Genomic DNA, 72089 nt, shown 5'->3' on the forward strand with positions numbered 1-72089 from the left:
TTCATCTTTTCAATTAGACACTTATACAATATTCACCTGGTCGTATAACTCACCTGCACCAACCGCAGATTTGTAGCTTTCATGACTTTTTTTAAACAAAATTGTTACACTTAAAAAGAAGCACGGTATATATAGATATAATAACTTTTTCAATAAAGTCAAACGCCCTGTATACACCCGCACAAAACGACAAAAGGAGGCACTGAAGAGTCCTAGTACGAAGTGCGAAGCTATCTGTTACATAAAATAAACAATCTAGACAATCAAAATCCCGATTTTATTGACTTCTGATAGGCGTTGTTTTCTCTCAGAAAATTTTCTTGGCCCCTGTCAGTTCAAAGCACTTCTTCGTCCTTGTCCTGAAAAAGAAAATCCAGTTGGTCAGTGCGGAAGTGTAAGTTCTCTCCAAGATGAGAGGAAATTGGGTAAAACGTGGGCATACTTGTATAAAACGAGTGCTTTCCAGCGATCATCGGAGAAGAAAGTCTAGTGAAACTCGGGCAGTTTGATCAATTGGCCCCAAGTTCCAGTGGATAAAGTCAAGCTTCGGTGTATTTGTCATATATGGCAAACGCACTGAAGCTTGACATTTTCGACCTCCAAGTATTGACCATCGCTCCCGTAGGAGACGTGGCGGGCGCCACCATATATGGTAGCGCCCGCCGCGTCCCCTGTGGGAGCGATGGTCGTTTCCCGCAATATTTGGAGGTCCCAATTCGAGAGCGCCGCGTTACTGTGCTCTTCAAGTGCAGCATATACAGTTACTCTACCGTCTTCCTTTCCAAAAACAACAACAACAAGCAACCAAAAATAGATAACAACTAAGTTTTGTTTGTGGCCGCTTAGTCGGAGGATTGTATGAATATAAAAACAATGAGGTAATCTGTTTGCTCAATAAAAGACAGAACAGTTGGTTTCGAGAGCTCATATTGAGAACGATTTACACGCTTTGCGATTTTAGTGTTTGCGAAGTGCTGTCAGCTTCAGCGCGATATCACTGGACAGTTTGAGAAAACGCACAGTGTCTCAACTACCGAGCATCTGATTATAAATGCAAAGATATTGCAATAGACCCTTCTCAACGGTGAGCGCCACCTAGTAGCTCCCGATCATGATTGACGTGGCATGATTGACGTGGCAAAAAAATAGTAAAAGTAAAATATATAGACGCGTTTACGCAGCTTGCTTTACTTCATCATCACCATAGCAGGAAAGGTTATTTCCACTTTAAGTGTTACTGTGTCCTCCTCCCCAGCAAAGGCCTTATTGGAGGCTGGGCAACGCTGCCCACTTCAATGGCCCGGCATCTCGGTAAGACAAGAGGAGGTCGGCAATGCCGGCTCAAAAAGGCGCGCGTTTAAAGCGTGTATATAGATTTGACACCTTTCTTTAGTATAATGTGCTGAAGCAACGAATTAATTACCTTATTAATGGATTTAAGTGTAACGATTAATCGTGTTAAAATAATGCGTTGGCGCCCAGCACAAGAACAAGCTTGCGGCAGCGTTTGGCGAGAAATCACATCGAATCACACGTTTTGTGCCGCACAAAATAAGTGGCAACCGCCAATTTTGCTTGACTGTGTTTTAGAAAAGTGTCTATTCCGCCATTAGCCGATAAGAACGACGAAGTAGCAATAACAAAACGAGAAGCGCGAATACACTGAGCCATGTTCTTCATTTCTTAAAGGAAATGTCCGCTTGCGCTGGCCACGTACAGGGGACTAAATATAATCAAATGTAATATTTATTTCCTTAAAAGACGCCCCAATACTCGTTAAATCAGTTATAAAGATCAAAGAAAAACTTCGCGCCTAATTTCGCAAGTATGCACGGCTGGTGGTGTCGTGACGTCACATCAGGCATGGTGACGTCAGAGTCGCGGACGTTGAGTTATTTCCGGTTTTGATGGACATGGTGGACGGCGCGTACAAAGATCGTCGTCGAAAAATTGAGCTTCTTTCAACGCCGTAAATCCTGTCTGTCTTTAAAACAAGTTGTTTTACTCAGACGGCAGTCAAGAGCTGTCGTTGCTCTCCTTCCATGATGTTACGTCAGAGCTTCCGCAGTTGCTGACGAAAACGCTGGGTCATTCCATGCCAAGGAGACACGGAAATGTTTTATGCCTGGGATTTGTACGAAAAATATCATTTGAATAAAGAATCCATTGAACTGAAAGAAAAACATATTTCTTTGTGATTTCTTTTTATTTTTGCTGATATCTTGCTTAAACTTTCCGGAATTTTCATACGACTCATATAGTTAAGATACACATTGTAAAAAAAAAACTGTTGCATACCGCACAAGCTTTTAGGTGGGCGCCTAAATACTTAATAGCCTGACCTGTCTTACACTAAAGTATATACATTTAAAGACGCCATTTTGGGTCCAAGTAGGAGCTCCCAAATGTATAAACTTTATAAGATTTTTGGCAGTTTGATACTTTAGACCCATGTTACGGATAAAAAAAAACAGAAAGCGGGATGGCCAAAAAAACATGTTTTTCGTTTAAGGCTTGTCAAATTATGAGGCGGTGGAGAAATGCAGCCTTCTGCGTTAAATCCTTACTTCGAACTCTTTTTGTTCGCCTTCCGCTTATTGAAAAGCATGCGGGTAGGGCCTTAGAACGCACCTGGTATCGCTGCGCCGAGCGTTCTTCCGCAACATAAAGTTCGTCTGCCGTTCGTAAAATGGCGTCAGTTGTTGCTGGCTTCAGGCGGTGGTACCGTGCGTGCTTCTATTCATTCGGCGTTCGTTGCCATGATGACGGCGAGGAAAGCAGACGAACTTTATGTTGCGGAAGAACGCTGCGGCGCAGCGATACCAGGTGCATTGTAAGGCCCTTTCCGTATGCTTTTTCATGGGCGGAAGGCAAACAAAAAGACTTCGAACTGAGGACTTAACGCAGAAGGCTGCATTTCTCCAGCGCCTCATAATTTGACGAGCCTTAAACGAAAAGAATGCTTTTTGGCCGTCCCGCTTCCTGTTTTTATTTATCCGTAACATGGGTCTAAATTATCAAACTGCCAGATTTTTTTCCTCTGCTCTCTTAAAACTAATATAATTCAATTGCTTGTATTAAATTTCCAAAGCCTCATTTTGTTGCGTTTTAACTTCTATGACAAAATCCGCAGTTTATCAAAGGAAAAGGTTATATTGAGAGCCAGAAAATGCTATGTGAGCAGCGATGCCCAGAACTTTTGAAATATCCACAAGTTTAAACCACCTCATCTCTTCAACATACCGAAAAATTATAAATTTTCTTTTTTGTTGCTACCAAAAAAAACTTTTTTTTTGTTTTTTTTTTTTAATTTTGGTTTTTTTGGCCACGCCTTTAGGCGCCAGCCTCGTAGGCCACGCACGCCGGCGTTCGCCAGCGAGACGTCAACGGTGTGAGACGCCGCCGCAAGGACTTCAACGCTCTTCTGAAAACCCGTTTTACTCACTTGATGTGGACGTTTTCCTGACTTTCATGCATCCTTATGCTCTTGGCGTTACGGAATGATACTAGCGTCTTAATGATACTCTACTCTTGCCCAGATAACTGCATGCTGACGAACGCAGGCGTGCATCGTCTGCTTCCTGAGTTTCGGAATGCATACCGCGCGTCGACCTCGTCTGTGGTATGTTCACATATAAATACCACCCAGTCTAGATAGCCTTTCACCGATGTGAAATGATAACGGAGACGTCGCTTTTCTATTGAACTTAAATGTATTTCGGTAGAATATGTAGTTCTACCAAGAGCAGTGTAATCATAGAAAAAGCATTTCATTTTTTGCGGCGAACCCGTCACACATCGGAGATTCTGTTAGTGTGCAGTATTTTAGCCTCTGAAATACACTGGAAACCAGCAGATGTCCACAATTCTGAACTCACTGGTATTTTTAGAGGAAGTCTGTCTTATAATACGTAGGTTTCACACTGGTGCCGTCTTCGCCATCTGAGAGTCAGACTCGGCGGACATTTGATGAGGTAATACCCATCACAGTAAGTCCGTTTATTAAAAACATTGTTCCTTAGTTTTCGAAATGATGATTCCACGGCTCATGTTGCAATTGCAGTATTGACGCCAAATACTATCAGAGGCATGACCAATTAGCGTAATTTGCGAAATTGTACTAGTTCCCAGATATTCATCGATCAGGTCCCCCTTCTTAGTCCCGATTTCAATATTGCGCGCAAAAAATGCCACAAGCCCCGCCTACAGTGACGCTTAGAAGAGTGACGTAGCCGCTTCCACGACGACGTTACTATCACGACAATGTGTCCTTGGGGATGCGCCAACGAACTTCGATACATCTTAGTTCTATCAGAGTACATTTTAGTTTAATGGGGAAGGTACGACTTCGTTATCATATCACATCGGTGAAGAGCACTCCGGTCTGAATTGTTTTTACATCTGGACATACGACAGACGAGGCCGAAAAGCATTCTGCATTCCGAAACTCGGCAAGCAGACGATGCAGACCTGCGTTCGTCGGCATGCAGTTTGCTGGTTAGAAGTACAGTAAAATTAAGACGCCAGTACAATTACGTAACGCAACGATGATACGGATGCATGCAAGTGAGGATAACGTCCTTATCAAGCGAATAAATCGTGTTCTCGGGAGTGCGTTGAAGACCTAGCGACGGCGTCTCCTATCGTTGACGCCTCGCTGGCAAACGCTGGCGAGCGTCGCCTCCGAGGCGGGCGCCTGCAGCCATGGTCGGAGAAGCTCATCTTTAACAAACAACTTCTCACCGACTACAAAAGTAATCTTCTAATTTTTTTATATGTCGAATATATGAGGTGGTTTTCAATTTTGTTGATTTCGAAAGTGGTGGGCACCGCTGCCCACATTGCTTTTTCTGAATCTCAATACGGCCTTGTCTGCATAAGCTGGAGATTCTCTAATCTAATTAAAACGGAACAATGCGAGGCTTTGAAAACTTAATACAAGCAATTGCATTATTAGTTTTAAGAAAACAGAGGAAAATAATATTGTACCTAACACGCAAATTCAACTTGACTTAAAAGGATAAAAAAAAGTCTCATAGTCTACTTTCTGAAGCTCTTATTTGCGCTCAAAATGGCGTCTTTCAATGTTTGTATCTTAGTGCACGATAGGTCATTTTATTCAATTAGGCGTCCACGTAAATTTGGGTAGTATGCAACCTTCTTTATTTCCAAAATGGTATTCTTAACTACATGGGTTTTATGCAAATTCCAGAAATTTAGAAAATGATTTCGGAAAAAAAATAATCTTTTTTTTTTTTCACAAAAACTTTATTTTCTTGGAGTTCAGGCGCATCGTTATCGAAACAATTTCTTTTAGTACATATCCCAGACATGATAAAACTGACGCGTCTCCTTCGGCATGGAATGACCCCGTGTGTTTTTTGTGAGCGCAATCTGAGCAATTGGGCCCTCTTTAAAACTAAATTGCCGCTTGTGTAGCGGGAATTTTAAAAGTCGCACACTGTACGGATGATACTTTTAAAAGAAAGGACACCATAATTTATATTCATTTCTGAAAGACGAGATTTTACCGGACAATCCCTTAAGCTGTTAGTGACACTAGCACCATTCTGCAGCGAATATTAAAAATATTAAACCGTGTTTTCAGCTCCATAAACCAACGTCATTTTAATATTAGTTGTATTATTTCCGTTGCTTTATTTGAAACTAACTTACCTCGATTTCGTTCCTATAAGAACGAACCTAAACTGCGCATATTTGCCACACTATTATATTTCTCGTTGCAATCTTTGACGAGCGTATTGACACTTGCTTTCGATCACACATATACCGCCATAATAATACACACATGCGGGCTCTTCTGTACAGTTTCGCCGCGCCGGCCTTACAAATATATGAAGCACTGCGGATTGTACATCAATTTGACTTAGAGAAAAAAAAACACACACGGTACATAGGATGAGGGAAGTATTACATCAGACAGCCTCTCGTCTGGTCTTGAAGACAACGCGAGAAATAGTGCGGTGGTTTGCCGGAACCCATAACAGATCCGAATTCCTGCTTTCTGCAACGGAGCCCTTCGTTCCCCGGTGTGTGATGCGGAGGACAGCTTCCTTCGTGAGCCATTCCGAGCCTGAAACGTTTGTTACACACGTTTGTTATTAGACGTACTGAAAGAGATATAAATATCGCAGGGTCAAGGCGCCTTTACTCTGTGCGATTGGTTTCACCGCTGACGTCATACGCACAAAGACGACAAGTGCGATGACGATGCGCCGTTGGCGCCGCTTGATTGGCTCCATCAGATACTATGCGGAGTGCAAGTTCGTCTGCGTCTAGGGGGTTGCGGTGACGTCACAACGACGCCGAGTCCTGATTGGTTCTTGATTGGAAGGATTGTGAGTAAACCTCAATGGCTAGACTCCTCAAGGGCTACCCACTGATTTGTTTTTCGATCGGCCAATAAGGGCTCGGCGTTTTGACATCATCGCAACCCCTGTATCAAGAAACAGACGAAATTTGCGCTCGGCATAGCGTCGGCCGTGGTCGCATTTAGAGTGAAACGGAGTATAAGCTGAATTCAAATAACTTTCCTCAGAACCATATTCTCCGTAATAGCCTCAAGATAACGTTCAAGCATAAAGCTATTTCGAAGTGAAAAAACAAACAAACTAACTAATACCACTAAGCATTGAAACGCGGGTGGTGGAGGGGGGTTATTCTTGTAGCTGACTTCACTTTTCTCGTTCAGTGACAAGTTGGAATCACTGGGTGGTTATCAATTTGAACGCTGATCAAATGGTTATATAGTTTTAGAAGACGTTAGAGTTAAGTGCTTCATAGTATGATAATTTACGAAACAAAACCTCATGGTAAACGGAGGTTTTCGCTCGTAAACAGCGAAAATTTGTGCTGGTTACACTGGATGGAAAATGTTTTGTTTGGGCCAGGCTGGCGAAACAAAAACGTTTTGCCAGGATATCAGCTACGCGGAAGGCTTGACTATCAGACAATCTTCACACTCCGGTACCAAGACCTTGGCTCCTAGAGGCCTTATACTTGGGCAAGTCTAGACTTTCGTCTACCCGAAATCAGAGCGCAGCTAACGTCACAAGCAGATGGCCTATTCACGCAGTGGCGAAAGATCAACACCGCGGCGTTTGCAGTGTTTCGGAGAGTTCTCCATCCATGTGCAACTCGCTACGAGTACATGCTTCAATTATGATTCTCTGCTTTTGATACATACCAATAGACCCCGAAAATTAAACACAAAAGTCGTCTTCATTAATATTAAAAAAAAAAAAAACTGCAAGCATCGCGCGTGAAAGAAATCTTTGTCGACGGCTTCAGTTGGCGCTGACCCGGAACACAGTGCGCAGTCAATTGTCTGCGAAGTTTCTTCTTGTTTGGAAATAACACACGTTATCTCTCGTTTTATTTTCTTATTGGAACGAAAACATTTTTCAAGTGTTCGGGGTCACGCGGATGTCACCCGTAATTTTGGGGAAACCTATGCCGGCGTCCAATTTTCTTCCACGTAGGCCCCAGTGAATCCTGATATTTTGTCCGACATCAATGACTCATACCGAAAAACACCGAATCTGTCAGGGAAAAAACCCGTAAATACACCCCCGAATTCCAAGAAAAATAAACCGCGAAAACATGAAACCCGATTGATAAATTTCGGTTTCAAGAAATTGATACCAAAAAGCACCGAGTCCGTTGGAAGAGAAACAATATAATACCCCGTAAATGCGGCCCCGAATTCGAAGAAAAATTAACCTCAAAAACACTAAACACTATAGGTAACGCGCACCCGCCCAGGTATCGCATTAAAAAAAACGAGCGAAATGAGTCAGTGAGCTAATTGTCCAGTCTGATTGGCGCGTGCGCATGGGCATCGCCTGCTTTACGTAGGGAGAGATAGGAGGGGAGTGGAGCGAGGCTGATTCGCGCGGTATAATCCGGCTCCCAGACCTACTTACATCGGGTGAGCAAATCTGGGAGCTGACTAAAGGCTAGAGCGTGAATTCTTGAAGGGTGCTTACCAAAGCGTCGACCCCTCCCTTCGTTTTCCTCCCCCGTAAACTAGGCGATGTGACGTCAATGAGAACGCGCCAATCAGAGTGAAAAAATTGGTCCCTTTACTTCGCGTGCTTTGCTGGATATGCAACCAGGTAATAAGAAAGTCGACATACGTTTTCAAGGGTACACTTTCGACATTGTGTAAAATCAGGATAACTTAAAACGTGTCTTCATTTGTGTCTTGTTTACGTCTTTTTAGGCGTTTAAAGCCTCTCCCACCTCTCAAGGCCTGTCGAAAGAGGACAGTTCAGAAATCGTGAGGCGACAGAATATCGACATAACTCGTGCAACTGCCCGCTCCCGTCCGTTCTTTTGTTTTTTCAAGGGGAAATAAGTGTATTTTTGTTTTTGTTTTTTTGTTTTGTGAAAGTTTGTTTGTGTTTTTTACGGGGGTCTTGAGCACTGTCCTCATGTGGGCCCGGGCAGCCACTCACAGGCTCTGTTGGCTGTCGGTCAATCGCTCGAGGAGCACGCTGCTCTTCAAAGTCCCGAAAGCGGAAAAGGGAAGGTCTGCGTTCGCAATCTTACCCAAAAACATCCAAGTTACTCCGGCACTAATAGAGCGACGCGGTACGCGGGTAGGTGTTCGAACGCAAAGGTACAAAACCCATACTTTTTAGTAAGTTAGGGTATATTTTGGAACACGGCCAAGGATACGAAGGCCGCCGGAACAAATGGGCAACATCGGCAGGTGGCGTGTGACGCCAAGTCTGACGAGCACCGACGTCACCGATGTTTCCTTAGTCGTGTTCAAAGTAGGGATGCCGCGAACCTCCCGAAGGTCGAGTTCGAAAGATTCAAAAATTTCGAGCCTCGCTAAGATTCGCATTCGAACATTAACAAGGTTCGATTTCAAAACGTTCGCAATTTTACACCCGTATGAGGACCGAATTCGAATAATTCAAAAAGTCAAGTATTCAAAAAAGGTGAAGTTCGAAGACTTTAATTTTTGAAACAGATTGTTTGAAAATTTGAATTTATTTAAGATTCAAGGTCGAAAAATTGAACGTTTCGAATTTTTATATGTACAAGTAATAAAAAGTTTGAAATTTTCGATTTGAAGTTCGAAGTCTCGTAATTTCACGGACGGAGATCAAATTCCGCAGTTTCGAGCTAAGTTTTCATGAACTCAACTAAACATTCCCTGAAATGTGCTACAAATTTTCCGAAAATGCTGCTCATTTTCCTAATACCGTTAACATAATTCTTACCAGTCAGTGGCGTGGTACTGGCGGTACCACTTGTATTATTCGTTATTTGTCTTAGCTTACGAAACAAGCGTTGAACTGGTTGAGCGGTTCATCGAAAAGTCCCGAGGCGGTCAGGTGAACGTGCGTCTTAGTTATTTAAGAACTAATTAAAATCCGATCAAACGACGCCTAAATGCAATGCTGGCAAAAGACTACTAGATGTGCAGGACTCGCATGCACATGGCGTCCCTAAAATATTTAGTTGCTCTGGGCGCTTATTTTTGGCGGGTTGACCCGTGGGAAGGACGAAGCATCGAACACGGGCACATGCACCCGACACGAGTCAAGGTTTAGGAGAATGTAACCGGACTAAATTAGGGGACCACCATGCCGCCTAAATACAACTGATCAGGTAGCGACCGGTTGTTTTCAGGCTTACCCTATTGCCGCTGCCTGAAACTTTTATTCTTCGACGAACAATTCGCTGCTCCAAAATGCAGCCGGTTACTAATGATAATAATGTACCGGCAGCATTTTGACTCGACATCGGGGGACTTGAGTTCTACAACAAGTAATGCTATGAAGGACGCTCCCAGAGAAGGGCCTCGGTTGAATTCCAAGCTTGAAGGTCTGTTGGCCCATAGGTTACATTGAGGCAACCTACGGAGTTGTGAGCGGGAGAGGCTCTGTGTGGAAGTCGAAAAGAAAAGATGTGTCCTACGAGGCCGAGGCCACCCCAGAGTGATCATTCAGCGCTTTGTGGCACGATCAGCTAAGTAAGACAGTAGCGCAAATTCAACTCCAGTTTAGACATTGACATGTTGTGTTATTCATATTTGTTGCCTTAAGCCTAGGGGGTGAACTTGGTTCGAACTTCGCCGAGCTTTTGTTTAAAGATTGGAAGGTCGTCAAAGTTTTGAACCTAAGAGATGTGGAAGTACGAACATCGTCGAATTTCATAGCGCAAAAAAATCCCAAGTTCAAAAACAGCCAAAGTCTTCGGCGCCAAAAATTCAAAAATTAAAAAATCAGCGATTTTTTTTTTGTAATAAGATTGACGTTTCGAAACTTCGCGAAGCTTTTGAACCCCTTGGTTCAATCTTCAAACCTCAGGTTCGCAAAAAGTTCGCAGTATCTCTGGCTCAAAGAAATATCGGGATGCCGGATTTAAACCACCTGAAATTCCACGACTTTTGTCGGAGTTGTGTCGCCTCACGATTTCTGAAGTGTCTTGTCTGGACAGCCCTTCAGTCCAAGATTATGCTGCCACAAAATTTGTTAATTCTGGAGCTTCAAGTTTGGCTTTTGGTTACATACACTTAGAGAAAGTCAGAAAAAGGAGGAGGAGATGAAACCGAACGAGAGAGCCCCGAGCTCTGATTGCAAGGATTAGTAAGTAGGCGCAAAGTCTACCTTTCTTTGTCACTACCCGCTGTCCTGAGTCTAGCTTTCAAAATTAGAACGTTGGCGTTGGAATTTCGAACGCCCGACCCTGCGCGGGATAGCAGACGAGGCTCTTGCTCGCTCCGAATAAAGAAAGAAAGACAGCCATCCTCTTCATCTATCCACTAATCCACCCAATAAGAGCTCGGCGGTTTTATCTCATACTCTGCTTTAGTTTCTGACCGTATTTGACACTGGCACTACGAACCGTTATTAATTTCTGATGTAGCTAATAATCCTGGCAGCCACTGTGACGTTAAGTAGTCCGAAGCATTCAAGCAAGAACACGTGGGGTGGTACTCACAGATGTCCCAATTCGTGAGCTATGACATAAGACTCCCAGTTTCGAGGTTGGCGGAAGTTCAGTGATTGAGTGGTGACGGTGTTCCCCGAGCAGACGCCGCAGTTAGATGAACATCCTGACAAAACAGATGCGGCTTCATCGACCAGAACATTCATGGGAACGCTCGTCTACACACTTGCGTTCGGTTCTCACCGGCTGCGGCCTTTTGCTAAACATATTGGCACCCTGGTGCCATCTATGAGGGAACTCTGGAACTGCATTCCAGTAGAATGAAGATTCTTGCAGTATTTGCCAGATGAAACTTCCATGCGCTCTATAAAACATTGTTGTTTAAAATATTGCGAAAACTTTTTTCAACCCCACGGTAAAACGATGCGCGAAAGAATAAGTATACTAAACAGAAATCTTCGTGTGTGCCGCGGCTACCCAATAGGTGGCACCAGTTTGTTCCCTCGTCGTAAGAGGTCACAAGACTGCACAACACACGCTTTTTTAACAGAACTGGGGTGTATGAACCTGCCTTTGCGTCAACTGCTTTGTCGCACAAGCCAATGATGAGAATTATGCGAAATGCTGGCATTACAAAAAGAGCATCGACACAACCTATTTGATCCGTGTATTAGAACCTCTTTAATGCGCATGTTTCTTCGTGAGGTACACTTTTAAATATGCCGACGAAAATTAGCCAGAAAAAAAAAACAGTTCCTTTAGCAGTGGTGGCTGTATATAACCCGTAATACCAACCGATCCTTGGTAGTTTATCGTAGTCATCGACGTTTTTCTAGCAAGACACATTTTGAGTTATACTTTGTCTCATCTTACGATGGACTAAAAGCCAAAGCCGCGGTCCGCCAGGTCCAATCCCGTTCCACGCTAAACTATGACATGCTCAACACTGATTAGGGGTGGACGAATAATGCTCCGAATCAAAAAGCGCTGCATCATGCTTATAGCTTCGACAGTGCGAAGAGCTTGTATGTTGTGACTTTCTTTGCAATGTAAAATTGATGAGTCACTTAGTGCCATTCGATTCGAACCACTGTCCACGCCCATCCCTATCAGTCATCCGAAACGCGGGCGCCAATTGGGCAGGAGATCGAACTATAGGGGGCGCTCTGACCCGTTTGTTTTCCCCACGCTCGGTGTTTACTCAACACAAGGCCTGTGCACATGCCGACAGGCCTCATGGGCATGTCCATGTCATCTTCAACAATAGAAGGCGGGGCACAGTTTAATGTAAAAAAATACTAGCAATCGACGAAGCGACGTTAAGTGCCGGATCTATCCTCAGAGAATGCGAGCTTGACCCACTTCGGCTTTTGTGCTGAGCTGGGACCGTGCATGCTGCATTGTTCATGCAGGCCGTAGGGGAAACAAAAGAGCCCCTCCTTCCCCTCACCGGAGAACACGAACTCCAGCCGAACACTGACGCCGCGTTCGGTTATGTCGGCCGAGCGCTGAGTCATTGTATTTGTTGTCCACATCCGTGTAGTTCTAAGGTTAACCGCTTGGGGCGTCACGGTCTGTCCTCCTCCCCAATAGGCGCGTCGAAGCGCAATACCATGCGATTTCTAAGTGACTTGTGATTGGATCTGGCGGTCCGTAGGTTTTGCCTTTAGTCCAGCGAAGGATAACAAGAAGTATAGCTTAGATTCGAGTCAGTAATGGATGCTTGTACCTACCAACATTGTCTCTATCTGGGATCCTGAGGGGAAAGACAGAAAGCGTGGTATAGACGACTGCCTACAAATACCATCAGAGTAGCGTGATACTCGAAATCACAAAGTAGTTGAAAGTGAGGGGAAGCTTATTTGCGGTAGCAGAGTTTAAACATGAATGTGGCGGGTGTGTGTGCCGAGTGTTGATTTTGTGACACGAATATAAATTAAGTGAAACCTAATCCAAAAGCGGCGAAGATATATTTCTTAAACTTTCAATAGTCTTCACGAACCTTCCACGTATTTTTCGAAGAAGCAGACATGAAACTTGATGAGCAATAGACCACGACCGGGCAGGGAACAAGCATAACCTTCAGTCAATCAATCAATCAAATATTCAATAGGTTAAACAATAAATTAATTAAACAATAAATAAATGAATAACCGTCTGCGCTGCAACGACAGGGGCGGTAGAAACCAACCGCCTGCAATATTTGGCAACCATCTGCCGCAAACTCGGGTTTATTTTAGTCCTTTTCTTGGCAATTTCTTTGACGGCTCTTCTTGCTTCTTTCGATTAATAGGCACTTACAGGATGCTTAGGCAATAGGAATACTCGTCAGAGGTTTATGGGTTTCAATATCTTCGGCTCCATGCCGGTTTGTGCATGAGAGTACTTCCTGGCACTTCGTTGCTGTATTTTTTTCCGCAATGTTAAACAAAGCTTGCAGCTTAGCAGCCTCACTGTACTAGTACAACTTTCCTAATTTGAAAGCTGAACAAGAGATGCCGTTTTGATTAGAATCTAAATTCCCAATTTGTGAACATTGATAAGGCCTACAGACTAACTCAAGTCTCCCGTCACGCCACCAGGATGGCGCTGCCGGCGGCATTGCGCATTCGTAGATGCTTTCTTTTGCGTAAACCTGGTTTCTGCGCATGCACAACCTACGGAAACGCCGGCTCGTTTGTGAATTCAGTGGTGCTCTGGGATGTAAGTTTCTTGAAAAGAGGATATCGTGGATAAGTGACAATGTGTGCAAATGCAGCGCGGCTCGAAGCACGTGGAGCGAAATCTCGCGCTACAGACATCCGGTTCCTGCAAGGTTCGATATGAGAGAACCTCGTACAGGTCATCTAATGACTAGTGAATGATGCACTTGAAGATTGCAGGTAGGGTGACCACCCGTCCCGTGACTCGCGGGACTTTCCCGCATTAAGGGCTTGTCACCTGCGTCCTGCAAGAAATTTTCAAATCTTCAAAATGTCCAGCATTTTATACTGCCGTAAAATTCACGCTGCAACTTATGGTGCTGCCTTACAACGGGGCACGGGGAAGCGCGGAGGGCGCTGGTACTCGTGTGAATCGCAATGGTAGGCCATTTTCTATCCAAGCATTGCGGGAAGCGACCGTCGTTCTTGGAGTAGAACCGACGAGCATGCTCCGTTGTGCCTCTTCTCTTGGTGGCAAAATGTTATAAGAAAAATTGCTCGCCAAAAGGGCAAATACAAGATACTCTCATTGTTTTCAAATCGCTGTGTTAATGCGAAAGGGTTGCCGCGGTTTTGTTTTTAGTGAAGACAGCTACAGAAGGCAAAAAGCCTGCAGCTCACAACGGTCGAAAAAGAAAATTATGTTAAAATTTTGTGTACGACCATGTTGATAAAAGTAAGCGTTGACAGGAAACAATTACCCGAAAAAGATTTACTGTTTCTTATTTCTATTTAAAGCATTCTGTTCTGCTACAGTCGATTTTTATGTTTCAACTTCGACACATTTAATAACGCATTTGGCCTAAAATATATACTACTGGGAGTGCAAATTATTTGAGCTTGATTGCGACAATACAATTAACAGGTGTATAAACAGCACAGGATATTAACTGTGTTAACAGAGTCTCTGGTCGTGGTGCGCGTGTTAATAAATTTCCTCTGCCCCCCTTGCCCCGCGTGTATCGCATTTCACTAGCAGGAAGGTGGTCACCCTAATTGCAGGTTAGTTGTCGCACTACTGTACAAGGCTTTTTGTTTTGGGGTTTACGTATTCGTTTTAAAGAATCCGCGAAAGATATATTTAAGCGGTGTGCGCAGGTGGGCTATTGGGCAGGAGATCGAACTATAGGGGGCGCTCTGACCCGTTTGTTTTCCCAACGCTTGGTGTTTACTCAACACAAGGCCTGTGCACATGCCGACAGGCCTTATGGGCATGGCCATGTCATCTTCTACAATAGAACGCGGGGCGCAGTTTAATGTAAAAAATACTAACAATCGACGAAGCGACGTTAAGTGCCGGATCTATCTTAGAATGCGAACTTGACCCACTTCGGCTTTTGTGCTGAGCTGGGATCGTGCATGCTGCATTGTTCATGCAGGCCGTAGTGGAAACAAAAGAGCCCCTCCTCCCCCTCGCCGGAGAACACGAACTCCAGCCGAACGCTGACGCCGCGTTCGGTTATGTCGGCCGAACGCTGCGTCATTGTATTTGTTGTCCCCATCCGTGTAGTTGTTAGGTTAACCGCTTGGGGCGTCACGGTCTGTCCTCCTCCCCAATACGGCCTTGGGGTCTTGACACAGGGGGATATTTACCACGATAATTCGGATAACGAACTTAAATCGGATAGTTGAATTTTTAATTATCGAAAATAAACATATAGGCTCGATAATAACCTTGCTGGGTGTCATCGAATATTCCTTAATCAGTAAATGATGGAAAGAAATCGAGAGCGTGAGAAGCGCGGTAGTGCGTTAAATTTCCATTCATGCAACGGGCGCTAGGCGGCGGGAAAATGCGGATAACAGGAGACCAAAAACCCGCGCGGGTACGTCTTCGCACCCCGAGCTTGTGCCTGTTCAAGAGTGGGAACTTCAGCGCGCCTCTGCGCTTTCCGCGTGCTCAGAGTGTCGAAAATTTCTGGATTCAGTGGTTTTCGATGAAGCTCAGTAAGTCTCTGATGGGAATCATCTTCTTATCTTTGGAAATTAAAAACGTTGTTTTCTAATTTTAGTTAGCCAATAGAAGTATCGATCGTCACAATTAACTCCCTATAGAATGTCAAAGTGACGGTATAACTGACTTGGAATACAACATTAGTGTAAGTATTCCAGATTTGTTTCTTCAATTACACTATGTAAAGCTTAAAACAGCACCCTTTATAAAAGTTAACAGTGTAAAAACAATTATCTTACAATTTCTTTTCCCCCTCCCCCCCCCCCCCCCCTCAATAAAAAAACAAAAAACACGGGGTGTTTCAATACAAATATATAGGGTTTGTTTATCGCGGCAAAACTAAACTATATGCATGACTAAACCCTCGTTCTTCGCCGAAAAATAGCACTAGATGTTCGAACTTGATGCCAAACTTCTAGCACGAACCGATATTTTATTCAAAAGTTATTAATGATTTTCTGAAAATTTTAATAGGAAAATGGGACCTATTCACGCCCGTTTTTGGTTTTGGTGCCATAGAGCACCGTGTATTCGAGAGATCCGCCGGCCACCATTTTTCCAATGACATTTCCCGAAAAGCATTGATTACTTTTGAATAAAATATCATTTCACGCTGTCACTTTGGCATCTGGTAGCGCTATAGTGCTACCTTCGGACGGAGAATGAGCGCTCGGTGATGAATAATTTATTTTTAAAGTGAAAAAAACAACAACTTGTAAATTGGTTTTTGAGACACCCTGTACGCACTTAAACAAGAAAACGTTGCCAGGTCTTTGTGTCGTCATAAGGAATTTTTAGTCGCTCGTTTCGACATCACTTTCACAACGGTACTCAATGCTCCGCCGACGCCTTTCTGCGAGCATCGTATCGTTATTTGCGTAGTGTAATCGGAGGTCTCAAAACGACCAACTAAAACTCGCTATTATTCCTCGGGAAAATTCGTTGGCTTACGACGAGACGTAGACAACAGCATCCTGAGCGTCCTGCGCCAACGTTGCCTTCACGTATTTGTAGAAGCTGCCCACGGTTGCACACAAACTGATAACCGTTCTATTATTTGCAGGATCAGGAACAAGACGAGCGAACGAGTCATTCTGTAACAAAGCGACAGGCACGTAAACGTATCAGGGGCGGCACTACAGTGCCTCAGACGCGTCTTTGACCGGTGTGTTTATCATGCTGTCCCTCAAATGTGGTTCCCCGATTTCCGCCCGATCAGTTCGACGGTCGTGGATGTGCCAGATGCTCGTTTCGCTGCAGGTTGACAGTCCACGAAACCTTCGGCAGCAAAGAGTTGGCACACCTCGACGAAAGCGACACTCGCGTTCAATCGTACTTTTTGCCACCACTTCTAGCACCAATCGCCAGGATCGTGACATCCGGCAACGTGACAGGCCGGCTTCGGTGACGTCATTTCTCGCCACTTCGGGACAATGTTTGATGCGTGGGCGGGCGGGCGGGGACGCTAAACAAACCAGGCGAAGACGCGAATTCGGCAGTTATTTGTGGGAAATAAGAATGTTGTTTCGGCAACGTACCGTGAGTTTCGTGATGCCGACGACGACGAACTGTACTTTGGGCTTGGACAGTTGTCTGTAAAATTGGTTCACCTAAAAAATGTAAAAATATTATACCAATTTAGATACTAACCCCGATTTCACTAACATATCATCGGTTGACAATACCTGACCGAACGAAAGAGCTGAATTTTTTAGACGCCCCCGAGAGGATGTATTACTTATTTAGGAATTTACTCGTTTTTACACTTAAATGAGCACTTGTGATCAATAAGATGAAAACAGCTTTGTCATCAGAAGGTTAGGATTTTCTCAGGTAATCGTAGAATCAAAAAGTGTTTCGGAATTCGGCAGATCCTTCGTCAGTCCATCCACAAAATCGGGTAACTTTCGCTGGACTGACGAGGGACCTACAGGTTTCCAAAATGTTCCCCGTTTCTACGATCGACACAGAAAGTCGCGAACGCCTAAGGGCTATATTGTTTCGATCTTAATTCTATGATACTACACTGCCAAAGAAATGGTCACAAGAAAACACACACCAATACACGTGGCAAATATAAAAGAAAGGTCTAAGCGATATGACCAAATATTTGTCGATGTATTTTGATCTATTAGGAATGGGAGCTGATCTTCCCGATTCAGCGCTGGTTTGAATCAGAGTTCTTTTTCATGAAATGGAAAATTCCGTATAAAATCATGACTTGAGAACTATAACCGCACACTGCCCACTCGAGTCCACAATATAACGTAGCCCACTTAAGCTTCCGCATTTTAGAACATTCTTCATTACTGCGTTAGGGTGGAACCTTTTTATCCAGTTGCAATCCAAACCCCGACTGCCCGTTTTGTCCATCGTCGTCTTTTTTCAACTATCCCGTCTGTCACTTCGTGACCATCACGGCCTCTACGGGACACGTGCGCCTGGCATAGTACTTCGCCGGAAACTCCTCAGAGAATACTGACGGAATAAAATAATTACGGGAGTACTATGGCCGTATCTGAAAACAATCGAGTTACGTAGAATACGTTTTCAGATTGGTAAAACTCATTGTAACTGTTTGTGTAGGCAGACTCAAGATGCCAGTAGACACCTTCGAAGAGTGTGTGACGTTGCTGCGCATATTATTCGATTTCGCCATTGTTTGGGCACATCCTCGAAGCATGTATTGAAGACAAGGCCTGCGTCGGCGTTCGGTGGGGTCGAAAACGAGCACGGAGTCGACGTTTGGAAAAGACCCAGATCCAAGCACCCGCTTCCTGCCTAAGAAATGGCGACCTTCGATGTGCTTGATGGCCTTTTGAAAAGGGTCTATCATGACGAAAACACCATTATTTCTCCTTATGGCATACCATCGCTTACACCAGCCAACGAGAGTGATGTGCTCGAGTTCATTTGGACTGCGTCGCACTCTGTTTCGATCAATTTAGCAGATGAGATTGGGCTTACGCCTCGCTAAATTAGCAGGATCGCCGCGATTTTGTATTGTTTTTATTGCCATAGCATTAATAATCTACCGCTCGAGGTGTTCGGTATGGGCATTTCCTGGCCTCAAATATTTTCCCCCCTCTAAATTTGGCGGAAAATTCGCTTTACGCGACCAATGCACTGATTCAGTTTCCCCGCTAAATTAGGCGGAAAATTTACGTCACGTAACCTATGAACCAACAAAGTTTCCCTGCTAAATTTAACGAAAAATTTACATCACGTGACATATGCGCTAATTCAGTTTCCCCGCTAAGTTTATCGAAACGATTTGTTTCACCTGACTTAAGCCCTAATTCAGTTTACCCGCTAAATTTAACGGAAAATTTACATCACGCGACATATTCTCCAATTCAGTTTCCCCGCTAAATTTAGCGGATAAACGTGCGACACGTGACCTACGCCCCAATTTAGTTTATCCACTAAATTAAGCGGGAAAGCGAACACGGGTAGCTGTTTGCAACCCTACATGCTATCGCATTCATAGATAATAACCCCTGTGGTACCTTTAATTTACTTTACCTCTTATTTGCGTTTAACATTTTTTTTTCAGAGTGAAGGAAATGCGTCCTACATTGAATGCATTTTATATTGCATTCTCATCTTTAAAAAAAAATTGTACCCGCTCTTTTTTTTTTTTTTTTTGCTTTCTGCAAAATTATTAACACGTGCAGCCCTACGTGTTTCGAACCATTAAACACAACAGTTCAGATTTGTAGACAAATATTATAAAGCAAAAGTGTCACACCTTACTCATTATAAGGCCAAAATACTGGATCAAATCATCCATTGTTTTGTTTATGCCGTGGGAAGGGGCTGAAAATATTCTGACTTCTACGACGAATTCTTCCGGTAATTTCTTGAGTTTTCTTTCAGTCACTGAAAAATGAAAAAAAAAAAAAAAAACACTGAACAACCGTAACGTTCCGAATAATTTTCATGCCAATCTGTCGTTACGGTACCCCGCTCGAAGTACTAAACACGATGAAGTTAAATTGTTCTAAGATAGCAATTGATGTAATACATTAAAAGTGTGCCTTAATAAGATTAATATCTGTCAAGTAATGCGAGTTTCGTACCTTCCTTTTGGTAGTAGCGGCTTCACCAAGGACATTACAGGTTCTGCGCTATTAGCCCCGAGAAGTTCGCGTGGCGCCCCCTTACGGCAAACCGGGGTGACGTCACGGCAAAGAGAGAATTTTTCCCCGCTCGCCCCGCACGCCCTGTGAAGGCTGTGACGACGTCACCTATCGGCGCGCTCGTTGCTATTTAATTTTTTTTTTGGCGTGTTTTTCGTCCGAAGTGCCGTGCTAATTTGCCGACCACCCAAAGGCCCATGATATAAATGCCACTTCAAATGCCTTGAAAGAGGGATGTAATATCGTCCTAAATCATGAACATGCAAGGAACAGAATTCCAGCGTCTGAAACACCTGCGCCACCGCTTAACCGACCCCTCGCAAGATTGCCTTGTGCCGTGTGGAGGGACGGGGATGTTCATCGGCGGAATGGCCTCCGCCGATAGCTTTCGAGATTTGTAACCCAACTTTAAAAGTAAAGGGGACGAGCAGGCTTATAAAATGTACGGAAGCACGTCAATATCGGCCTAACTCAACGTCTTGTACACCGCGTAAACGAAGTCCAGCTCCTCGAAGAGCTTGCGGCATACAACGCCAAACCAGAAAACCGGTGCTGGGAAGCGAGCCGATGCGAGATCGCAGAGCGGAGTCATCGCCCTGACGTCACGGTACGCCTCACCCAATCAGGGCGCGGCGACCGCAGCGACGCTTGTGCTCGCTCTCGGGGCTAATAGGAAATATCATCCTATAACAAGGCATGCAAATTATCGTTGACCTGACCTGACGAACACATTATCAATTATGTCATTAACAACTCTAGTAGCATGTCTGGGTATTTACGTCGTAACTTCTTTGTGGCGCCTTCATGGTAGAAAACAAACGGTGACAGACACCTCTTTAGTTAGAAACGTGTCTGTCCCTGTCTTTTTCTTTTCTACCAAACGTTCAAGAAGTGCTTCTTAGGCTAATGTGAAAGTCAGTTTGCAGTATGCTGCGCGATCATATCTTCAATTTCCTACTGTGTGTAAGCGTCCAAGAAATGTGAACCGAGTACCTGGAAAGGCTAATTGACAAACGAATCCTGGTCGACTTGTTTTCGGAATAAGAAAAGAAGCAGTACCAGACATGCATCTATTTAGAGACCTGTCTGTCGCTGTTTCTTTTAGAGCACAGCTATTAGGGGCCTGTTTCCGGCTTGAGCGGCGTCGGCGTCGCCGTCGGCTTAACCGCGAGGTCACGTGACCTTCAGGTCACGTGCCCCCCCCCCCGAGGTCATGTGACCCACCAGGTCACGTGACCCTCTCAGGTCACGTGACCCCCTGAAGTCAAGTGACCTCAAGGAGTCACCTATCCCTCAGTACGCTTCCATCCTCCTCCTCAAGAGCTGCGCTCTAACCGCCGTTACAGGGAATTGTAAACGGCTTTCATTTATTTCTACCAATGAGCACAACTTTCCTCGTCGTACCCCAGTCTCGGGTTAAAGTCATCAAGATAAACTACATTCGTTATTTTTTTATTGAATGTTTTGTCAATTTACGCGTATTCGTTGTGACTGCGCCCCTCTTTCTTCCGTGACACCTCTGGGCCTTGCAGGTATTAAATAAATAAATAAGATGTCACTTGCCTTCAGAGGAGGACAGGCCAACATCCTGTGCTGAGAGGCTTAGATCTCGAACTGTGTGAAAAAGGCATGGCATCGTGTGATAATTTATTATAATATTGTGAAGGCTGTAATAGATTGACATTGTAAAACAAATATATATAAATAAATATATATATATATATATATATATATATATATATATATATACAACACAGGCACTTCACACCATCGTATGTGGTCTCCGAGGAGGATATGAACGAATATGTGCAGATGAATCAACCGTACTTAATCCAATGAATCAAAGAATCAAAGTTTCCAGGAACCCGCCGAAAGCCAAAAATTGGCGGAGCCAGGATTTGAACTCTGGGCCTCCCAATGTCCGGTCGGGTGTGCTATTATATATATATATATATATATATATATATATATATATATATATATATATATGGGTGGTTTCATCTCAAATCGTGCAGGCAAAAAGGGTCGAATTTTTAATTTCGATGAAAAAAATATATGTTATGGCGCCGTTTCTGAAACCGCAGTCGACACAAACCGCAAGTTCGTCGGATTTTTTGTTCTCGACTTATGAATTATTAAAGAGGCCGCGGCGAAAAGCAGTGTTTTTCACACCCGTCGTGGGTCGGATGTTTCGCTTGATCTCCCGCCATGGAGTTTTAGTCCACATTATATTATCTTTTTTGAAGCACTCTGTGGACACATTTAAAAGGTTCCAATACCATGAAATAATTTTAGGCCTTTTGCTTTTTTTCTGTAAAAATGTCAAAAACGCCTCCTCGGTCAATTCTTGACGAACTTTGAAAATTAATTACTGGCGATCTACTTGGGTTACACTGATATTTTTTATGTCCACGGAGAGCCCAAAACACGCTCTTTATATTTATTATAAAATGCTTTGGCTGTATAAAATATCCTTTGCGGTACGTTTACGTTAATATTATGCAAAAACCAAAAAGTACCATTTTTGAAATTGATTTTCTCAAAAAACCCATTTTTTATTTTTTTCATTTTTTGTTCAAATGTAGATATGATAGTTGTCTACACGAAAATTAAGCCTAGAAAGTGTATATTTTGTTTGCATGTTTTATATTTAGGCCTCAATATCAAAAAAAGACGTCTTTGTTTTGCAAGACCTAAGTCAGACATAGCGACCCATGCGTCTCTATGAATTGTGAAAAAGTTTTCTTGAATTTTCTTCTGCATTTTGTAATCAATTATAAACGGATTTTGTGGTATTGAATATTTATGTATGTTTTGATAAGAGCGGGAACCATGAGATACATATCTAACCAAATCAGCAGGCCTATACACCAACTCAACTCTCCTACGTCACGCCGCGCTGGTGGCGCGCCGGACGCACTTCAGGTCTGTGGCGGTGGGCAGAAGTCGCCGTGCCAGACATGCATTCCTGTGTTCCCTTGGAAGAAACGAGACAAAAAACCTGCTTTCTCGTCGAATTGCTACGACGGGGGTTGTACCAAGAGAGTCTGGAAAGGTTTGAAGATCAGTTTTCATGTGGTTTTGCCCCCTCCGTTCGTCCGAGAACGTGGATAGTAGCCGTGAAAAGGGCAAACCAGACGCTGTCGAACTACGATTGCGTGCGCGGGCAACACTTTGTGGTCGCCAGATGTGTTTGCTTTGTTCCAACATAAACGAGAGAAAACCGCCAAGTTGTCCGAACCACCCACGGGTTCAGTGCGTCTTCAAATTCACACGGCCGCTATCGTTCGAACTTTCGTCTGCTCTTTCAAACGTCTGCTTTTTGTCGTCTGCTCGTTCAAACAAAAGCGACCCGTAGACCAAACTTTGAACCCGGTGATTGCAATAAGAAGTAATTGCAGACCTCAAAAGACTTAAGTAGGCCCGGTGTAAAAAGTAGATACAAGCTGTTGATCATTGGTACCGGTGGTCATCACCGACTTGTTATGCTTGGTCTGTTCCCGCTTCCGATTTTCAGTATCGACGTCGATCATCGCCGCTACCTTCTACACTTTTGCAACACGAGCGACGTCGCTACCGAAAATAGCTGGAAGAATCTCATCATGGTTTTGGCGTCCATTTTGCGGCGTTCATGCGAATGAATCGCCGCACGTCAAATTATTTAGGGAAAGTTTAGTGGCGTAACGAGCCTTGATAATTTCGCTTAAGCGATTAAAGTGGTAAGACATTGCGATGAGGACGTAGAATCGACATTTCCAACGCGAAAAAGAGTAGGCAGACTCACACAGACGCCGACAACGTGACATTCGAGTGGTTTGTTGACGCGGGACGGCGGTGCTTCTTGCCCGTACCCCATTACGCATGCGTTCGAACTGTCGTCTGCTCTTTCAAACTTGGCTGCTTTTTGTCGTCAGCTCGTTCAAACGACAGCGGCCCGGAAACCAAATGTTGACCCGGTAATTGCGATAAGAACTAAGTGCAGGCCTCAAAACACTTTTGAAGGTTGGTTGAAGTAAGCAGGCTAAGTGCAAACAGATACAAGAAGATGTTTATCATTATTGTTACCAGTGGCCATCACCGACTTGTAATGCCCGATTCTACTTGAGGTTTTCAGTATCGACGTCCACCATCTCAGCTACGGTCCACGTTTTTGCAGTCCGAGCAACGTCGCGTCTGAGAACAGCGAGCAGAATCTCATCGTGGGAGTCAGGCTTTAGCGCCCAATGAATCGGTGCACGTCACATTATTCACGCAAAGTTTTGCCTCGTTAGTTTTGCTGAAGCCGCTCAAGTAGTCAGACATTGTTAGGAGGACGTAGCATCAACAATTCCAACGCGTAAAAGAGCACGGGGACTCCCACCGACGCCGACAACAACGCAATTCAATGGTTTGTTTATGGGCGACGGCGGGCTTCTTGCCCACCATCCACCGCGCATGCGCGGCGCCGGTGGCGTCCGCTAGGGGCGCTCCGGTTTGTTTGTAAACATGAGTTGGTGTGGCCTATAGTAGACTTTCAATAACCAAAAGGCACAGACGTTGTATTGTTTCGATTTATAAACCTTTCAAAGTAAACTAGCACGACTAGCTTTTAGCTGTCATATTACTAAGACAAAGAAAGTCACCACATCGTCGATATATTATATACAATTCTTTACGAAACCAAACACTGGGGCTTGTTCACCGCACATCGCACAGGTCACCGGGGAATGTCCTTTCACTTCCGTAATACACAAAAGTGGTGACATAGAAGCGGTCCGAAACACACAGAGTGTGTGTCATAGAGAGGGGTAGGAAATAAAAATAAATAAATAGGAATTAAGTTGCCCAACTCTGATCTTAACGAAAATTACGTTAAAAAAAATAAAGTATTTAGGTTCGAGCGGTGGCAAGGTGATAGGTCCACGCCTGGTGGAGAGTCAGACAAAGAAGTGGACGGCACGTAAAGGTAAAACAAAAAAAAAAATCAATAATTTAATAAAGACGGGAAAACTCAGCCGCACTTGGCAAGAACAAAAACCAACTCCCCCGGGCATTCCCTAAACGGGACGCAACCAAATGCGTGCGAACACGCTCTCTACATCACCGCCAGGCCTCTACGCCATGGCGAAATAAACCCAACATCTGAACAGTGCTAACAAACAGTTAGTAAGAAAACATAGAAAAAAAAAAAACGTTCAGAAAAAACCGCACCCGAGAAACAAAGTTCAGCGGGGCGAAGAAACACACACGAGTCGGCCCCACGACATTGAAGTCTCGCAGGATGACGGCGTCCAGATGATGCTCGAATCTGTTCCTCCCTCTATTACGCACATCCACGACGGCTGTGCGGAACAGTGGCTGTACGAAAGAAAGTGAAGAATAGATTCGAGCAGGCGATGCGCGAGAAGGTAACCGAGACTATGCTTCAAGCTTCATATCGGGAGAGGAGCTTTCGAGGTAGTTTCTGCAGTTACTCAAACTTTCTCTTTCCCATTCCCTTTTTCAAAAGAACACGTCAGCCGGCGCTAACGTTTCATCTCGGGAGAAGCCCACTCTTCACAAACGGTTATAGTTGACAAGGAGGCTGACTTCGACCCAACTAGTCTTCGGGCAGAATACAAACACAAGTATATTTACCAACACGCTCGTTTTAATGTCAGTCTCCGGGCTTTGCTGTTTCCAAAAGAGATAACCCTTTATAAGGACAGAACGAGCGGGTTGGTGGGGATAATTAAACTTAAACACTCCCTTCTCGTTTTCTTCCTCAAGTTTAATAGATAACCCTTCGGTGCTATCGGATCTCCCTGGAGAGAGAGAGAGAGAGCACGGCCGTTTCAAGGTTAGGATAGGGCGCTCGAAGCTAGGGCAAACAGGCGGTATCGTTTCACGCATGCACGAATGGCTGGTTTTAAAATTCCCACATCCCTAACGAAACCGGCCCATCTTCGTGTGTGTGTCTGCGGGATTTCTGTCCCGCGCCGCCGGTTTCAGCACGCACGCGGCGTTGTTTTCGCTGGCAGAACAGTTGTTGACCGTCGACATTGTAAGGCCGTGGTGTCCTCATCCTTTCAGGCAACGATTCCTTTGCTTTCCCTTGTGCAATACTCTGACAGACTCCTCCTGGGTGGCTGTCACTGTTCGCCGCGTCAACGACACAATCGTACCATTTCACTCCTCGTGACACAGGGCGCGCTGCTCGCTTTACTGTCACGGGCCGTCCCATCTAACACAACGAGCGCGAAAGGTCGTGGTCATCTGCTGGCTCCGAAAGGGCGGGACGTTCATGCAGGCCAATGAGGGCCCCGAATCAATAAGACGTCTGCCGACTCCTACACGTTAAAAAGTTACGACACCTGCTGGTCTGTTAAGAAGTGTTGCTTTCTCTTTTTGGAACTCCTCCGATGTAGCTTGCCGCCTATAATAAAATTTAAATAATCAATAAATATATCAGGGTGAAAATACTGTATTTCATTTTTATGTGGGACCGTTGAAAAAAAAAAAAAAAAACTATTTCCAAGCTTGTGAAGACGCGCAATTCGCAAGTCCATTTCGAGCCGTAATAACACGTTTTCGTACGATATTAATGCTTAAATGTAGAATATACAAACAAAATATACACTTTCTAGGCTTGATTTTCGTGTAGACAACTATCATATCTACATTTGAACAAAAAATAAAAAAAATAAAAAATGGGTTTTTTGAGAAAATCAATTTCAAAAATGGTACTTTTTGGTTTTTGCATAATATTAACGTAAACGTACCGCAAAGGATATTTTATACAGCCAAGGCATTTTATAATAAATATAAAGAGCGTGGTTTGGGCTCTCCGTGGACATAAAAAATATCGGTGTAACCCAAGTAGGTCGCCAGTAATTAATTGTCAAAATTCGTCAACAATTGACCGAGGAGGCGTTTTTGACATTTTTACAGGAAAAAAGCAAAAGGCCTAAAATTATTTCATGGTATTGGAACCTTTTAAATGTGTCCACAGAGTGCTTCAAAAAAGATAATATAATGTGGACTAAAACTCCATGGCGGGAGATCAAGCGAAACATCCGACCCACGACGGGTGTGAAAAACACTGCTTTTCGCCGCGGCCTCTTTAATAATTCATAAGTCGAGAACAAAAAATCCGACGAACTTGCGGTTTGTGTCGACTGCGGTTTCAGAAACGGCGCCATAACATATATTTTTTTCATCGAAATTAAAAATTCGACCCTTTTTGCCTGCACGATTTGAGATGAAACCACCCATTATATATATATATATATATATATATATATCTTGTTCAATACTCTCATTATCGAATGGGAAGTTCAAGTAGTGCTTCTTGAGTGTAAGTAAAAGTCAAATCGCCACAATGCTGCACGATCATGGCTTGAATTTCCAGCTGAGATTGTGAGCTTCCGAGAAATGGGAACTGAGTGCATAGAAAACCTAATTCGTGTTGAAATGGGAACTGAGTGCCTAGAGAACCTAATTCGCGTTCAGAATAATGTGTGTAGTGGAATCACGAACATCACTACTTGAATATGATTTTCAGAAGCGCTCGGGTTTAAGAATTGTCATAGAAAGACCGCATGACGAAAATTTGCTTTGCAACGCAGAAATAAGAATAAAAAACATTTCACAATATTAGTTAATTTTACAACTTCTTAGACGTGTTACACAAAACGTGCCCCGGAGAAATTTGGACCACACACGATAATATAGTGGTAGATTATCCGTTAAGTCACTTGTACTATCAACAAAATTCACTGCGAAGATTCTCATTGTGCTTACTCTATATTAAAATAATCAATTGGTACTGAATGTGCTCACACTCAATTTAAAACACATTTTCCCTAATCGATTTTTTTTTAGATTTGAGTCTTACCAGAGTCGTCGCCAAGTGGATTATCGATGTCCTCAAGATCTAATAATCTGTGACCAACGAGGTCGTCTTCTGACCGGTGACTCGACGCGATTGGCTCGATTGAGAATTTGTTGTCCAGGATTCCTGTCTACGAAAAGATTGGGCGTAAACCACACATTAGAAAAGATTAGTGTTCAACCATATATCTTAAAAAGCCTAGATGTCGTCCTATAAAAAGAGGAGTAAATCATACCACTTGCACAGCTCCCTTTTCTTCATCAACAAACACAACGGAGCTGTGGTTTCGGTCTTGATACATATTCTTTTCTAGGTCCTTGCCATTCATCTGCAAGGAATGTTTTAAACGTTGGAATAAATTTTGTAATGACTTCGCAAACACTTGCTTGTCCCAAAAATAGGTTCTGTTTTATTTGAATGCAGAATATTTACTTTCCGTTTATGAATTTACCAAGAGGTTTCCTAGTTTGCATTCCGCCATTGAAACAGCAAATTAAACTTATGATCATATAAAAATATTATCACCATAACCATCTTTTTTATTATGCTTACGAAAAGCGAGATTCCCTGGATGGTGATGCACAAAAAACAAATTTAAAATTTCAATGACCGCTCAATGATTTCGTTCTACGATAATACATGTGGGTTAACAAACTAGCGGAGATGATACAATTAACAAAGGTAGTTGCAACATAACTAAATAAAATAAAAATGTAAATGAAACAATCTAATATAAAACTCGCAGAAAAGTTTTGTTTGAGGATACACAATAAATAGTTAAATATTACACAGAAAGGAGCTAAATTTCTCAATGTCTGAGTTGGAGATGTCGAGACTAACCATCAAAATTACTCGCGGCACCAAGAATCGATAGCTGACGAAGTTAGCACAGTCAATCAGACCGTATGCAAGCACGTCTGCCAAGGAAACAAGATCGTGGTCAAGCCTCCTCGATCTTCGTGCAGAAACACCACATCCTCGGGGAATTCTCGCATAATCATAGTCCACAGTGTGGCCAATGGAGCAGTCCTAAATAATGCAATAAACGTCTGCGTACATTTTTATCATTGCATGGTTTGTGCGAGTACAGTTTCAAACGGCAGAATTAAATTCAGGTTTGGTACGGATCAAAGAACAATACAAACTGAATGTACAAGTTGGCGACATCACACATAGATGCTGAAAAATCTGCATTTTAAACTAAACATTGTGTGGTGCAAGCGCTTTTTAATTCCGATTACCTTTATTTGAAATCGCATTGGCAGTAGTAATTACACGTAATAAAAATAGCTAAACTTTAATTACGTTATCACAAGACGGTTTATTGGTCACGTTTGCCTTAAAAGTACCATAACAGCAATTCACAGTTAAAAAGTTACCTATGACATTTATTTTAAGGCATTTAACTCGTTCAAATAGAGTATTCATTGGAGGTGATGAGGATGGTGAAGACGTTTCACTTCAAAAATTAGCGCACTTTCTGCCAGCCTATGCTGTATGGAATATCAGCGAAATGTCTGACCGGCCCCTAAAATTAGGTGCATTTCGTGTCATTGTTAACGTAGATCACAACGAGCGATTCAATGTGAATTTGTATAAGCTCTCCTTAGTTCCGTTCATTATATTTCTCATGCTTGGATCATGAAAACTGGGTGCAGACCAAGGGGACATGATATAAAGGCCTGATCGACTCGATAAGTCGAATAGTTAGCTGATTTGTGAATTAAAATTTTATTAAGCACAACTAAGTATGGGGTTGAATCGAAAATATGCTGATGAATGAACTGTACTTGATCGAATGAAACAAATTCTACGGAGCTGCCGGAACAAAAAATCTATGGTGGAGCCGGGATTTGAACTCCGCGCCTCCCAATATTAGAAAGTTATTGAGCGTTATGAAAAACCCTTTGGCCGATCTTCGCGACTAGAAAAGCGAGCGATGTCACCGGGAATATGGATTTGATCGTGAAACGTGTATAAAACACGTCTGGAGCTGTCGTATGATTCTATCGTAACCTATGCGAAACTTACGATGATTTTGCTTCGTGAATACAAAATTTTCAGGTTTTGTCGTATGCACCTTTTGGTATATAAGGTCATTTCGTGAATCTGGCCTGAGATAAAGGGAGCACGCGCACAATATCTTTCTACAACTGAATAATTTAGGGATATGCGATGACGCCCAGCGAGCTTTTAACCGAAACCCCCATGGTTATTTGCAATGATTAAAAAGCTTATCATGCATTTAAAGCTGCGTATATGACTTATCATGATCACCTTATATTTTATCCCCTTGTCCGTATAACTCACCCGCAAAAGACAGCATTAGTGCAGCTTTCACGTCGTTTATTTAGAAAATTTCGTAAAGCCCAGAGATAACCACCCTGGTAAAACCAGCAAGACTACAATGTACTCACGAGTTTGTCGAGTCTATTTACACCGCCGTCTATTGAGAAAACAAAGTTGTCCGAGAACACTCGGCTCCTTTCGAGGCTCAGCACGAGTCCGCGTCGAATGTAGAGGGTCCTTTCGCCATTCTGATCTCTCGATTGAAGTATTCTCGGGTACACAATGTTCTCCGAAGGAAGCCCTGCAGCTGCATAAGTTCATTGGTAGGTTGGGGTGGGTCCGCACAGGCGTCGGATGTAATTCTAGAACTCGAGGTTTCACAATACTCTCTTTTCCTAAACGTTCACACCAACGCCTGTCCGCCATTGCTTGATCACCTTCTCTGAGCTCGTACTGGGCACGACCGCTGCGGCAGCGTTCGGCGAGGACTCGGATTCAATCACGCGCTTTGTGTCAAGAATGAATCAATGGATGTTAATGGCTATACCATTTGTAACGGGCGGTACCTTGTGCTACCTAGCCTATGTCTAAAAAGAAATCCATATGATTCCTCCCGCCGTTCAAAGCCAAATTATTCCCCCTAAAACCAAGAGATCGCGACCTTCAATGTTGCTCGACGGTCTTTAGAAAAGAGTCTATTTCTCACAATTATGCAGACTACAAATAAAAGAACAATTTCTTTGCAACTTCATTCAGTCGCTGAAATATTATTAAAGGGGTGCTCCGGCGGTTTTACAAGATACCCAAACTCAAGCACGTTTTCCGAATATTCAGGCATATCACTCTTCCCGGCATGCAATTTACTACCTCTAAATTGAAAATAGTTACTGAGATAACGTCAAATGAAGAATTAGGCCGAAACCAGCATTCACGTTTTTCCACGCTCGCCAGTGCGGTCACGTCACACATTTTATAAACTGCAAGTCGATCATGTAGTCTAAAAAGTTAAAGCAGTTTGCGCGTCTTCTTTTCTTTCGTTTTGTTTTGCTCGCGTGAGTTGACCCCAGCATTCGTTTCACACAATTAAAATTCTCGTAATCCGTCGGAAACACACTGTACTAACCATACTTAACGTTTGACGCCAGGTTTTTGAGTTTGTCCGGCAGAGCATCTCAGTTTCTAGGAACAAATTTAAAACATCAAAAACTCCGCGAACAAAAAAAAAAAATCGTTCTGACTTGTAATTTTAATTACTAGTTCAGACGTGCCTGTTAATGTGTTCAAACAAATTTGCGGCAAGTCAGTTTCTACCAAACTATCGCCAGAGAGCCTTCCGTGTTTAGACATAATCTAGGTACTTCATCGCGAACTAACCTATTTGGTTCATGTCATTTATTATCTAAAACCACGGGCATCGTCACACTTACCTGCTAGGACAGCAGCCAGCATCAGTGCTACAATGAAACCAACGTCGTCTGGCATTCTGCCTGATCGCAGCCTTCCTGTGCACGTTGCTTTCGGCAACCTCCCGGATTTTTATAGTCGTTCCTTGTCATCCTCGTAGTCAACGCGGTTTTCCAGAGTTTAGAACAGGACAACGGTATGACATTTTGGAAGAGTTCAGAGAAAAATGTGCACTCCCTCATTGAACTATTTTTGTCCATTTTCACGACGTGATGCCTCATGCCACTCTTGAAGGGTTAATTTACTAGAGGCAATTATTCATGTCGCGTACATCATGTACTTGACTGAAACCCGTCCTGACAACATGTTTGGTCACCTGGGATTAAAGGTGTCCTAAATTGCCAAGTCCACGTGATACCAAAACTAAAAAGGTTTGCTCCAAATGTCGTAGGTAGAGCAAAAAAACACGTCTAACAACGACGCGTTAATTTTTTTTTAATAAAACGACTTTAGCAGTTGAAGGTTCCGTACCGAAAGGTCAAAATAACTTAGGAAAATCTTCAACTTGACAGAGGCGAAGAGAAATGTCGTAGAGACATAACCTTTAAACTTGACGTGTAATAATCCAGCCACAGGCGCAAGGCGTTCGTACAGACAAGGCGAAAACGAAGTGCGTCTCGAAAGAAATAATAAATTAAAGATTGATTAGTATTTTTTTTTATTTGTTGACCACTGCGATTTACAGATCACAGTGGTCAACGAAGTCAGAACGTTGACATATGTCCGTGGCATTCGAGAACCCTGTCTCAAACCAAGAGCCTTAACCTGCAAGAAATTTTTACTGGTTTTTGATTTACAACGAACCTGAAGGCACTGAGCGTAGTAACTTAATGACTTTTCTTTTCTCAAATTTTACCTTAAGAGTTATAGACAAATTAAGATTACAAAAACAAGCAAGAAGTAACCTCCTTTATGACGTCCTCGGTCGCTTGAGTGGCCGCGAACTAGAGGAGGGGTAGTGAGCTCAACGAGCGCTCACGGCTACCACACTCCGTGTCGACGGCTCGAGAGGGCGCCACTAAAGCATGTTCTGGACAGTCTATATGAAGCGGGCAGTCAGGGAGGCTCGTACTGCATTTGCTGCGCGATTAAACACTAATTCGGCATGAAACTTCAGTGGCCACAAACAACAGCAAACACGTGGTAAAGATCAGTTCAGAATGGGAGTCACTTCGCGCTCCCATACCGCCAATTGGCCAAACCGCAAGCCAAAGCCGCACGCCGAAGGCCTTGAGAGCGCTCGGAACCGGTGGGATCCTCCAGACTACACGACCGCAGCGCCACCGCGTACATCCGGGACCTTCCTACGCTCGCCACTCGTCGGTGCCTGATCCCACTACTTTCTTGTATGCGCCGTCTTTTCCGCCGCCTGGTGGCGGATATGTCGACGAGTCATTTCTTGTTTCTGTACTTTCTAAACTGCATTTGTTTGTTTTTTTCTGATCAAAAATACTGAGCCAAAATTACCTTTATAAATTTTTGAAGCGGTTCGCGCCACTCATATTTTTATTTCGACTAAAAAGAGGCGTTTAACCGCTTTGACGAGTAGTAAGCCAAGGACCAAAGACGTCACATATCGCGCGCTTTCGGCACCGCGGGTAACCCCCGTAGGTGGAGGAGGTCTCCGCTGCGGTTAAAATATGACGCACCGATATTTCGTTACTCTCTCCGTGCCCGCTGCCGTGCCCGAACTCCAAGAGACGTGTAAACCGCAAAAAAAGGTAGACGGCTAATTATGATTGCAGGGCCCCTTTAAGCGCAGTTGCACTAAACATTTTCCCGACTACTTGAAATTCCCGTTTTTACCGCTGTTTAATTTGTCTTCCGCTGTCCGCTTTTCCTCCAGTTATATATGAGTGATGGAAGTTGTTGATGGATGACCGGTCTCGAAGACAAGACGTCTTCAGCAGCAGAGATATCCACCGACTTTAGGTGAAAATACTGCGGTCGTTTAGGTTTTAACTGCACTGTTTGCCAGGCACATTCCAAATTCACCTTCAAGTTAATCGGAAAATTCAATCAGGCATTATCAAATTTCTTGAACATGGTTAAAATCGCTCACAAAGAGACGAGGACAAACAAGGAAGGAACACAGAACACAGACAGGCGCGCACTCACAACTCTAGTATATTAAGTGAAGAAGAGAAAGATGAAGCACTATTATTTAAGGGGACAACGTCACCAGGGGGAAACAGATCATCCGCAGTCAAATGTTCGCAAGAAGGCAACTTCTTTTTCGCTCAAAGCTACCGACGGCTGGCTAACGCAGCGATCGGTCAGGCTCAAGATGGTGAACGCCTCGAGTACCTCGCGCGTTTGTTTTTCTTTAAAGCGGCCAATGATTGATGTTTTTTCAAAGATGGTGTGCAGATACAGGTTTTACAGTGCACCGAAAGGTGACCTCCTACATTGGATGTTAAAGAAAGTTTATGCTCTCGTAGCCGGTCATTCAGACACCGTCCCGTCTGTCCTACATAGCACCTTCCACATGAAAGAGGAATGCTATATACAACGCCCGATGAACAGGGAACAAATGGCCGCACATGTTTTTTATGGCACGTGTTTATTGATAAATTTTCCGCCTTTTCACGAACCTTAGAACAAATTTGTCGCATTTTCTTAGGGGCTGATAGTACTACGGGCACACCATACCTGCTGTATGGTGTGTTCCTTCCTCGTTTGTCCTCGTCTCTTTGTGCGCGATTTTAACCATCTTCAATGTTTACCAACTCGCCCAACTTACAACTCTTCTATCACATTTCTTGTTTTTGCAGCTGGTTTCTTTAATTCCCGTAAATTCTGTTGTGCTCTTATGAAGTTTACAAGGAGTGCCAAAACAGGGCGACTATTCAATCTGTTGAATCCATAACATCTACATGTGTTCAGCTGTCTGTTCTGTTTATGTGTTAAGAAAAACGCACACTTCCATAGATATGTTGAAACACACTGAAAAAAATGCATGACTGAATAAATAAATGCATTCACATGAGTAAGGGGAAGCACAGTAAGGAAAAATACGGCAGGTAGCAAGCATTGGCACCACACGTACTTAAACCAAAGCAATACAGTTCACATAAGCCACGCATACTCAGAGGTCACACAATTTATTGCCAATACAGTTGTACGAGGGTTGAATCTGCTTTCATGACTCTGAAATACACTTAAAAAGCTACTATTACTTTCAAACGCTATAGGGGGCAATTCATCCCAATCATTAATTGTGTTGAAGAAAAAAGAATGCCTTATATGTGTTGGCCTTCGCAAACGGGGTCACGACAGATTGTGGGTTTTATGTCGTGAGTGGCGCATTCGGGGGCTATTTTAGATAGCGGATGGCTTTACCGCGAGTTTATGAAAATAAAGCGAATGAAAAAAAAACATTTAACCGGGTTATCTTTCCCCGAACCCCGGGAGACTGACGCCTGATAGGTTCAGCATGTCTGACACAAAGTCTATTCTACGGTATCTTCTGTGAATGAATCTAAGTGATAGCAATTGCATTTTTTCTATACATTGTTTCCGCTTAAGTCCCGACACAGCCGACGCTACCAGCTAATTGGACCAATCAAGCGGCGTAAAAGCCACAGGTCACTAGGACTTTTCTATGACTGGATCATCGATGGTAGAACACGCAAAGAAATATGACGAACATCAAGATCGTCTGCTTTTGACACTGTCAAGTTGGTCCTTTCAGCTCGTAGATTAGGCTGCGTCTGGACTTAAGGTGAAACTAAGAATAGTTTTCTGATATCACCTTTCTTATGCTGATCCCATTCTGGGCAAGCATATTCCAGCACAGACACTACAAAGTTTTTACAGGCCAAAAGTATGACGTCACTAGGCGCATTGCTCAGCCTTCGCTGAAGTGAGCCCATCTTTCTACGGGCTGTTGAACATATTATATTTATATGTCTCGACCATTTTAGATTCCCCGTTAGAGCTTCCTAGGTACTTCTGTCCCAAAACCTAACCAATAAATATCTTCCTTATTAAAAAGGGAAGATGATTTTTTTCTTATGTTTGTTATCCAAAAATAAAGTTTTGTCATAATTTATCAACATGTCGCACTGATTACACCATTCAGTCACCTAATTTAGTCGGCGGTTTAAATTTGCCTGATCATTAATACTTGAAACTTCAAAAATAGCGCAATCAACCGCAAACAATGGCATGGGGACGTTAGCACCTAGTATCTACGTACTCAACGCGATCATTATTATAGATAATGAAAAGCAGTGGCACAAGGACGGATCCTTGTGGTATTTAAAATTTAACTTGAAACAAACGAGAGAAACTTTTGTTCACTTCAAGAAGTTGCCTGCGGTTTTCCGAATACGCGTGTATCCATCTCATTATCTTCGGGTGAACTATAATTAATTTTAACTTAAGAAGTAGCTTGCTACGTGGCATTTTATTAAATGCTTTGGAATAGTCAAGAAATATAGCATCGATAGAGCCAGATTTGTCAAGAACTTTGGCAAAATCGTGCGCTACAGCTGTGAGTCGAGTTGTGCAAAATACCCGCCTAAACCCAAGCTGCGCGTCGTAGAGTGTATTGTGCTCATAAAGGTATACAGTTCGATAGTTCGCAATCACGTGTTTCATAAGGTTACACTATAAGCAAGTTAAACATATTCGACGATTGTTGCCGAGGGTTGACGCATCGCCTTTCTAAATAACCGGAATTGGACGTGTCGAGCGCCAGTCACGGGGTACAATTACATTTGAGAACGATACATTGAAAATAGCAGTTAAGAACTATGTCAGCACTTCGGCATATCTCTTTAAAAAAAGATTAGGAATGCCCCGGGCCACATGACTTCTTAGCGTTAATATTAAGTAACATCCTATTTGTAATTTCAAATTCCAATTCATCTTCCCTTTCATCGTTAGATGTCGAACTAGTTTTGCTTGTGACAAAAAAAAAGTATGAAAATACCGGGTAATACGTCAGCTATTTTCTTAATACTTGTGACGACGGCATTATTATGAGCGATTTGCGTAATTCCCTTCTTTTTTTTATAAGAAAGATACTATCAAACGTTCTGGGGACAATGTTTCATTTGAAGGGTGTTAAAAAAAATTATAGCACCTTGCCTCTGCCACTTTTTGTTCTAACAAGCCACGAAGCAGCAAGACGAAATCTACATTACAGGACTGCGACATTTTTTGACGTTTGATTCGCCGCTTTAAATGTACTATCTCTCGCCTCATTAACGGGATTCCCGAACCAACTCGTCTTCATTTTACAGGGGCGAAATTCGGCCGGGAATGTTCACAACGACTTTTGAATTTATGACTCAGTAATATCAGGTCATGATCGCTGAATTTTTCAAGGCCTGTATCGAGATAACCTAGAATAGAAACGTCGTCTGCCTGACTAATGATTGAAGTAAGAATACCTAGGCCTTTCGCAAGACTTTTGCTTACGGAAAGAACAAGAAGCATGTACAAATCTATGGTCCGGTATGCCTTATTAAAGTAAAATATTATATATAGGAATGTCAGTATTAGCAAAAACCAAGTCGAGGATTGAGCTACCTGAGTTCGTAATTCTCGTCGGTAAACCTACCATCTGTAGAAGACTGAATGTGAACATAATGTCTAGAAGTATTTCTGAGCTATGTACGTTTGTGCGACTGCTTCTGTGGTTCACCCAGTTAGTGTGTTGAGGGCTGAAATCACCGGCAGTTAAAAGTTTTTATCACGGTTATGTACTCTTATATAATCATAAAAGTTTTTACAAAGTCTGGCAAGCCGTTGGTGGTCTATACACTCCAATAACTAGTATAGCATATCCCCATACGTTTATCCTGCAACCGATGCCTTCGTGATCACCTATTTGACCGACCATACACACCCGTACAATCTGTTGTCGAGGCTGTTGAGGCCATAACGATTCTAGACAGGATCTGCACCGGGTATGTTCTGGACAGGAGCCATAACATGCTAGCCGTGTTTCTTGGACCATCAGCACCGCGCACTCTGAAGTTGTGTAGAAGTAACGCCGCTTTTATAGCGTTGATGTTTGACGTCACAATGCCAGGTTTCTGGTTTATCTTACAAGCCCTGGAACCGAGGTGATGCTGATTGGGTGCCACGGGGCGGTTCATATCGGCCACACCCGTAAAATCTGTTGTCAAGGCTGTTGTGGTCGTGAGGGTGCTGGACAGGATCTGTATAGTAAGCCATAACATGCTAGCCGCGTTGCTTGGACGATCAGCATGCCCTCTGAAGTTGTGTAAAAGTAATGCCGCTTTTATAGCCTCCATGTTTGATGTCAGAGCGCCAGGTTGTTGGTTCATGTTACAATCCCAAGACATTAGGTGATGCTGATTGGGCGCAACCGGGTGGTTCGTGTCGGCCACACCCGTAATATCTATTGCCAAGGCTGTTGGGGCCATGAGGGTGCTGAAGGGGATATGTACTGTAAGCCATGACATGCTAGCCGTGTTGCTTGGACGATCAGCACCGTGCACTCTGAAGCTGTGTAGAAGTAATGCCACTTTTAGCCTCGATGTTTGACGCCAAAATTCCAGATTTCTGGTTTATCTTACAAATCCAAGGACCCGAGGTGATGCTGATAGGGCGCCACGTGGTGGTTCGTGTCGGCCACACCCATAGAGTCTGATACCAAGTCTGTTGAGGCCATAAACATTCTGGGCAGGATCTGTATATTTAGCCACAACATGCTAGCCGTGTTGCTTGGACGATCAGCACCGAGCACTCTGAAGTTATGTAGAAATAATGCCACTTTTATAGCGGCAACCACGTGGTGGTTTGTTGTCGGCCACATCCGTACAATCTGATGCCAAGGCTGTTGAGGCCATAAAGATTCTAGACAGGATCTGCACAGCAATCTATGACAAATTAGCTGTGTTGCTTGGATGATCACCGCCGTTTTACCACGTCGTGGTAAAACTCAACTATGCGGCTGCGTCTCACAGGAATATATTTTCTGAATCTGTGTTGGGGAGTGAGATAATCGTTTTTGTCCGGTGATTGCATAAATTTCAATATGTAAGATGTCCTGCTTGCTTAGAAGATGTACAATGAAAGAAATTTGGCCTACAATGTTTAAGATAATTTTTAAAGCCACATCATTGCGTATGGGTACAACATTCCTTCTGTTCCACTCGCTGGAAGCCCACCACAAAAGGCGACTTTTTGAAGCAATGCATCTAAATCGAATCCTACAATACGTGAACATAGTGTGAATGCACTGCTCGGTACGCCATTGAGAAAGAATTCAATATATTCAAATTTATTCTGCAAGACTGCATGAGGGTGTAGACCTTTAGTGGAAACTGAAGATGTAAAAAAACTAATGAAGACAATTAATAAACAACTTGCATTTTCCTTTTTTTTTTCAGAAGTTGACTGCGATCGATAATGGGAGGAATATTGAGTGAAACTTTTTTTAAGAAAATTCCAGTTTTTTTTTTTAGATCCCCCTAAGTTCTTCGTTCAGAGACGGGTCAAATTCTGTTTTTAATCCTTCTAATTTTTTTATATTACATGAATAAACGTTTTCTTTTAATTTGTATAGAGCGCGTTGGTTTTATGTTTAAAATATTTCGGGTACATAGGTCGTTTTCTTTTTTTTTTTGTTTTTTCCTTTAGCAAAGGAAGTAATTTACCAGTCATCCATGGCTTGTCTTTACGTAACTTGGAATCCACAACCCTGAAAGGATCGAATACATCGACCAAAGGGTTAATCTTATTTCTAATCAATGAATTTCACAGTTTTAGTATTACATTGCTAGCTGAGATCTCAAACTCATTTCGACAAAATACCTTTATACTTTCCTCAGTTCTAAAAAAAAAAAAAATTCCTGGGTGCACTCGTTCCTGGTTTTGTGTATGATAATGTTGGTTATGCATCCAACTACGAACTCATGGTGGCTAGTCCCCGTAATGCCAAATACCGATGATATCAGGTCGCGCCTGATTAAATAACGTTTGGCATACGCTAAGTGGTTTTTATGTCACGGGTTGGCGATCCGTTCACTTTAGATCCGGAAAAGTGCGCGTAGTAACCACCGTGCACTATAAATGGCTAGTGGCTATGCTTGACAAAATATAAAAAAATCAATGCATTGCACTTTCACTAGAGCAAAACGGCCTCCAAAAGGAGCCCGCAAGTGGTAAATTTCCCAATATTTAAGGATACTGATTCACAATTCAAGCCACTAAACTAGACTTCAAAATGCTGCAGACTGTCGTGAACTAGCACAAACACTTACCACTATGCACATTTTTATATTTCCGAGACGCAACATAATCAAAGGAAAACACTTAACAAGCGTTTTCGAAAGGCTCTTTTAGCAAGAAATTTGAGCCTAGGACAACACTGGATTTAGTTAAAGAAATGAGATCGTCAAAGTCATCAACTTAATTTTTCACACTAAGGCAGATAACAATTTCGATGACAAATTCACGCGCTATTCTTACCTTGGGCCCACTTGAGACAATGATTGCTAAAGACGTTTTGCTTTTTACGCACCCTTCGGCCTTATTATAAGAGTAAATCTGATTTCCGTTGTATAGCTTAATAAACCGCAACTTAAACGATGTTTCAGAGGACTTCTCATATTCCAAAAGGTGCTTACGTTCATACCAGATTTAACCTAAAAAACCCACACCGTCTGAAAAGCCACTTTAATATAGCTTAAATCTTTCGGATAGTATATTCTTCTTGTTTACTTATGAAAGATAGAAACTTAACGATTATTGCTCTTTGCCTTTCTGACTGTGGCCAGCCTGGCCTTTGCGCGCGTTGAATGTCGATCGCCGCTACGGTCACGCTAAGTTTATTTCTGCAAAGTTCGAGCACGTTATCTTCCAGTTAATACCACAACGCATTTAGTTCGTCTTTAATGTCATTCAAAAGATTCCTTCATCCCGACCTGTTTCCCATGTCATTTTAGCTGTATGTAACGAACCGAAGCAACCTGAGCGAACAGTCTCGTCTCGTGTTCGCCGACTTCGTGTAAGTAAAGAAATTTTTTGTGTCGGTTCATTGGTTTATCTGAACAAATTTATTGACGTCGAATAGCACTAGAAAACACCTTGTAGGTGTTCGTACAGGTTGTAACAAGTGTACATGTGTTTTACGACAGATTACCGCGAACATTTTTGTTTATGCTGGCCGAGTGTGTATGATTGTCCATCCTAATCCTCTGAATCTAATCCGAAGGCACGAGTAAAATCTGAAGGCACGAGTAAAACATGAAGACACTAGTGAAAGGCCTTCGTCATGATCATTTATTCAGCCTTGCTTGCATATACGGCTATCACACAATGAGAAGGAGTTGCAGGGCATATTATTGTACAGGGTATTTGATTTTAATTACATCAAACTTATTTTTAAAACGCAGTAAAATGGGCACTAGTGCAGTTTGTGAGACGCGTTAAAGGGTCAGGGAGGAATAATATAAGGTACGATTGTCACGATACGCCAAGTAATTTAATTAACTAATGTTTGTTAATCGAAACTTTTCATTTGTAAAAATAATCATACAGTTTCAATTAAGAACTCGCTGTACGTTCTATAACACTACGGAATCGGCCAATTTTAGAGAGACTTGAAGCACTTGGGGTATCGCTAGAGTCTCCATCCTGCAATAGGCCGAAGGCTGACCATGTGAATGCGGGCATTATGAGATCATCATTCATTATTTTCGCAGCGCCGCCCTTGCGCCTGTAGCACAAGTGGTTATTTACTGACTTATAGGATGTCGATGACCCTCAGCACGTTTCTAAGTAGAATCATAGGTTGTCTTTCACTAACTAAGAAGTTACTTAAGAAATATTTGTAAATTATCCGGCCTATCATGGCGATTAGCCCACTTAATATGTCTCCCGGGCCGTAGAACTCATCTCACAAACTGCACTAGTGTACATTTCTCGGCTTATGGATATATAGACAGGGTGTTTCCAATAAAGTGCGGCAGATTTGTATAAAAAAAAAGTCGTTAAATTACAATTATTCAGTTTCTGGAGGTGAGTCATACGGCCAGGGGGACATGGAAAATGGGGCTAATCGTAACGATCAGCCGGTTAATTAAGTTAAATTTGTTATTTAACTTTTAAATTCGCGAAAAAAAACTTAAGATTTCAATTAGAAACTTCCCGAGCATCATCAAAAACCACTTAATCAACTTTTATTAGAAGAATAAAAAGCAGGGGAAGCATTTTACGGTGCTCCGTATAAATGCTTCATTTGGACGCGTTTCTACGTTTCGGTTTCTTATCGGAGCGCATCTCTGCGCCCTCGGTCCTGCTCCCCAGTGCCTGAGGCACGCATCACACGTGCACCTTGCTTCGCTTCATCCTACGAGGGAGGCGAGGGGGTGACTTCTCGCCGCTACCACCGGGAAGCAGGACCGCGAGCGCACAGTTGCGCTCCCGTAAGAAACCGAAACGTAAAAAGGCGTCCAAACGAAGCCTATTTCCGGAACGCCGCAAAATGCTGCCCCTGGTTTATATCATTCTAAAAATGTTGATTTAGGGGTTTTCGATGACGGCCAGCAATTTTTTATTTGGAACCATCAGTCTATTTTCACTAATTGAAAGGTAAGCAACAAATTCGACTTAATTAGCTGACTTATCGTTACGATTAGGCCTCTATACAATAGGGAGTTTTAGTTGACCGGGTCTCCCCCTCCGCTAATCCTCCGCTACGAAGAAACTGCCACTGCGCCTGCGCGCCGATGGCCTTGGCTGTAGAGTTCGCGGTAGCGGAGGTGCTTAGCGGACGGGGAAACAAGCTCTACTAAAACTCGCTAATGTCAACCTCGTCGTATAAAGGGGTGTCCAAACAGGACACGAAAAAACGCACGACTCCGGCAAAACGTGAAAATTGAAGCGGACTCTTGTATTTTTACGATTTGCAGGAGCCGTAAGAATTTTTGCAGCTGGGTCGCGAAAATTTTCACGATCTCGCCTCCTCCACTTTTCTCTGACGTCACTCGCCAAATGCGTCTAGCTCACCTCGCCAACGCCCTCGCGTACCGCCGTCGCCTTGGCTCGAAGGCCAAGGAGGTCCGGCTTCGGGTAGATTTGGGATATTCCTGCGTCTAAGGGTGCGTTTCGCCCGCCTCGGATCTGCTTTCTTTGTCGAGATTCACTTTCGTCGTGATGGCGTCCGACGCGGTTCCGTATTGTGAACGGAGGCCTTGAGCGATTGACCGACAGCCAACAGAGCGTGTGAGTGGCTCTCCGGACCAGACTTGGAAGTAATCCGTTACAAGTAACGGGATTACTTGTAATTAACTACTTTTTGAGCGCCGCGTTTCGGTCACATTTCCTCAGAAAGAGAAGCCCCTTCTGAGCCTTGGGCACTTGATTCGAAGTGGGGCGAAAGAAGAATAGAAGAGTAATGGCCCATAAAAATGTCACATGGCACGGATCTCCCAAACTGAAACTGTGGGGTGGGTCTGCTGCGTATGTTGTTTCTTTTTGCTAAGATCATTATCAACTAAGTTTGTGCGATCCAGTTCCAGTTCGTGCTCAGATTTCAGAAGGGGAAGGACGTGAATAAAGACGTAAGCAACACCCTGACAACAAGCTCGAAGTTGAACTAATAGCTTTCTTTCGCGTCTTTCTTCTTTTTTTTTTTTTTAATGAAAACAGTAGCCATTACAACCTCGCGTGAACCGAGGACGGTGGGGCGTCAGCCTCCCATACTATTTTTGCTTGTTTGCGTTTTGTGCGGGGGAGGAGTCGGAGTCGCTGTGGGTTCTGAATACGGGGCTTTAATGGACAAAAGGCCACAGGTCGTCCAGTTCTAAGAACAATTGTAGAGCTCCAGTGCCTTCTGACGTTTTTACGCGACATTTCTTTTTATATTTTCTTGTTACAAGGCAAAAAAAAAAACAAAACATGTCATTTCCTTTCCGTGATGAAGACTCGAGGTCTCCAGCTTTCTGGTCAAGTAGAGACAAACACCAGAGCTCAAGCTCAGCCTACAAGCGAACCTAGTGTCGTCTTAGAGGACGATACTCACAATAGTCACCACATCCGCTGATGAGTTTTCTGCGAATTTTTTCCGTTTCTCCTGATTAGCTTTTTTTTTTCTTTTGTAAGAACTTTGCGTTTTTGTCGTCTTAGTAGGGTGTAGCCCTTGTCAAATCCTGTGGTTCCCTTAACTCTCTTTTTCTCCTCGTACTTATGTAAGAATGTTTCTGCTGTTAAATATTCCCTACTGAGGTCCCGCCTCTAGCTCGCTGATCCACGACTACAAAATACGCGAGAGGTCCCAGCAGTGAGTATTCAGCACGTCTCTTGCGCTGTCACCATGGCTCTCCTTGGATTCAATATTCAAACTGAAAGGCACCAAGGGAACTGCGAACTTTCAGTGCCTACTCTGCCTCCCCGAAAGAAAGCTCCTTTCATCTGCAAAGTCCACGAATTCGAACCTACGAAAACGCGTAAGCGTAAGCGCTTTTTAATTAGTATTTTTTTTGTGTGTGGAAACCTGCGATTTAGAAACTTTAAGATTTTTGTGTAGTTCATAATTAATCATTTGCATTCTAATTTTACACTCGGAACGTTGCCCTTGGTTATTTTTTTCAGCCATAGTGTACCCGCTGACGTACGGCGTAAAGTACGCTTCGAACAGTTGATAAAGATATTGATATTTATTTGAGCTCAGAGGAGCCGCGGCGAGTTGCTGAAGGAGTTTACGCAAACTGTATTTTCGGATATTGGCGCCTCATATTGCTGCTCCCAAGCATACCATTGTGACATAAGCGATATGGCTGTCCGATTCAATAAAATATTTGATCTCCTAAAACGTACCATACTCCATTTCCACTTTAAATGTGAGCGTAGCAGAAGCTACAAAAGCGAGCTCCGGGCCTTCAGTGTCACTGCCAAGCACGCGCGCTCGTGCAGTGCAATCACGTTGTTCAGGGCCGTTCATTCTTTTTCTCTTTCTCCCGAAAGAGAGGAAAGATGAACGACCTCAACTTCGAACGCCAGTTGCTCTTGATGTGCAATACAAACTAAACGCAAAACTTAAACGACTTCGTAAATTATTCGCAATCGCAGCAAGTAATATTTGTCTACATACAGCTAATCAATTACCTTCTTACCGCACACAGGGATACCAAGTGAAAAATCGCGTTTTTGCATGTATTTCTTGAAGTAATTGAAAAGTAATCGAGTAAAGTAACGAAGTAATTAATCGATTACATTTTAAAGCCAGTAATTTGTAACGGTAATCCGTTACTTTTATGGCCAAGTAATTGTAATTGTAATTAATTACTTTTTACAAGTAACGGGCACAAGTCTGCTCCGGACCCACGTGATGAGCAGAGCAAGGCCGCCGTGGAGAAAGCGAGGGGGAGATTTGACGGGGGGAAGTTTCCCCCCAGGAGGTTTGACGGGGGGAAATTTCCCCCCGACGGCCGGAAGCGGAGCGCGGCACGATTTGCAGGAGTCGTGAGTTTTGTAGTATCCTGTTTGGACAGGCCTTAACTCACTTGCACAAACCGTACAAGTGTAGCTTTCGCGACTTCTTTTTTTTTTTTAACAAAGCTGTTACAATTAAAAAGAAACCCCGCATATATATATATATATATATATATATATATATATGTATGTATATATATATCAGGGGTGAAAGCGCTGCGCCAATTGCGCAACCTTGCGCCAATTCACTTCCCTGCGCCAGCATGCTCTAAAACGTCAATTTCAGTTTTTTTTTTCTCTCTTTTTATGTGTTTTTTTGTAAATTTAGCGGAAAACGGTCGGCCACTGGCCACCATGTGGTGTGCACTTTTGTTTAGGCGTCAGTGCGGGTGACTCGTAGCAACTCGATTGGGGCTCCGAACCAGTGATCTCAATAGGGAATTGTAGTAGACCGTTTCCGCAGCCCGCTAAGCACTCGGGATAGCGCTCCGTAATCCGCCACAAGACCTTGAATTATGCAGACAAGGCTGGCGGCGCGCATGCGCAGCTGCGGCGTTTTCTTCGGGGATACCATAGCGGAGGAGAAAAACGATCTATTACAACTCCCTATTGACAATTGCTGGATCGTGCTTCCCCGCTTGTTCGCTGCAGCGCGAGTGAAGCCACCGGGCTTCACTCGCTTGGGGTACGATTTGCGGTTTTGCCAGACTTCTGCTGCGGTTTTCCGGCGTGCTGTAGACACGTTTTCTACTCCTTCGTCGTCATTCGCCGAAGAAGTTTTTAAGAGTCTGTGTATTGTTGAGACTCGCCGTTGTGCATACCTGGAAAATTTTACGAAAGCGCAGTGTCGCTGGAAAAAGGCACTACTCGTCGAAAGCAAGGGTCTGGCGGCGTGTTTAAAGCTTCCTTGGCACGCCGAAGTGCCGTGTCTCTGTGCCTTCGCGTGCTTGGATACCGACCAAGAAGCGACGCCGTGTGATTTTGTTTAGCGAGTGCAATGTGCGTGAAGCTGTATGTGCCTCTGGATCAGCGTCTTACTTACTCTGACGTCTGTATACTTGCGGCCCTCGCGGTTTAGGAACGAGCTTAATCCAGCGTCCACTAGCGACGGAAGATGAGGGGAAGGTACGTCTTTGTTGCGTAAATCGCCCTTAGACGATTTACACAATACCGTGCACAACAGCTCCTCATCACTGCTCAGTACTGGCTTATTATCAACCTACTTAATTGCACTTGACGTTTGAGCGCGGCTCGCCTAATTGTATTTGGTCAACAGATTGCACACGACCTTATCTGCCGCGCTTCAAGTATTTTCATTCTCGCCGTCTTGTAATTTTGCTTTCGAAAACCCTCCTTGCTCCACAGCGTTGCCCTATTCCTGCTTCCACGTAATCCATTAGAGTATATTTGGAACATATCCATGGTTAATAGTACATGAGAACACGTACAGATCTCCCCCCTCTTATTGATAGCAACTCACCGGAACAGCTGGACGATCCAGAACTCCGTGGCCAATATATATATAAATAATCTAAAGGCCTCTACGCGCGACACGCATTCAAAACTTTGGTGCGGCGTCAATTCTTGACTGGTATCCAAGCGTGCGAAGGCACAAAGATGCAACACTCGGTGTGCCAAGGAAGCTTTGACGACGCAGCGGGACCGGCGACACTTGTTTTCGACGAGTTGTACCTTTTGATACGGCTTCAAGCACATTGCACTCGCAAAACACGTCCACACGGCGTCGATTCTTGGTCGGTATGCAAGCGTGCGAAGGCACAGAGATACGGCACTTTGGCGTGCCAAGGAAGCTTTGAACACGCCGCCAGACCCTTGCTTTCGACGAGTTGTGCCTTTTTCCTGCGACACTGCGCTTTCGTAAAATTTTCCACGTGTTCACAACGGCAAGTCTCAACAATACACAGAGTCTAAAAAAACTTCTTCGGCGAATGACGACGAAGGAGTAGAAAGCGTGTCTACAGCACGCTGGAAAACCGCAGCAAAACGCTGGCAAAACCGCAAATCGTATCCCAGCGAGGTTGCTTCCGGTGGCTTCACTTGCGGAAGTGGGAAGCGCGATCCAGCAACTGCCATTGAGATCAGTGCTCCGAACCACGTGTAACCGCAGGGCGAGGCGTCGATTTTAGTTCATCGAGAGTGAGATGTCCATTTTGACTACAAAGAGCTTGATATACGAACACATCGGTTTGGTTTCGGGCATAGTTGGTTGGCGCGGTTGGAACGCGCATGAAGTTGCCCGTGGTCCCGATTTGCCGTGATCGTGGGAGTTGGTGCCTCGGCAACGGTGGGCTACCTCGGCCGTCAACATGAGCAGAAGTGGTCTTTACTAGCTTCGCATGTGCCTGTGCTCGCTTAAATCGCGAGCACAGGCATATGCGTTCTCGAGCTCAATTTGTCTTGTCAAAACGAAACCAAGACCACCATTGTGTGCGCGAATGTGCACGCTGTCGGGTGCTGTCTCCCGCCGTCAGAACACTGGCGAAAACAATACCCGCGATCTTAAGCGAGTTGGTTAATTGGCAGTGCTACACACTTTTTTGCTTCTTCCCTTTAGCGTGGAGGAGTGGGGGTTACATCAGAAATGCCGTACAACACTCCCGCGCTGTCGATTCCTGTCGGGAACGCGCCCTAACTTGCTACAGCCACTCTACTCGAAGAAGTTTCGGGTATAGGTGTATCTGGTTGGGGGGGGGGGGGGGGGGGGGAGGGTTGGATAAAGAGAAGCTGGTGGGGTTTTTGTCACGCATACGAAGGCAGCCTGCCCCGCAGGGATCAGCGCCTGATCAGCTACATCTCATTTTCACTCTCGTTCAAACTGAGCTGGCACCGATACCCGAAGGGCTATTGCCATCCTGCACGTCAATGTAACTCAACATCACTCCCCAAGTCATCATAATCAGCTCGGCAGCATTCATCTCCCACGAAAAGAAATTAAAAAAAACATATTTTCTTTATATACATTGTAGTATATGGTGTGCAAGTGTGCAACGGTAAATACTTGATAGCGTTATTTGCAGTTATGTTTTGATATTTGCGCTTTCCACTTGTTTCAGAACGGTGCACCAAAATTAATGTGGACGTGCTGACCAAGAAGGACGGCAATGGGGATTTAATTTCTGTTTGGTGTCGACAGAACTCAAAAGACAGTGATGGCCTCTGCGTACTCTGCAATGTGACTGTGTACTGTTCGCAACATGGTACCCCAGCAATAATGCGCCGCTGGTTCTCAGAAACACACTCGAAATGCTAAGAAAAAGCGAAATGCAGAAGGGGTCCTCACCAAGGACTTCATGGTCCAGGGCACCCTGGATTTTCAGAAGAATGCGGCATCACTGTCATTGCGAGAGAATGTCACAAGAAAAGAAACACTTTTTGCTCTCTCCATGGTTGCAAATTCTCTTCCATACACTTGGGCGGGTGTGGCAACCTTAACGTACCCTCACATGTTCCCCGATTCGCAAATCGCAAAAGGCTTCCAATGTGGTCGCAAGAAGATTTCATACATCATTTCTGATTGCCTGGGACCGTACTTCAAGGAAAAGGTGGTTCGAGAGCTTGTTCAACCAGAGGTGTTCTATAGCATCATGATCGACGAGATCCCAGTGCCTGAGGCCAAGGTGCAGCAGTTGGATGTACTTGCTCGCTACTACTGTGTCAACACACAGAATGTAGTTGTGGAGCACCTGCAGTAATTTCATTTGGGACATGCTACTGCAGATGAACTGTTTTGCTGTGTTGAAGATGCTCTTAATGAGCTTCCAAAGAAGAACATGGTATGTTTCTTCAGTGACGGCCCCCACGTGATGAGGAGCTTAAAACGCAAACTGAAAGCGGAGCTCAGCCCTGACATGATTCACATTGGAGATTGTAGTCTTCATAAGGTCCATCATGCTTTCTCTGCTGGCTTGGATTCTTTCTGTAGCGAGTTAGAACCGTTTGTAACTGATGTCCACCACTACTTCAAGTATGCAACAAGGCATGCAGACATGAAGGAACTGCAGTGTAAACTCGAATTGCCACAGCTTGAGTTCTGGCGTCATCTGAATAGCAGGTGGCTGACGCTACTTCCCAGCATTGAGCGTGTGCTTAAATTATATGACGCATTGAAGACTTTTTTTCCGAAGTCGGGGGTGCCGAGAACATCATCATCGGCAAGGCACAGTCGTCTGGCATCTACGTTCACCGACAGCACACTGCGAGCAAAGTTGCTCTTTGTACAAAATGCCGCACAGATCTTCGAAAAGTTCCAGACGCTTTTCCAAAGCAAGGAGCCTCTTCTGCGCATCTTTTACGATGAGATGGTGGCACTAGTCAAGCAGGTGCTTGAAAGATTTCTTCACCAGGAGTATTTGTTGACTTGACTGGCTTGCAGTTGACAGGCCTTGATGTCAAATCGTCTGTCCATTAGAAGGCAAAGCCGGAGGTTGGCTTGGACACCGAAATAGAAATGGAGGCGTGGACGCCAGCTCAAAAGAAGGCATTCTACACCAGAGCAAGGGCTTTCTACATAGCATGTACAAAGTTCCTAATATCTAGGTTGCCGCTACACAACAAGGTGTTCCATTTAAGGTTTTTAAAGCCTAATGCTGGAGAGTTTGCCAGAAGGTCGCTGCGATATATCGCGAATGCTCTGCCACAAGTTATCCCCCCAACAAAGTGGCCGCACTCACATGATGAGTGGAACTCTCTCGTTTGTGAAACTTGTGACTGGGAGCTGTCTCCCAATGTGGTCACTCATTGGAGTGACGTGTTTGCACTAAAGACGCCAACTTGTGATTTTAAGTATCCAATGTTCGGAAAGCTTGTGAAGGCTTTTTTTGCACTCCCTCACGGCAACGCTGATTGCGAAAGAGGGTTCAGTGAGAACAAACATGCAGTCGAAAATCGAAGCTCATTGTTTCTATAACGAGCATCTCAAGCCTTTGTCAAACAAAGACACATGAAAAGATACAGCGAACATCCCACCAAGGTGCCACTTACTAAAGAGCTTTTTAGAGGTGTGGAAAATTTGTACAGGAGATATCGGCAACGAATAGACAAAGAAGCATCACGATCCCTCAAGCGGAGACATGACGAAGCCTCAGGTGAAGTCTCTGAAACGAAGAAACTCACAAATGAGAAGTCCGGGCTCCAGTGCCGCCTGTCCTCTCTTAAAGCACTTCTACTGAGTGCACAAGAACTCATAAGCAAGGGTGTGGCAGTTAAGGACACCTCCTGCTAAGTGATGTGAACTCTAAACTGTCCAAAGTACTCGAGCGCATAAAAGAAATTGACTCTACTCTTCAAACTGTGAAAAAAGGTGAACTTCAGTCGTTTCTAATGTACACAGATTCTCCTTAGTCACAACCCTTTTTTTTAACATGTAAGCCTGTGGGCTCTTCTAGTCAGTGTTTATGCTGCATATGTATTAGTGGCTGTGATATTTTAGAGCGCAGCTGTTAGGGCTCATTCACACTGGAAGCGGATCCGCGTTTGCAAAGCGGTTGCGAACGCGGTTGTATAAGGATTCAGTACAATTGCACGCGCACACGATGACATCAAATGCGCGTGCAATTGCACTGGATCTTTATACAACCGCTTTCGCAACCGCTTCGCGAACGCGGATCCGCTTCCAGTGTGAATGGGGGGTTAGGGGCCCGTTTTCGGCTTGAGCGGCGTCGGCGTCGGCGTCGGCGTCGGCGTCGGCGTAACCGCGCGGTGCATCATGGGAAATGTCCCATAATGCACCGCGCGAGCCCCCCACCGGGGTCACGTGACCTCGTGGGGGGCACGTGACCCCCCCCGAGGTCACGTGACCCCGGTGCGTCATGGGAAATGTCTCATAATGCACCGCGCGAGCCCCCCCCCGAAGTCACGTGACTCCCCTGAGGTCACGTGACCCCCGCCGATGTCGCGTGACCCCCCAATGACGTCATCGTCACTGATGACGTCACCGGCATCCACATCGTCATCGTCATCATCACTGATGACGTCATCATCACTGATGACGTCACCGGCATCCACATCGTCATCGTCATCAGTACTGATGACGTACCGGCATCCATATCGTCATCCTCATCATCACTGATGACGTCACCGGCATCCGCATCGTCATCGTCATCATCACTGATGACGTTACCGACATCCGCATCGTCATCGTCATCATCACTGATGACGTCATCAGTGACGTCACTGATGTCGTCACCGGCATCCACATCGTCATCGTCATCGTCACTGATGACGTCACCGGTATCCGCATCGTCATCATCACTGATGACGTCACCGGCATCCGCATCGTCATCGTCATCATCGCTGATGAAGTTACCGACATCCGCATCGTCATCGTAATCATCACTGATGACGTCATCAGCGACGTCACTGATGACGTCACCGACATTCGCATCGTCATCGTCATCATCACTGGTGAAGTCATCAGTGACGTCACTAATGACGTCATCGGTACCCGCATCGTCATCGTCACTGATGACGTCATCAGTGACGTCAGTGATGACATCATCGGCATTGGGGGTCACGTGACCCCCAAGGTCACGTGACCCCCCCTGGTTAGTTTAACCCCCCCCAGTGCCCTTCCCTCCTCCTCCTCAAGAGCTGCGCTCTAATTCGGCGTTACAGGGAGTTGTAAGCAGCTTTCACTTTTTTTAAGACAATATATTTTTCCATCTAAAGTAATATAGATATTTCATTTCATTTCATTTTATTGGCCATTTTGAAGTGGGGTGGCAGGGACAAAAGGTACTCAATAGCACCTGACCAAGGTCCCGAGCCCCAATAATATATCTTTGTATGTTATCTTGGGTGTAGGGATTACTGTATTTTATGAAGAGGGATTAAGAACATTTGTATTTAATGAAAACAGGTCAGCAAGGACTGCTTTATTTTGAAACATGTTGTGGTACCTTAATTTTTTTTATGGAGGCACGCAATGCACAACATTTTATGGAGTACATAAGGTTGCGTTGCTCTTCTAGTCGATGCTTAAAGCTGCATATGTACGAGTGACTGTGGTATTCTAAAGATATAAAATAAACATTTTATTTTACATCCGAATTTTTCTCAAATGTCACTAGCCTTGTATTTTGTTACTAAACTTGATATAGGGCTTTTTAAGCAGTGATTGAACATGTGTATTCTTTATTAAACAAAAACTGTAGTCGGCGAAGGTAGTTTATCTGACACCTTGCAGTGGTTGAGTTTTCTGGATACATGTTTACAATCGGTCTATTAAATAGACGGTTTTGTACTGGCGTGGCTCAAGCTGTGCTTTTATTGTCGGGGCCTCCCATATAAAGTCTATCATGACTCTGCCTGCCGCCGGAGTGGTTCTCAAAGCCTTTCCTTTGCATAAATCGCCAATATTACACATTTCAATGTAATAGAAATAAAAAGGTATGTATGTATGTTGCTTGAAAATTATTCTGGAATGTGCATGCATATATTTTTGCTACATTTTTACATTTAGCAAAAGCAAATCACTTTTAGACACCTGTTTGACCTCCGTGACCTGCTCCGAAACCTACTTCTACTGCTACAAAACTTAATTTTGCTGCTCCCGAGCTGCTCTACAGCGAGCCTTTTACTGCTCCAAAACTGCTCCAAAGTGAGAGTTTTGCTGCTCCCAGCCCTGCTACAAAAGGCTCTAGCCCGCTTCCACCCCTAATATATATATATATATATATATATATATATATATATGTGTGTGTGTGTGTGTGTGTGTGTGTGTGTGTGTGTGTGTGTGTGTGTGTGTGTGTGTTTCAATAATGTCAAGCGCCGTGTATACAACCGCACAAAAAGAGCTAATAGGAAGCATTGAAGAGTTCAAGTACGAAACGTCATGCTATCTGTTACACGAAATGAACAATCTGAACAATCAAAATCCTGATTTTATTGACAATTTGGTGGGTTTTGATTTCTCTCAGAAGATTTTCTTGCCCCCCGTCAGTTCAAAGCATTGCTTCGTCTTTGTCCTGAAAATGGAAATCCACTTGGTCAGTACGGAAGTGTAACACCTCTCCAAAAAGAGGGGAGATCGGGTAAAACGTGCCTTCGAGGTTTACTTCTATAAAACAGGTGTTTTCTAGCGATCATCAAAGAAAACGTCAAGTTAAACTTAGGCAGTTTGATCACTTGGCCCCACGTTCCAGCGGATAAAGTCAAGCATCAGAGTGTCTGCCGTATGGTGGCGCCCGTCACGTCTCCTGCGGGAGCGATGGTTGCTGCCCACAATACTCTGTGGCCGAGATTTGAGACCGCACCGTTACTCTGCTCCTCAGGTGCAGCATTTACAGTTACTCTACCGTCTTCCTTTCCAAAAACAACAACAACAAACAAACAAAAAACAGAACAACTAAGTTTTCTTTGTGGCCGCGCTTAGACGGAGGATTGTACCAGTATAAAAAACAATCAGATAATTTCTTCACTCAATAAACCAGAACAGTTGGTTTCAAGCGTTCTAATTAAGAACGGTTTACGTACGCCTGGTGATTTTAGTTTGTTTAGAATGTTTTTTTAACTGCCTAGATTTTATGCCAATTCCAGAAATTTAAAGAATAATATCAGCAAAAATAAAATGTATTGCTTCACAAAAAATATTTTCTTAAAGTTTGAAGGATTCTTCAATTAAATTTTTTTTTCGTACATATCCCAGACAAAAAAAATATATATATATATATCGCATCTTCTTTTGCATGCGTGTTTTGAGGGTGCAATCTGAGCAGTTAGGCTTTCTTCAAAATTAAAAAAAAAAGAATGCTTGTATGGCGGAAAATTAAAAATTCGAATAATGTGCGGATGGTATAACTAAAAGCAAGGACACTATAATCTATACAGTTTTCTGAAAAACGACATTTTACCGGACAATCTTTTAAGCTGTTAGTTACACTAGCATCAATCTACTGCGAATATTAGAAACAATATATCGACTTTTCCGCACCATAAACCGCTGTCATTTTATTAATATTATAATTACTTCCGTTCCTTTATTTGAAACAAACTTGCATGCATTTATTTTTCTATAAGCATGGACCTTAAACGCCGACGTACATTTCTCGCTTTCCGCTTTTGCCCGCTTCCTCTTATATCCTCTCCACTATTTACCTTGCGCCAACTTGGCTCCCCTCGCAGCTTAAAAGAAAGAAAGAACTAAGAGGAGTACCTTTTTCGCAGAAAGCCGAGGTTGTACGTCGGTCTTTAACCGCGGAAACTTGCCACGGTATTATATTTCTCGTTCGAATCGTTGACAAGTATATTCAAACTTGCTTTCGATTACACATATACTGCCATTATGATACACACATGCGGGCTTTTCCGTACAGTTTCGCCGCGCCGGCCGTATAAATATATAAAGCGGTCCGAATTATACGCCTGTTCGACTTGTATACCGGAAAAAAAGACGGTACAGAAGTATGAGCGAAGTTGTCTTACATCAGACATCCTCTCGCCTGGTCTTGAACGCAATGCGAGAAATAGTGCGGTGGTTGGCCGGAGCCCATAACAGATCCGAAGTCCTTCTTTTCGCAACGGAGATTTTTATTGCCCGGTGTGTAATACTCAGGAGGACTTCCTTCGTGAGACATTCCGAGCCTGAAACGGTAGTTACGTATTTTTGTTTTTAGACGTACAGAAAAAGATAAAGACATCGCATTATCAAGGCGCATTCACTCTGTGTGATTGATTCAGCCAGTGACGTCAAACGCACAAAGACGACGAGCACCGTGACCATGCACTTTTGGCGCCGGTTGATTGGCTCCATCAGATACTATGTGGAGCGCAAGTTTGTCCGCGTCTTGAACTGGAGTCGAGGTGACGTCACAACGATGCCGAGTTCTGATTGGTTCTTGATTGGAAGGATAGTGGGTCGACCTCAACACTAGATTCCTCAAGGGCTACCCACTGATTTGTTTTTCGATCAGCCAATTAGAGCTCGGTTTTCTGACATCATCGCAACCCCTTTGTCAAAAAACAGACGAAATTGCGCTTCGCAGTGTCGGTTGCGTACGGATTTAGAGTAAAACGGAGTAAAAATGGAACAAAAAAACTTTCCTTAGAACCACATTCTCCGCAAATACCTCAAGATTACGTTGAAGTATCAAGCTATCAGAAAAGGAAAGACCCTAAAACACCAGTAAGCACTGAAACGGGAAGGGGGGGCAATTTATGTAGCTGTCTTAACTTTTGTCGTTGATCGACGAGAAAGAATCATTGGGTGGTTATCAGTTTGCACTCCGATCAAATGATCATGTAGTGGTAGAAGAAATTAGAGTTAGGTGTTTATGATATGATGATTTACACAGGAAAACCTCACGGAAAACGCAGGTTTTCGTTGGTAAGGAGCCAAACTTTGTTCTGGTTACAGTCGACTGAAAATGTTCTGTTTGGGCCAGGCTGGGCCAAACAAAAACGTTTTGCCAGGCTGAGAGTTACGCGGGAGGCTTGACTAACATACTATCTTCACACTCCGGTAGCAAGGCGGGGGCTCCCAGAGGTGCACTTTTTTTTTCCCCTAAATGAGAGCGCAGCTGATGTCACAAGCAGATGGCCTATTCACGCAGTGGCAAAAGAAAAACACCGCGGCGTTTGCCTTCTTTCTGAGTGTTCCCCATTCATGTGGCGACTGACTACGAGTGCATGCTTCAATTAGGGTTCCTTGCTTTCGATACATACCAATAAAACCTGAAAATTAAGCACCTAAATCGGTTAAGTCAATATAAAGAAACGAAATACAAACATCACGCATGAAGTAAATTGTTGTCTACGGCTTCATTTTGCGCTCACCTGGACTACAGTGCGCAGTCAACTGTCTGCGAAGCTTCTTCTTGCTTGGAAATTACACATCTTATCTCTCGTTTTATTTTCTTATCGGCACGGAAATGTTTTTCAAGTGTTTGGGGTCACGCTGATGTCTACCGCAATTTTCGGGGAATTCCATGCCCGTGTTCTATTATTGCCAACTCTCTATTTTTCTCAGACATTAAAACTTTTTACACAAAAACACCGAATTGGTGGGAAAACTCAACCCCCCCCCCCCCCCCCCCCCCCCCCCCGGGCCAAACAAAACAACCCCCCGAGTTAAAAAAAAAAAAAATCCAAAAATATGGAACCTCAATAGCAAAGCCCACATACGTAAGCGAGAGTAAAGAATTGTTTACAGGGGTAGTCTCCAACATTGTGTAGAGTCGGGCTAACCTAAAGTGGCTTTCCATTTGTGCCTTTTTTTACGCCTCTAATTAGTCTGCGAAAGCCACCACCCTCGCCCTCTGATTAATGTTATGCTGGTCTTTAATTTACGTTTAACTCTGTCAGAGTTATGGCAACCAAAACCTTTTATGCAGCAACGTTCGATGTACATTTTTATTGTTGGTTAGTTCTAAACAGAGTTTTGCGTAGATGCCGAAATTTGAAAGCTTTTGCCGCGCCTACTTGGTAGATTGCGCGTTTCAGGCTCGCGCTTGGGCAGATGGGCGGTTTCACGAAACGCTTTTTGATTTTCAGTGAACAGCGTTCAGCAATGTTTATGAACAGCATCCGGCACTCTTTTCCCATTAGTCTGCAGGCAGACGCTCAGTTGTTGGCGTCATTTTTGGTGATGGTCAAAGGCGCAAGCATAGCGACTGGCTCCGTCGACTACATAACTAAGTACGACAGGCCAGTGCATTTTTGACGCTTAAACTAGGCTTTTGATTTTGTTTCTTCGGAGGGAGTGGGTGTTGCGGTATAGCTTGGCAGTGTTTTCTGTGACTATTTTGCCTGCCGACGAGCCGACTTTTCGAGCACCGGCTCGTCTTAACCCGAAAGCAGAAACATCAAGTACCAACTGATGCTCTTTTATGTTCCCGACTACTCTGGCTGGGACAGTCGATCACAGCGCAAAACAAACTCGAGAGAGCCTGAAATCCGTAGATAAAAAGACATAGAGCAAAAATGTATCAACATCGCGCCTGGCCAAATTTCGATCTGGAAATACGTCACGTGAAACCGCCCTCTACGAGACTGACACAAGAGACAGCTCTTAATTTCTGCAATAGTTCATGTTCCTGGCAGCCACTGCGCCGTTACATTCGAAGCATTCGCTCAACAATAGGGTGATATACTCACAGGTGACCCAGTTGGTGAGCTATGACGTAGGGCCCCCCATGTTCCAGGTGGGCCAAATGTCAGCGTTTGAGTGGTGATGGGGCTCTCCTCGCACACGCGGCAAGAAAATCCGCATCCTGACAAAAGAGACAAGGCTTCATCAACCAGAGGAGAAATGGCAATCAGAAAGAATGCTTCGCGTACTGGCGTTTGGTTCCTCCGAACGACTGCACAACGACAACATCAGCTGGAAAACAAGCCCCCCACCCCCCTTCCCTTCCAAGCGCAGCTAAATGTCATCACTGGTGTAAACACGCAGCGCGACATAAATCGCGTCAGCGTTGCCGCAGGCGTGTCTGCTGCTTTGCCCCATACTCTAGCCATGCATCAGCGTGTGTTCCGCTTGGTACGGTTCGGGCATCTGCTAACATACCCTTTCTCATAAGTGGTGTGGGCTGCGAGCTTTTGTAACCACGTACGACGGGAAAACAACCTCTTCTAGGTTTCAGAACGCTTCCAACTGGTCGAACGGGGTCACGTGGCTTGTGGATCGCGTGACCAATACGCGTTGCGACAAGGTGACGCAAGCGTTGATCAGCTGCTAGCGTTTAGGCCCACCCTCCAGCTTTCCCACGCCACGCGACGACGCCACGCATGCGCACTTGGAACCAATTGGCGCCGGAGGCTTTCGCCATTAAAGGGACACCGACAGGGTATTTATGCTCGCCAAGGTTTTTAGTTGTACGTGACATATGAGAGCTCAACTACCCAGAACAGAATTTGCGGCTCGAAATTCGGTTTCCTTCCGCCCGAAAACCGCCGATCAAGAACTGGCCGGTTCGAGTCTCGCTTACTCTCTTTTTCGCAGTCACGGGCCGTTTTCTAAGGTATCGATGCGACCACCAAATTTAATCAAAGGCGTGGGTCACTGAAGGCACACACACTCAATATTAAATATATAAAAAAATATGAAACCCATCTGTAGTGGCTTCTAAAAAGCTGTAAATACGTTGATTGAAAAAAAAAAGTTCCACAGATAACCGGAAGCATTCTGTGCGTTCGTCGTCGCGGGGACGGCGATGGTAGCGGACGACGGGCGTGGGACCTCTATTTCAGAACTGTCGTCCGCGGTACCGGTGAAATCTGTCTACCGTTAAAAGAGAAATTTGGGACTGATCAAAAGAATTGGTATTCATCCCGTACGACACGCCTGGCCACCAAGCCGATTTGCACGAAGACGTGGCCGAGCCGTCGCTCCCTTCTCGTGGCTGAAGACATCGCTCGCGCAAACTTCAAGCACGACGTGTCTACTTCGAGTTGAATATGCACGCGTACGATTTCTTTACTGGTGCGAATGTCCCCAAAGCGTGGTGCTTCCCGACTTCGACCCGGGAGTGCCTTTGCTAGAGAAAAATCGACAGCAAACTTTCCAACTTAGTTTACCGGCTGAATTATTACTAAGGAAAGAGATCCTCCACAATAGAGATGCCCCAGTAGCTCAGTGGGAAAGACGTCCGGTTCACACGCTGTAGGACCGGGTTCGATCCCCCGTGAAACATAATTTCTTTTTTTTCAAACATTTTCTGATGTTTGCATATGTTTTTCTTTTTTTTGCAATAATCACTGAAGAAACAAACAAAAAATAACAAACAAATGTTGTGGACGGTACTTCGCTGAATTAAATGGTATGGGATTTCCGTTTTGACACCTGAGAACTAAATGTAATCACTTTACACAAAATGCAAGGAGCATATAAATCAGGTAGCGTCCGCTTTCTGAGGTGCCCGTATGTGTTCTACAGGAATTGCAGCCAACCATTGGTCCCGATCCCGTTGATCTTTCGGAAACTCTGTCGCACAATGCCACTTTTTTTCGGATGCAGGACATGTGAGCCAGCTCTTCACGCAACATCTTGGGTGTATTCTTTTCAAAGCCGCTCATGGAAATTCACCAGGGGCACTCACTACTCATCTTCAACTCCTCAATCTACAAAACAACTCATCTTGGAGTACAGAACAACGAGCGGAACAAACATAACTGCAAAAGAATCGCACGGCGAGCAGTTCCCGCACGCCGCATCGCACGCCGCATGTCGTGTCGTCTGCTACGGAGAGGAGAAAAAAAAAAAGGGAGTGTCTACATCCACGCGCGGGGATGTAGCCATGTCGGGAGGAGATAAGGCTCCATCCACGCACTACGTCACTTCCGGCGCCCACGTCACTTTTTTGCGTGGACGGAAGCAGTTCTTTTTCCGTCTTCTCTCCGTCCACGCAGCAATCAACCCACGGTCTTGTCTCCCATTGTTTTGCCTTGTGCTCGGTGGCCATTGCTCCTTGCGTTCCTGCCGTGCGCGGACTGCTGTTCCTGCCTGGTCTTCCCCAAGCGGGTTTATCTGAAGTGTTGTTTGTATTCTTTTTTTTTTTTATTGTTTTCTTGTTCAAGAAAACTTTGTGTATTCACACGGTCGCGCTTCTGACATGCCTCGAGTTTTGGTTGCCGGGGATTCGATGGTGAAATACTTGTCCCAGTATTTCACATCGAATAACCGGGTGGCTGTCGAAGTGCGGGTGCTCAGTAACATTAGGATCGAGGCTTTGCTTCTCAAAGTGTCTGACGCCCTGCTCGATTTTGGCACAAACAACACCAGCGTCGGCTGGCCGCTCAGATCTTGGAACGCAATCCGACGACGCAGATCGCTTTTTCTTCCGAGTTGGGAGAACAGGTTCTTATTGTTGGAGTGTCAGCGTAGGCAGAGTGCAGTGATCCAGGCGTAGAATGATCGGCACAGAGGAGTGAACTGGCTCCTGCAGGAGTTCTGCCGCAAGAAGGGCTTCGTGTTCATTGGTGATCTTGTGGACGAATGGCATCTGTGCATCGGCTACTGTTTTATTTGTCATGAAATAAACTGTTTCTGGAATCTTTTACCCAGTTTTCTCGATTGAATGCTCTCAATAGGTTTGTTATTACTGAGTCTAATGCATGCTTTCCCTTCTCGCACAATCTTTGTGAGATAGCGAGCGTGCGCGCAAGTCAAGAACATACGAAGCGTGTGCTCGCACTTGCCCCCTTCGATGCACATAAGCTCACACTACAACGCCTTAAACGAATTAAGCCAATCACATACACGGCGAAGCCTCGCCGCCTCGCCTCAGCAGCGATGTGGACATGGGCCAAGGCCCCAGAGGCCGCAGCCGCGCCAAGCCAACCAAGCCCACACTAGCCCACACCACATGGCTGCAGGCTGCACGCCCACACGCACGGATGGCACGCACGCTGCCCACACGTGTGTGTGACTCCTGGACAACATAAATATAAAGACACCTACGGATACTATTTTTATGACGCATGATATTTCCTATCAGTGTTAGAAAACAGTGAAACATTGATAAATTGTCTAAGAATTAGTAAGGTCAAGTGATATATTAACTTTAAAACAACAATAAAATGTAACCTCTTTATTTTTAGATCCTATATTTACTTGTAAGAAAGCGTAATATGTAAATAAAAACAAAGTATGTCCTTAAATTATAATTCACGTGACCTTTTGCGTGGATGGAGCCTTATCTCCTCCCGGCTTGGCTACGTCCCCGCGCGTGGATGTAGCCTCGGCCAAAAAAAAAAAAACGCACGGTCGGGTGTAGCCACGTAACTTCCGCCAGTCTCTCTCTTCTCTCTACTTCTCCGACCTCTGTCGGGTTTCGGTTTCGGTTTCGAGCAGTTGCGTCTTTTCGCTTTATTAAAAAAATACCCTACTCTGTTGCAAAATATTAATTGGGTAGTCCTCCGACACCATAATGAAGCGCCTGGCAAAAAACAGAGAAAATTTTTTGGGGGGTGTCAGTGTCCCTTTAATGTGCAAGCGCTATTTGTGGTTTCAGTTGCTTGCTCTTTGTTTCTTTTTAAATCTTGATTCTCTAGAGAGCCCTCTGCCACGCTTTTGCCATCAATGAGGTCGCCCTGGAGCTACATTTCCTCGGAAGGAATGTTCCGGAGTATTTGTGAGACGAAATGTACGTATTATCCACGAGAAATGGTGGTTAATAATATCGCTATTTTTTTTTTTTTTCATGCCCGGGGTGAGATAACGACGAGCGAAAGAATAAGTAAATACGGATATCTTCGGGTGTCCCATGGCTATCCAATTGGCGTTAGTGTATTCCCTCGTCTCTAGCGATCAGAAGACTGCACAACGCACTCTTTTGCAACCAAACGCAAGTGTGTGAAACCGACTTTACGTCAACTGCGTTCTCAGACAAGTGATATGCGAGAGATGGACGATATGACCGCGTTACAAAAACGGCATTGGCACAATCTACTTCACGCGCGAATCAGATCCCCTTCAGCGCACAAGTTTCTTTGTGATGTGGATACTTCAGTATTGGAAATAATATTATTCGTAACCAAATTCAGACTTCTATTTATTTTTTTCTAACGGTGGCTTATATATCACCCTTTATAGCAGCCGATCAGTGGTTCGTCATTGCCGTTTATGGTTTTATTTTCAGCTAGGCGATTCCAAGATTTTTACTTGACTATCGATTGAATAATAAAAAAACTTGTACGTACCACTAATAAAGCCATTCAAGAGCCTGCGGGGAAAAACAGAAAGCATGGTATAGTCGTACTACTAACCTGCAGGGTATTGAACCGAACCCGAACCGTAAACCGAAAACCGAAAAAACGCTATTTTCGCGCAAAGCAAAGTTGAACCGGAGCAAATATATATATATATATTTTTTTTTTTGCTCCAGTGCGGAACCGATATGTTTTCCTTGCAGTTTTCGGTTCATACGCAAAGTCAGGTTGCGTGAAAAGTGCGTGGAAAACAACGCGGTAACTTAAAGAATAAACCGAAAAATAAATATATATATATATATATATATATATATATATATATATATATTTTTTTTTTTCCGCAAACGAAAGTTGAGCCAAACAGAAGTATTTATTTTTTCGTTCCTGGGCAAATCTGATAAATTATTTTTGTGGTGTTTCATTCATGTGGGAAGTCAAAATCAAGAAAAATAGGTAGCAGAAAGCGCTGTAACGTTCCTTTATCAGGTTTTCACATAACGATCGTCTTCATAATTTATGAAGTTCGTCTCGAGAACTCAAACAAAATGAGCAAAGTAACTATAAATTATTCGGGATTTCTGGTTTTATGTATTTCTTTAACCAATGCCCACATTCGTTCCAACATTTTCTTGGGGACCGTAAATGGTTCATTAAAGCAAATTTACCACTAGAACATACCCAATTCGCACGTCAGCAAAAGTGACCAATTAATGAGTCTGTTTGGTGGCTGAGTGGTAAGTTAGGCTAGTTGGTTTTTCATCTCGGACTGAACGCAAAAAAAACAAAAAAAAAATACGACAAAGAGAGGTGTACAAAAATTTTGTCTATACCTCTCTTTGTCCTTATTCTTCTTTTTCTTTAGCATTTAGTCTGAGATCTGTTTGATGTTTCTTGTGTTCAGTTTTGTAGAGTTGTGTGCAATTTTTTTAAAACGCCTTAATTTCATTGTACAACTGATCGGATAAGAAAGCGATACAAAGGCCGATGGATGTTTTAGAACTTGCATCTGTTGCCACAGTGTTGCGCATCCAACCTGCTTTTAAAATATATCAGCAGATTTAATAATCTGTCAGAAATTAAAGTCTAGCATCTGGAAGGGGAGCGGCGATTCAATCAACAGTTACAGCTACAGAAAACAGTGAAACAGCTTCGATCTTTGGAAGCAGCAACAGCAAGGACCAAAACGTTTTCTCCTCAGAAACATAAACACCAAGGCGCAACGCTGTTCTGAGCATTACTTCCTTTCCACAGTCAACGTGTCTCTCCGTTTCTATGATCTTTTTCGTTTTTTTTTTTTCTTTTGGAAAGGTGGACGCCGATGCACCTTGCGAGTTGCCACCTTTCTGTCCAGACCAAGGTGCAAGGAAAACATTTAGGTGATAACTCTGGCCGCGCTCTTCCCACGGGGAGCGAGCGACCAGGTCGTGTTCGGATCTAGCCTCGAACCAGGAGTAGTTAGTTCCGCGCCGTCGCGGAGGGCGCTGAGCAATGAACACCGTTAGAGTAACTGTATGTGCTCCGCTTGCGGATCAGCGCCCTTCACCGCGATCCTCATACGAAAAGATGAAGTGTAGCAACTGTGTGGCTTTCAAGCCAAAACGCAAACTAAAACAGAAACAAACAAAAAAATATGCCAAAATTTTTGCTGTCGCTAATCTGATTCTCGGCAAAATGCGCTAGTATAGACCATTTGCGATATCCCCCGTTTGCCCCGGCCCGCGCAAAAAGAATGATGCGAATGGTGTTCCCTCAGCCCCTTAGTGATCGGTAATTTCAACCCTCTTCTTGGCTACACAGGTTCTGTGCGTAATTCGGAGTCACCCTGGACAAGCGCCTGATGTACCCCAATGACCTGTCATATCGCTTTTTAAATTTCTCCTTAATTTAAGCGTTTTTGATACTGTGCATGCTGTCCACCCTCCAACCTGGATGGGCTGCAGAAACCTCTTACATTATTATCATGCTGATATTAAGTTAGAAACGCTAAAAATGCTATAAACAGCCCCGCGGACTCCGAGCTAAATCCTGTTTTTGTTGTTGTAAATTATCGGCTTTTTAAGCAATTTCTGCTCAAACAACAATCACGAGAATGATAATATTGTAAGAGACTTCTGCAGCTCAGCCAGGTTGAAAGGTGGCCCGCGTGCGCAGTATCAAAAATGCTGACGTTGACGAGCAAATTTAAAAGTAATATGACATGTCCTTGGGGTATATCAGATGATTGTTCAGGATGACCTCGAATTACGCTCAAAGTCTGTGTAAACATGGAGCTGGTAGAAAATTGCCCATCACTAGAGAGCTGAAGAAACACCGTTCCCATGATTCCTAGAGTGCGGGCCGGGGCGCTTGGGAATACTGCAAATGGTCCATTTAGCGCAATGGTTCCGTCTCAGCGAAGGGTGGCAATTTCAACCTCGTAACGGTCGGCCCACTGTTGTGTTCGGAGAGCCAGTTTGTTTCCCAGGGCGTCGGTAGTTTCGAATGCAGCCACCGCAGCTTCCTCCGACCGCCGCCTATGGTCCACGTACTGTTGTCTACAAAGAGGTAATTCTTCGTCCCGGGTGTCGTTGGTTTCGTGGAAACGGCATCGTCGCTGCGCCTCGGTTTTACGCTGTCGCGTAAGTTGTACCCCAGCCACGGCCGTTCGATCCCCCTTTCTCCCGGTCACGCGGCGTGTTATTGGAAGCGTGCTGGAAGTCTCTTCCCTTGTAAGAGGGGAAGTGGAGGTAACGAACGAACGAACAAAAGTGAAAGTGCACGGCGGGCACCGCGCATCGGCTTTACTAAACCACTTCAGTTCAAAACAAAGACGACTGCATGGAGCAGGGAAATGAATGCTCGCGCATTTAGAAGTCCGGAATTATTTGGCGGATTAGCGCAAAGACTGAACTCCGCCCCCCCCCCCCCCCCCCCCCCCTTTAACCTTTTTTCTTCACTGCCACAGAATGTGGATCCCATGAAGACAGTCTCACTTCCCAATCTGTGAACTTTCCTGTCCTGCCAAAAGGGGTGGCACTGCTGTCGGCATTGCGCATGCGCAGATGCTTCCTCTCAAGGAATCGGGTTTCTGCGCACCCGCAGTGCACACACCAAGTATGGGAAAACGCCTGCTCTTTTTACATTAAGTGTTGCTCAGGGATATACTACTTTCTAAAAAAGACAAAATGGTGGATCCGTGAGAGTCTGGGCAAGTACAGCGCGACTCGGAGCACATGGAGGGAAATCCCACACTGCAGACATTCGGTCTCGTATGCCCTCTCTGCATGTTTCAATATGAGAGAGCCTCGTACAGGCATGTGGTCATCTAAGGATTCGTGAGTGATACACTCGAAAGACACCAGGTTAGCAGTCTTTCCGCTATACAAGGTCTTTCCTTTTAAGCTTCACATATCTTTTTTTAAAAATCCGTGAAAGCTACATTAATGCTCTCTGCGCATTTGAGTTACATGGCATTGGGGGGAAAAATAGAAAGGATAATTGTCACGATAGGTTAGATAGTTAACTTGAATCTCTTTGTTATCTTTTTACTTAACAAAATAAACGCATGGTTTCAATTGAAACCTTGCTGAGCGTCATCGAAAACCACAGTCATTTTAGAAAGCCTTGAAACGCGTGCGATGCACGTTGGTGCGGTAAAGTTCGTGTGACGGGCGCAAGGATAGCGGCGGGAAAACCCGGAGGATGAGAGACGAAAAATCCGCGAGGGCACGTTCTCGCACTCCAGCTTGTGCCACGTTGAACGACTGCTAACTTAAGCGTACCACTGCTCTGCCCACGTGTTCCGAGCCTCTAAAATTTACCGAATTATTGGTTTTCGATGGGCTGAGCAAGTGTCTAATTGGAATCATTTGTTTATCTGTACTTATAAAGAAGTTCATCACAAATCTTTGCTAATTCATTTACTTAACGTGACGACTAAATTACTATATTATGTCCTGGTCGTGAACTAGCTGACCAGCCCAGAGCGCACTAGGGAAAGTTTTGAGGTTTTTCTTAACACTCTGTAAGCATTTAATAAAGCACCTTCTATATAGGCCAGCGATTAAAAAACAAAGACCGCTTTCATCCCCAATGACGCGTATTAAACAAAACAGTTGCCAGGTCTTTGAGTCATTGTTAAAACGTTTTAGTCAGTCTGTATGCGTTACCGAAGAGAAAATGTAACAAAATACGCTACTCGTAACTTGAAAATAAGTGGAACGCATTACCGATCTACGTTACCTCAAAATAAAAGGAGCGCGTTACGACTATCGTTAGAATAGTAACGCACGCGTTATTATTACGTTACTTTTGAATGGCGTTTATTTACCCGTCATCGACGGCGACAGCGTTTTTCTACACTGAAGAAGAGAGCGTGCTTGGCGCAAAGACGCAAATAAATATAAAGCATGTTTGAGGGCTTGACAAGATGTAACGAGTAATGCAACCACGTTATCCGCTACCGAAAATAAGTAACGTAAGTTCGTTAGCCGTTACTGCTTCGAAAAGAATCTGCGATGGTGCGATACTACGTTGCCAAAAACGTAACGCTTTCCCGCCAACACTGGTTTTAGTGGATCGCTCCCATAACTCCGATAACGATATTCGATAACACGCTTACGCATTTGTGCATTCATCGTATCGTTATCGGGTATTGTTATCGGAGGTATGGAAACAATCCACTAAACACTCTGTTATTAAGTAGGGAGTTTAGTTAGCTTACGACGTGACATAGATAACAGCATCCTGCGTGTCCTTCGTCAACGTTGCGTTCACGTATTTGGAGAAGCTGCCCATGGTTCCGCATAGATCAATAAGCGATCGATCATCTTCAGGATCGGGAATGAGACGAGTGAACGTGTAGTTCTGAAACAAAGGGACAGGCACGTGAAGGGATCAGAGGCGGCAGCATAAATGGTGCCCGGAACGCATCTCCGACCGGTGTGTTTATACCCCATCTAAAAAAAGTGGTCCTACGATCTCCGCTCGATGACGTTGTACATCTCACGTTCATGCCCGCCGCGACCCTAGCAGTGTCACAGCATCGGACGTGGATGTGGCAGATGCTTGTTCCGCTGCAAGTCGCTCTTTTGCGTGGCAGACCTCGGAAACTTCAGCACCTATGAGTTGCGGTCCCTCGACGAAAGCGGCACTCGCGTTGGCTCGTACTTTTCGCCACCACTTCTTGCACCAACCTCCGGGATCGCCACATGCGACATGACAACCCGGCTCCTGTGGTGTCATTTGTTGCCAATTTGGGACCGCTTGTCATGCGTGGGCGGGATGCGACGCTAAACAAACCAGTCGGGAACGCGTCCCAGGTACCCTAGCGCGGCACTGAGTTATCGATGCGAAGGCGGAATAATGTTGTGCAACGTACCGTGAGTCTTGTAATGCTCAGGACGATGAACTGCACTTTAGGCTTGGACAGTTGTTTGTAATACTGGTTCACCTAAAAAAGGTACAAATAATATTTAAACGTTGATACTAACCCCGGTGGCAGTAACTTCACAGGCGGGCAATATCTGACCAAGAAAGAGAGCAGTACGATTTCTAGGCTTCCGATCCCAAGAGGCTTGGCCGTTTCTTCGTGTATTTGTTCATAATTTTCACTTAAACAAGCACTTCCGAGTAATAAGATAAAACAACATTTCCCTACCGTGGTTAGGCGTTTCTGTGGGGTTCATGAAATCAAGATGCGTTTCAGAACCGAATAGTTCCTTCGTCAATCCAGCTAAACTTATTTAGTTCTTTTGCTGGATTGACGAGGGTCCTTACAGTTTCCGGAACGTTTCTTGATTCTGCGATCCCGATCTTGACGCTCATGAAACAACACTGTGAATGAAATTGTCACAAGAAGAATAACATACACCAATACACAATGCAGACATAAATGAAAAACGAACTGATGTGACTAAATGTTTGTTGGTGTACCTTAATCTATGGAAAATGGGAGCTGATCTTCCCTATTGGACGCTGGTTTGAATCCGCGATCTTTTGGAGACTGGCGGATTTGTAACAGAACCCTGGCTTGAGGATTATGGCCGCCTAGTGCTAACACCAGGTCGTCATATTATGTACCCATACTTTGAGCTACATATGTCGCTATCTATATTTTTATTAGCTTAAGCATTGTGGAACAGTCCACATTACTGTAAACAAAGTAATGGCACCAGTACTATTCCCGTACCTGACAAAACCATCTTACGTCGAATGTGTTTTCGGGATGATAAACCTTGGTGTAATTGTGTGGGTAGCGAGACTCATAATACCAATAGACTCCTTTCGAAAGGAGCGCACTATATTTGCTGGGCCAATTCTCCAATTCCGCCATTATTTGGGAACATCTACGGAGCTCGTATTGGACACGAGGTGTGCGTCCGCGTCCGCGTTCGGCGAGGATTCAGATCCAGTCACATGTTTCTTGCCCAAGTAATGGCGACCGCCAATGTTGCTTGACGGGGCTTTTAAGAAAAAGGGGGGTTACCATGAAGAAAACTATTATTTTTCGCTATGATCACACCATCGCTTACACCATCCAATGAGAGTGATGTGTGAGCGTTCACTTTGACTGCGTCTCACTCTGCTTCGATCAATTTAGCAGATGAGATTTGGCTCACGCCTCGCTAAACTAAACGGAACTTCTTGATTGCCACAATTTTTTTTTTGCCTCGTCTTTGTGTGAAACATTTTCTTAAAACGCCGGCAATGCATTCTTCGTTAAATGTTTTGCATTCAATTCTCAGATTTAAAAGATTACACCCGTTTTTCTGCCTTCTGCAAAATTAACAGCACGTGCAGCCCCAGGTGTTTCGAGCCATTACAGGTCACAGTTAAGATATGTAGACAGCTATGATAAGGCAAATTTTGCATACCTTACTCATTACAAGGCCAAAATACTGGATTAAATCATCCATGGTTTTGTTTGGGCCAAAGGAAGGGTCTGAAAATATTCTGACTTCTACGACAAATTCTTCCGGTAAGTTCTCGAGGTTTCTTCCAGTCGCTGAAAAAGAAAAAAAAAACACTAAAAACCAACACATTCCGAATAGTTTTAGGCCAATATGTCGTTACACCATCCCGCTCGGAGTACTAAACACGATGAAGTTGAATTGTCAAAAGATCACAATTAATGTAATACATTAAAAATGTGTCCTAATGCAATTAATATGTGTCAAGGAATGCGAATTTCGCGCAATCCTTTTATTGGAAGGGGATGCGCCTACCCAATTGCAGATTTTGCGTTAGAAAAAAATAGCATCCAATAAGTAACTAGGAATTCAAATAAACTTTGACCTGAACTTACAAACACACGTCAATTATATTACTAACAACACTAGTCGCATGACTGGGTATTTCGCACATAACTTCCTCTTGGCACCTTTAACTTTAAAACTTCTGCTGTCTAGAAGTCTTGTCCATTTTAAACTTGAATATACTTCTTCAGTGTGGGATCCAAGCCTCGAATTTTCTACTAATTACCTAGCATAATTTCAAAACAGCCGACGCGAGTTTCATTTTTTCTAACCACTCTCGTCTATCGAGCGTACCATCAGTAAAGTAAACTTAACTTTTTTCCAGCTTGTCCTTTTCAAAAGACTATCGGTACAAGCTCTCTTTCTAAAAATATACCATTATAATCAATCAATAAAAAGTTGGCTTCTTTCGTACTGACGTCTTACTTCTCTTACACAAACTAACGTCATAAAGGAGATGTTGCTTATTTTCTTTCTAAATTTTTTTTGTTCTTTATATATTTGTTCCAAAGACAAGAGCTGCATGGAACCACCTGCCGACCTCTATCGCCATAATGAACGTACGGCCACGTTTTCAAAGTCGCCATTTAAGATCACTTTCTATTTTATGATTTCTTTTCTTTTAAGTCCGAGCGCAATCAATGCCACGATCCGGTGCAGCCAATCAGGCAACGACAAAAGACTCGGCACTCGTCGTCTTTGTGGATTGGCTATTGTCACGAATGACGAGGTGACAAACAAGGAATAACAGAAAAAACTGAAACTTTTAATGGGGCGAACTTGTGCCGAAATCAAAAAGGGACGGGAAGATAACGACAGAGCGTCGCGGGCGTTGAAGTCGGCGTAGCAGCAGAGTCGGACGCTGGGAAAGGACTGACTCCGCTCGCCTTGCGGGATGCCTTATGTACCCTCATGGGTTTCTGGATCATTCGGCGTAGAACTTTCGGTGCGTAGAATACTCGGAACTCGATCAGACGAGAATGTTCCCGAACTTACGAGAAGGCCAAATTGAAAGGACAAATAAAAGGACAGTCCGCCGACTGGACTCGAACCTACACCTACCGCGCGAAGGTCGAGTGCGGTAACCACTCGGCCATGCACGCACTTGCTCGCCGACACCCGGGGCACTATCACTGGCTAAACCAATCGCGCACAGAATGAAGTTCGTGATCAGGCCGCATTCGCTGTGCGTGATTGCTTTAGTCGACGATAGCCAATGCACAAAGACAACTAGCACCAAACCGATGCAATTTTGGCACTGCTTGATTGGCCCTTCATCGAATCGCATATCGTCGGATGTGGTTGGACGTGGAGTGACGCCGATTACGTTAATCTATATTCGTTGGAGTACACACAGTCAATGCGCGGGTGACCTGGTGGAAGTTAATCGTGATGACTCTAACCCAAGACTGGGACGGAATAAAGGAAAATTTTTTCAGTGGTAGCATGGGAGCGGTGACAGACGCGTGTCTAGTTAGAGACATATTTTTCTTTGGTCATTTTTCCCCCCGCCCCCCCCCCCCAAAAAAAAAAAAAAAGAAAAAAAGAATCAAGCAGTGGTTTTGGGGCTTAAGTTTAAGTCAATTTGCACAACGCTGCACCGACATATCTGAAATTTCCTGCTGGGATTGAGAGCTTCCAAGAGATGGGAACCGGGTGCTTGTAAAGGCTAATTGACAAACGAATCCTTATCGACTTGTTTTCGAAATTAAGAAAGAAGCAATGGCATGCACGAATCTGGTTAGAGACCTGTCTGTCCTTCTTTCTTTTTCTACCACTGAAAACATTTTTCCACCTGCCCCAGTCTAGGGTTAAAGACAATACGATAAACTATGTTGTATCTTCTTGTATTTCATGTTTTGTCAATTTACACTTGTTTGTCTTGACTGCTTCTCTCTCCCTTCTGTAACACCTTCGGGGTCTTGACGATAATAAAATAGATAAATATAATGTCACTTGCCTTCAGGGGTGGACAGGCCGACATCCTGTGCTGAGAGGCTTAGATCTTGAACTGTGTGAAAAGGCATGGCACCGTATGATAATTTAGTATAATATTGTTCCTATTGTAATAACTTAAAATTGTAATGAAATAAATAAATAATATTTTCAATACTGTCATATTAAAATGTAAAGTTGAAGTAGTGCTTTTTGAGTTTAAGTAAAATTCAATTTGCACAATGCCGCCCGATCATGTTTTCAATTTCCTGTTAAGATTGCGAGCTTCCAAAAAATGAGAACCGAGTGCGGAAAAAAACCTAATTGGCAAAGAAATCGTGGTCAAATGATTTTCAGAATAATGTGTGTAGTGAAATCACGAATATCACTGCCCGATTTTAATTTTCACAAGTGCTGGGGCTTGAGGATTGTCATAAAAACGCGGAATGACGCAAAAATAGCTTTGCACTGCGAAAGTAACGCAGTATTTCTTTTTTCACCAGAATGTTTGACACTGCGATTCCGAAGAGATGTCACGAAAAGCGCGTCTGCGAGCAATTCAGACCAGAGACGATAATAGGGCGGTAGATTATCCGTTTATCCATCCGTAAACCAAATTTGCTGCAAATATTCACATTGTAATTACTCTGCACTAAATAAATACTGGGCACTAAATATGCTTACATTCATTTGAAAGGTAATTTTCCCCAATAGTTTATTTTGATTTGAGTCTTACCAGATTTGTCGCCGAGTGGATTATCGATGTCCTCAAGATCTAATAATCTGTGAGCAACGAGATCATCTTCTGACCTGCGACTCGATGCGACTGGCTCGATTGAGAATTTGTTGTTCAGGATTCCTCTCTACAAAAAAATTGGGCGTAAGCCACACATTAGAAAAGGCCTTGTGTGCAACGATATATTTAAACAAAGCTTAGACGTGGTTCTATAAAACGAGAAGCAAATCATACCACTTCCACAGCTCCCTTTTCTTCATCAACAAACACAACAGAGGCGCGGTTTCTGTCTTGATAAAAATTGTTTTCTAGGTCCTTGCCATTCATCTGCAGGGAATGTTTGAAACGATAAGATAAATTTTGTAATAACTTCGCAAACGCTTGCTTGCCCGAAAACTATTCTGGATTTGATATTGAACTCACCATGCCTACCTTCCACTTACAAATTTACCAAGAAGTTTCATGTTTTGTGTGCCACCATTTACATTGCAAATTAAACTTATGACCTTATAAAATTATTATCATCACCATCATAATTTTTGTGCTTACGAACAGCGAAACGTTTTGGATGATGATGCACAGAAAACACATTAAAAAACTTCGATGACCACTCAATGTTTTTGTTATCCAATAACTATGTAGGGGTTCATTTTACCAGCAACTTGTCCTGGAAAACGCACATAAAGAGCACAATCCCCAATGCTTCTAAGAAGCTCAATTTCTTAAAACGCAACGTTCATTCCGCTCCAGAAATAACGAAGCTG

General features: G+C 43.9%; 2 protein-coding genes and 1 pseudogene across 2 annotated transcripts in view; 1 reads left to right on the plus strand and 2 right to left on the minus strand.

Annotated features, from left to right (window-relative positions):
- Window positions 1-307: 307 nt before the first annotated feature.
- LOC8026884 lies at window positions 308-31353 on the minus strand. The gene is made up of 12 exons (XM_040206392.2): window positions 31299-31353; window positions 30000-30178; window positions 27818-27910; window positions 27586-27712; window positions 21294-21344; window positions 19340-19470; window positions 17127-17198; window positions 16540-16682; window positions 14535-14539; window positions 10984-11116; window positions 5936-6094; window positions 308-359 (listed from the first exon to the last, which is right to left on the minus strand). The coding sequence occupies exons 1-12, from the start codon at window positions 31351-31353 to the stop codon at window positions 308-310; spliced, it is 1200 nt and encodes a 399-aa protein (XP_040062326.2).
- Window positions 31354-42718: 11365 nt separating this feature from the next.
- On the plus strand, window positions 42719-50115 carry LOC115315677 (annotated as a pseudogene).
- A 2572-nt stretch (window positions 50116-52687) lies between these two features.
- Window positions 52688-72089, minus strand: part of LOC115315687 (venom metalloproteinase antarease-like TtrivMP_A) — a 25147-nt gene continuing 5745 nt past the window's right edge. Inside the window, 11 exon segments of the mRNA XM_042294580.1 lie at window positions 52688-52739; window positions 54196-54354; window positions 56866-56903; window positions 56905-56981; window positions 61411-61433; window positions 66122-66264; window positions 66779-66850; window positions 68274-68404; window positions 70615-70665; window positions 71326-71452; window positions 71560-71652. Coding sequence (XP_042150514.1) covers window positions 52688-52739; window positions 54196-54354; window positions 56866-56903; window positions 56905-56981; window positions 61411-61433; window positions 66122-66264; window positions 66779-66850; window positions 68274-68404; window positions 70615-70665; window positions 71326-71452; window positions 71560-71652 — 966 coding nt within the window.

Source organism: Ixodes scapularis, unplaced genomic scaffold (assembly GCF_016920785.2).
Source record: "Ixodes scapularis isolate PalLabHiFi unplaced genomic scaffold, ASM1692078v2 PGA_scaffold6__148_contigs__length_123643588, whole genome shotgun sequence".
Classification (NCBI taxonomy): domain Eukaryota; kingdom Metazoa; phylum Arthropoda; class Arachnida; order Ixodida; family Ixodidae; genus Ixodes; species Ixodes scapularis.

What these genes read in the sequence shown, in the direction of transcription:
- LOC8026884 (XM_040206392.2), bottom strand. Translation starts at nt 31,353, where the DNA reads ATGCCAGACGACGTTGGTTTCATTGTAGCACTGATGCTGGCTGCTGTC. An exon ending in TAAATAGACTCGACAAACTC is followed by an intron (nt 27,911 to 29,999) that starts GTGAGTACATTG and finishes CATTCCTTGCAG; the next exon opens with ATGAATGGCAAGGACCTAGA. An exon ending in TTGGCCTTATAATGAGTAAG is followed by an intron (nt 17,199 to 19,339) that starts GTGTGACACTTT and finishes TACATTTTTTAG; the next exon opens with GTGAACCAATTTTACAGACA.